We start from the raw sequence: 71,736 nt of genomic DNA on the forward strand, positions 1-71,736 counted from the left end.
CAGCGCACCGCTCACTTAGGCTGCCGCCGGGTGTACCAAGATAGCCGCAGCTCCAGAGCTAGGCTGAAGCTGCGGCCTTTACCTATGGGCTCAATCCACGTATCGGCACACCATGCAATCCGTGGAGGTAAGAGCCAGATGCAGCCATCAAAAGAGCAACATCTGGCTCGCGAGCCATAGGTTCCCTACCCCTGGGTTAAGAGGTCCTGTCATGTTTTTTTCTATTACAAGGGATGTTTACATTCCTTCTAATAGGAATAAAAGTGACACAATTTTTGTTTTAAAGGACAGTGTAAAAGTAAAATAAATAAGATTTTTTTTTTAAGTGCCCAGTGAGCTTGCACGCAGAAGCGAAAGCATACGTTAATTGCGCCCGCATATGAAAACAGTGTTAAAATACCAAACCCTCTCTACTTCTAACACCCCCCCTCTACTCCTCATACAACCCCCCCTCTATTCCTCACACACCCCCTACTCCTCACCCACCCCCCTCTACACCTCACACACCCCCCTCTACTCCTCAACCCCCTCTACTCTTCACCCCCCCTCTACTCTTCATACCTCCCCCTCTACTCCTCACACCCCACACCTAGGGTTGCCACCCCATCCCTTTAAACCTGAACACATATGAATTACACAGGTTCTGAGGCTAATTTAAATCAGATAAGGCACCAAGTGAGTTTACCACCTTAATCAGCACAGAACCAACTGCTGGATGGAGAGGCACAGACATGGCAGGTTCCAGGGGGTGCTGATTTACACCCAGATCACAGTTGTGCCCTCCCTTTGATGTGAGGCCTGATTGGCCACTGATCTCCCCCCCACCATCGCCCGCATGCACGGGCACTATTCGATGGGGGGCACTTCTCGACAGAACACTGGCAACAGGAAATGTGGATAGGGGCAGTAATCACACTGTGTGTGTGTACACTCCAATTTCATCTAAGAGCGATCCTGTCTAATGTGCTGGAGGTGCGCTGTAGTGACAGGAGAGGATGAGGAGGGGAAGGTCACAGGGAAATTGTACACAATGAAGGGGGGGTGTAATAGTTTGTACTTTGGATGTTTGTGGAGAAGGGGGATGGGCATTTATCTGTGCTGAGAAGTGTAATCAGGATGGGGGGGTGTGTATTTGCTAGAAGGAGGATTGGGGAGGAATATGTGCTAGGACAGTATTGGGGGATTTGAGCCGTGACAGGGAATGTTTTCTCTAAGGGTGTGGGAATTTCTGCTAAGAGGGGGGAATTTGTGCTTTGGGAGATTTGGGTAGGGAGGAAGAATTTGTGCTAGGAAAAGGGTAATTTGGAGGGGGTTGTGGATTTGTGGGGGGATTTGTTATACAAGGAGGAACGGGGGGGATTTGCTCTTGAAGTAGTGATTTAGGGGATTTTTTTTTTGCTGGGGGGGATTTGTGTTAGGAGGCGGGGTTGGGAGGATTTGTGTTAGGAGGCGGGGTTGGGAGGATTTGTGTTAGGAGGCGGGGTTGGGAGGATTTGTGTTAGGAGGCGGGGTTGAGGGAGGATTTGTGTTAGGAGGCGGGGTTGAGGGAGGATTTGTGCTGGGAGAATGGATTGGGGAGGATTGTTGCTACAAGGGGGGATTGCAAGGATTTTTGCAAGGAAGAGGGATTGGATGGATTTGTGCTAGAAAACGTGATTTGGGGGATTTGTTCTAGGAGGAGGGATTGGCGGAAGGATTTGTGCTAGGATAGGGAATTGGGGGAGTAGATTTCTGCAGGAGATTTGGGTAGGGAGGAAGATTTGTGCTAGGAAAAGGGTATTTTGGATAGGGTTGTAGATTTGGGGGACGATTGGGGGGAATTTGTGCTAGGATAGGGAATTGGGGGAGTAGATTTCTGTTAGGAGGGGGATTGGGGTGGGATGTGAGTTGGGGGGGCATAATAACTGTGTAGTGGATACTCCAACTTTGAATTAGATGTAATGTTGAAAAGTGACCCGTTGCTGCAGGCACCTTATCGGTATCTAATGTGATTGGTATATATATGGAATGGCGGGGCTGCGCTGCTGTAGTGATTGCCAAATTAGTTTATGCAACAAAGCTAACATGACATTGATGTGCAAGGATGTAAATAATGTGACATTGAGCAAATACATATCGAAAACGTGAGAATTCATATAATAATACAATCCATGCCACTTTAGGTGCTGATAACACTTCAATAAATATTTGAAAAAGAAGGGGCAAATACCGCAAATGAATCTATAAAATACGGAGGCATTCATCTGTCAATGTGCAGTGATTGCTATGAAGACAGCAGAATATTAATAGTGATTTAAAAACATAAGACTCCAAAGTAAAGAGGGAGATGGAAAATCTGAGGCTACTTTCACACTGGAGGCGCTTTTCAGGGGCTAAAGGGTTAAAAAATAGCGCCTGTAAATCGCCTGAAACCCCCCCAGTATGAGAGCCCTGAGTGCTTTCACACCGGGGCGGTGCGCTGGCGGGACTGGAAAGAAAGTCCTGCAAGCCGCATCTTTGGGGCGTTGTGGGAGCGGTGAATACATCGCTCCTAAAACGCCCTTACCATTGAAATCAATGGCCAGCACTGCCGGTGCACCCGCAAAGCGCTTCGGCAGCAGCACATTTAACCCTTTTTTGGCCGCTAGTGTGGGTTTAAAGCGCCACTAAAATGACGATAAAACGCTGCTTTACTGCCGACAACCCCCCCCGCCCCCACCAAAATAATGGGGTGTCCCTTTCCAGTGTTGTAGGAGGGATGGGGGGATTTGTGCTGGGAGGAGGGGGGACAGTCAGGTGGGGGGGAAGGAGCCACTCTCATGCAAGAAGTTGGGGACCCCTGTCATGCAGAGTGTGGGGGCCCCTGTCATGCAGGGTGTTGGGGCCCCTATCATGCAGTGTATTGGGGCCCCTGTCATGCAGGGTGTCGGGGGGGCCCGTCTTGCAGGGTGTCGGGGGCCCCTGTCATGCAGTGTGTTGGGGCGCCCCTGTCATGCAGTGTGTCATGCAGGGGCTCCTGTCATGTAGGGTGTGGGGGCCCCTGTCATGCAGGATGTTGGGGCCCCTATCATGCAGTGTATTGGGGCCCATGTCATGCAGGGTGTCGGGGCCCCTGTCATGCAGTATATCAGGGCCACTGTCCTGCAGGGTGTCGGGGGGCCCCCCTGTCCTGCAGTGTATCTGGGCCCCCTGTCCTGCAGTGTATCGGGGCCCCCCTGTCCTGCAGTGTATCGGGGCCCCCCCTGTCCTGTAGTGTATCGGGGCCCCTGTCCTGCAAGGTATTGGGCCCCTGTTATGCAGGGTATCAGGAGGCCCCTGTCATGCAGGGTATCAGGAGGCCCCTGTCATGCAGGGTATCGGGGCCCCTGTCATGCAAGGGCTCCTGTCATGTAGGGTGTGGGGGGCCCCTGTCATGCAGGGTGTTGGGGCCCCTATCATGCAGTGTATTGTGGCCCCTGACATGCAGGGTGTCGGGGGCCCCTGTCATGCAGGGTGTCAGGGGCCCCTGTCCTGCAGGGTGTCGGGGGGCCCCTGTCCTGCAGAGTATCAGGAGGGGCCCCTGTCCTGCAGGGTATCGGGGGGACCCTGTCATGTAGGGTGTGGGGGGCCCCTGTCCTGCAGGGTGTGGGGGCCCCCCTTCATGCAGTGTATCGGGGCCCCTTCCATGTATGGTGAGGGGGGGCCCCTGTCCTGCAGGGTGTGGGGGGCCCCTGTCCTGCAGGGTATCTGGGGGGGCCCCTGTCCTGCATGGTGTCAGGGCCCCTGTCATGCAGGGGCTCCTGTCATGCAGGGTGTTGGGGCCCCTATCATGCAGTGTATTGGGGCCACTGTCATGCAGGGTGTTGGGGCCCCCTGTCATGCAGTGCATCGGGGCCCCCTGTCATGCAGTGTATCAGGGCCCCCGTTCTGCAGTGTATCAGGGCCCCTGTCCTGCAAGGTATTGGGCCCCTGTCATGCAGGGTATCGGGGGGGCCCTGTCCTGCAGGGTGTGGAGGGCCCCTGTTATGCATGGTGTTGGGGCCCCTGTCATGCAGGGGCTCCTGTCATGGAGGGTATGGGGGGCCCCTGTCATGCAGGGTGTTGGGGCCCCTATCATGCAGGGTGTCGGGGGCCCCTGTCCTGCAGGGTATCGGGGGGGCCCCAGTCCTGCAGGGTATCGGGGGGCCCCTGTCATGTAGGGTGTGGGGGGCCCCTGTCCTGCAGGGTGTGGGGGACCCCCTCATGCAGTGTATCGGGGCCCCTTCCATGTATGGTGTGGGGGCCCCTGTCCTGCAGGGTGTGGGGGACCCCTGTCCTGCAGGGTATCCGGGGGCCCCTATCCTGCAGGGTATCCGGGGGACCCCTGTCATGTAGGGTGTGGGGGCCCCCCTCATGCAGTGTATGGGGTCCACTTCCATGTACGGTGTGGGGGGCCCCTGTCCTGCAGGGTATCGGGGGCCCCTGTCCTGCATGGTGTCGGGGCCCCTGTCATGCAGGGGCTCCTGTCATGTAGGGTGTGGGGGCCCCTGTCCTGCAGGGTGTCGGGGCCCCCTGTCATGCAGTGTATCAGGGCCCCCGTCCTGCAGTGTATCAGGGCCCCTGTCTTGCAAGGTATTGGGCCCCTGTCATGCAGGGTATCGGGGGGGCCTTGTCCTGCAGGGTGTGGAGGGTCCCTGTCATGCATGGTGTTGGTGCCCCTGTCATGCAGGGGCTCCTGTCATGTAGGGTATGGGGGGCCCCTGTCATGCAGGGTGTTGGGGCCCCTATCATGCAGTGTATTGTGGCCCCTGTCCTGCAGGGTGTCAGGGGCCCCTGTCCTGCAGGGTATCGGGGTGGGGCCCCTGTCATGCAGGGTATCGGGGGGACCCCTGTCATGTAGTGTGTGGGGGGCCCCTGTCATGTAGGGTGTGGGGGGCCCCTGTCCTGCAGGGTGTGGAGGTCCCCCTCATGCAGTGTATGGGGCCCCTTCCATGTACGGTGTGGGGGGCCCTGTCCTTCAGGGTATCGGGGGGCCCCTGTCACGTAGGGTGTGGGGGGCCCCTGTCCTACAGGGTGTTGGGGCCCCCCTCATGCAGTGTATCGGGGGCCCCTTCCATGTACGGTGTGGGGGGCCCCTGTCCTGCAGGGTGTGGGGGACCCCTGTCCTGCAGAGTATCCGGGGGCCCCTGTCCTGCAGGGTATCCGGGGGTCCCTGTCATGTAGGGTGTGGGGGCCCCTCTCATGCAGTGTATGGGGGCCCCTTCCATGTACGGTGTGAGGGGCCCCTGTCCTGCAGGGTGTGGGTGACCTCTGTCCTGCAGGGTATTGGGGGCCCCTGTCCTGCATGGTGTCGGGGCCCCTGTCATGCAGGGGCTCCTGTCATGTAGGGTGTGTGGGGCCCCTGTCATGCAGGGTGTTGGGGGCCCCTGTCCTGCAGGGTATCGGGCCCCCTGTCATGCAGTGTATTGGGGCCCCTGTCATGCAGTGTATTGGGGCCCCTGTCCTGCAGGGTGTCGGGGCCCCTGTCCTGCAGGGTATCCGGGGGGCCCCTGTCATGTAGGGTGTAGGGGGCCCCTGTCCTGCAGGGTGTGGGCCCCCCTCATGCAGTGTATGGGGGCCCCTTCCATGTACGGTGTGGGGCCCCTGATCTGCAGAGTGTGGGGGACCCCTGTCCTGCAGGATATCGGGGACCCTGTCCTGCATGGTGTTGGGGCACCTGTCATGTAGGGGAGGGGGGCCACTATCATGCAGTGTATTGGGGCCCCCATCCTGCAGGGTGTCGGGGCCCCTGTCATGCAGTGTATTGGAGCCCCTGTCCTGCAGTGTGTCCGGGGCCACTGTCATGCAGGGTATCCAGGGGGCCCCTGTCATGTAGGGTGTGGGGGCCCCCCTCATGCAGTGTATGGGGGCCCCTTCCATGTACGGTGTGGGGGCCCCTGTCCTGCAGGGTGTGGGGGACCCCTGTCCTGAAGGGTATCGGGGGCCCCTGTCCTGCATGGTGTCGGTGCCCCTGTCATGCAGGGGCTCCTGTCATGTAGGGTGTGGGGGGCCCCTGTCATGCAGGGTGTGGGGGACCCCTGTCATGCAGGGTGTGGGGGGCCCCTATCATGCAGTGTATTGGGGCCCCTGTCCTGCAGGGTGTCGGGGCCCCCTGTCATGCAGTGTATCGGGGCCCCCTGTCATGCACTGTATCGGGGCCCCCGTCCTGCAGTGTATCAGGGCCCCTGTCCTGCAAGGTATTGGGCCCCTGTCATGCAGGGTATCGGGGGGGCCTTGTCCTGCAGGGTGTGGAGGGCCCCTGTCATGCATGGTGTTGGTGCCCCTGTCATGCAGGGGCTACTGTCATGTAGGGTATGGGGGGCCCCGGTCATGCAGGGTGTTGGGGTGGGGCCCCTGTCATGCAGGGTATCGGGGGGACCCCTGTCATGTAGTGTGTGGGGGGCCCCTGTCATGTAGGGTGTGGGGGGCCCCTGTCCTGCAGGGTGTGGAGGTCCCCCTCATGCAGTGTATGGGGCCCCTTCCATGTACGGTGTGGGGGGGCCCTGTCCTTCAGGGTATCGGGGGGCCCCTGTCACGTAGGGTGTGGGGGGCCCCTGTCCTACAGGGTGTTGGGGCCCCCCTCATGCAGTGTATCGGGGGCCCCTTCCATGTACGGTGTGGGGGGCCCCTGTCCTGCAGGGTGTGGGGGACCCCTGTCCTGCAGAGTATCCGGGGGCCCCTGTCCTGCAGGGTATCCGGGGGGCCCCTGTCATGTAGGGTGTGGGGGCCCCTCTCATGCAGTGTATGGGGGCCCCTTCCATGTACGGTGTGAGGGGCCCCTGTCCTGCAGGGTGTGGGTGACCTCTGTCCTGCAGGGTATTGGGGGCCCCTGTCCTGCATGGTGTCGGGGCCCCTGTCATGCAGGGGCTCCTGTCATGTAGGGTGTGTGGGGCCCCTGTCATGCAGGGTGTTGGGGGCCCCTGTCCTGCAGGGTATCGGGCCCCCTGTCATGCAGTGTATTGGGGCCCCTGTCATGCAGTGTATTGGGGCCCCTGTCCTGCAGGGTGTCGGGGCCCCTGTCCTGCAGGGTATCCGGGGGGCCCCTGTCATGTAGGGTGTAGGGGGCCCCTGTCCTGCAGGGTGTGGGGCCCCCCTCATGCAGTGTATGGGGGCCCCTTCCATGTACGGTGTGGGGGACCCCTGTCCTGCAGGATATCGGGGACCCTGTCCTGCATGGTGTTGGGGCACCTGTCATGTAGGGGAGGGGGGCCACTATCATGCAGTGTATTGGAGCCCCTGTCCTGCAGTGTGTCGGGGGCCACTGTCATGCAGGGTATCCAGGGGGCCCCTGTCATGTAGGGTGTGGGGGCTCCCCTCATGCAGTGTATGGGGGCCCCTTCCATGTACGGTGTGGGGGCCCCTGTCCTGCAGGGTGTGGGGGACCCCTGTCCTGAAGGGTATCGGGGGCCCCTGTCCTGCATGGTGTCGGTGCCCCTGTCATGCAGGGGCTCCTGTCATGTAGGGTGTGGGGGGCCCCTGTCATGCAGGGTGTGGGGGACCCCTGTCATGCAGGGTGTGGGGGGCCCCTATCATGCAGTGTATTGGGGCCCCTGTCCTGCAGGGTGTCGGGGCCCCCTGTCATGCACTGTATCGGGGCCCCCGTCCTGCAGTGTATCAGGGCCCCTGTCCTGCAAGGTATTGGGCCCCTGTCATGCAGGGTATCGGGGGGGCCTTGTCCTGCAGGGTGTGGAGGGCCCCTGTCATGCATGGTGTTGGTGCCCCTGTCATGCAGGGGCTACTGTCATGTAGGGTATGGGGGGCCCCGGTCATGCAGGGTGTTGGGGCCCCTATCATGCAGTGTATTGTGGCCCCTGTCCTGCAGGGTGTTGGGGGGCCCTGTCCTGCAGGGTGTCGGGGCCCCTGTCCTGCAGGGTATCTGGGGGGCCCCTGTCATGCAGGGTATCGGGGGGACCCCTGTCATGTAGGGTGTGGGGGGGGCCCTGTCCTGCAGGGTGTGGGGGTCCCCCTCATGCAGTGTATGCGGGCCCCTTCCATGTACGGTGTGGGGGGCCCCTGTCCTTCAGGGTATCGGGGGCCCCTGTCATGTAGGGTGTGGGGGGCCCCTGTCCTGCAGGGTGTGGGGGCCCCCCTCATGCAGTGTATCGGCGGCCCCTTCCATGTACGGTGTGGGGGGCCCCTGTCCTGCAGGGTGTGGGGGACCCCTGTCCTGCAGGGTATCCGGGGGCCCCTGTCCTGCAGGGTATCCGGGGGGCCCCTGTCATGTAGGGTGTGGGGGCCCCTCTCATGCAGTGTATGGGGGCCCCTTCCATGTACGGTGTGGGGGGCCCCTGTCCTGCAGGGTGTGGGGGACCCCTGTCCTGCAGGGTATCGGGGGCCCCTGTCCTGCATGGTGTCGGGGCCCTTGTAATGCAGGGGCTTCTGTCATGTAGGGTGTGGGGGCCCCTGTCATGCAGGGTGTTGGGGGCCCCTGTCCTGCATGGTGTCGGGGCCCCTGTAATGCAGGGGCCCCTGTCATGTAGGGTGTGGGGGACCCCTGTCCTGCAGGGTATCGGGGGCCCCTTTCCTGCATGGTGTCGGGGCCCCTGTAATGCAGGGGCTCCTGTCATGTAGGGTATGGGGAGCCCCTGTCATGTAGGGTGTGGGGCCCCCCTCATGCAGTGTATGGGGGCCCCTTCCATGTACGGTGTGGGGCCCCTGTCCTGCATGGTGTCGGGGCACCTGACATGTAGGGTGTGGGGGGCCACTATCATGCAGTGTATCGGGGCCCCCTGTCATGCACTGTATCGGGGCCCCCGTCCTACAGTGTATCAGGGCCCCTGTCCTGCAAGGTATTGGGCCCCTGTCATGCAGGGTATCGGGGGGGCCTTGTCCTGCAGGGTGTGGAGGGCCCCTGTCATGCATGGTGTTGGTGCCCCTGTCATGCAGGGGCTACTGTCATGTAGGGTATGGGGGGCCCCGGTCATGCAGGGTGTTGGGGCCCCTATCATGCAGTGTATTGTGGCCCCTGTCCTGCAGGGTGTCGGGGGGCCCTGTCCTGCAGGGTGTCGGGGCCCCTGTCATGCAGGGTATCGGGGGGACCCCTGTCATGTAGGGTGTGGGGGGGCCCCTGTCCTGCAGGGGTGGGGGTCCCCCTCATGCAGTGTATGCGGGCCCCTTCCATGTACGGTGTGGGGGGCCCCTGTCCTTCAGGGTATCGGGGGCCCCTGTCATGTAGGGTGTGGGGGGCCCCTGTCCTGCAGGGTGTGGGGGCCCCCCTCATGCAGTGTATCGGCGGCCCCTTCCATGTACGGTGTGGGGGGCCCCTGTCCTGCAGGGTGTGGGGGACCCCTGTCCTGCAGGGTATTGGGGGGCCCCTGTCCTGCATGGTGTCGGGGCCCTTGTAATGCAGGGGCTTCTGTCCTGTAGGGTGTGGGGGCCCCTGTCATGCAGGGTGTTGGGGGCCCCTGTCCTGCATGGTGTCAGGGCCCCTGTAATGCAGGGGCCCCTGTCATGTAGGGTGTGGGGGACCCCTGTCCTGCAGGGTATCGGGGGCCCCTTTCCTGCATGGTGTCGGGGCCCCTGTAATGCAGGGGCTCCTGTCATGTAGGGTATGGGGGGCCCCTGTCATGTAGGGTGTGGGGCCCCCCTCATGCAGTGTATGGGGGCCCCTTCCATGTACGGTGTGGGGCCCCTGTCCTGCATGGTGTCGGGGCACCTGACATGTAGGGTGTGGGGGGCCACTATCATGCAGTGTATTGGGGCCCCCATCCTGCAGGGTGTCGGGGCCCCTGTCATGCAGAGTGTGGAGGGACCCTGTCATGCAGGGTGTTGGGGCCCCTGTCCTGCAGTGTATCGGGCCCCTGTCCTGCAGTGTATGGGGGGGCCCTGTCATGCAGTGTATGGGGGCCCCTATCCTGCAGTGTATCGGGGCCCCTGTCATGTAGTGTATCGGGGCCCCTGGGATCAGCTCTGCTCCTCAGTGTGGACGATGATTTCTGTTCCCTCAGAGCAGAAAGGAGGAGAGGAAACACTGACAGATTATTACACAAACCTGTCCCGCCCACACATCCCGACACTGGACCCGCCCCCCTGGTCAGCTGACATCAGTCATAATCACACTTACTAGTTCTCTGATAGAGGTGCGATGAAGAAGCTGGGGGTGTAGATTTTACCACTGGAGGGCGCTGTGTGAGGTCTCACTCCCTCCTCCTGGAACCACCTACAAAATGGCGCCGCTCGGCCTGCGCGCGCTAACCCCGCCCCCTCAAGCCAATCAGATGCCGCTGCGTGACGCACGCTCTGGCTGAGTGGCTGATATCTCTGCTGTACGGAGACAGATAGCTGCAGAGAGGATTCAGCTTTATCCTCCCTTCAGCCTGCAGGGGGCAATAGAGCGCCATTGTGTAGTGAGGGAAGGCTGCCCGTTCTTCCCCTCCTCTATGCCTTTCTCACATAACTGCAGGGAGGAAGGAAACGACGATTCACAGTGTCTGGAAGTGCAGGGGGGTCTGTGCTGATTGATTATTAGTGCAGCCCCACCATGAAAGCCCACACTGGACCACCAGGGATTGTCACCACCAGGTAGACCACCAGGGATGCCAATCAGTGCCCACAATGGGCATCACTGATTGGCAGCCATTATTGTTTGGCACCTTATCAGTGTTTGACAGGGCAGCCCCATCAGTGCCACCTATCAGTGCCATCCGTGCCTCCTATGTATACCCATCAGTGCTGCATATTAGTGACCATCGTCAGTGCCACCTTATCAGAGCTTGTCAGTGCAGCCCCATCTGTGCCCTCTTTCAGTGACACCTATGTATACCTATCAGTGCCGCATATTAGTGCCCATCATCGGTGCCGCATATTAGTGCCCATCATCGGTGCCACCTTATGAGTGTTTGTCAGTGCAGCCCCATCTGTGCCGCCTGTCAGTGCCCATCCATGCAGCCTTTCAGTGCCACCTATGTAAACCCATCTGCTGCATATCAGTGCCACATATTAGTGCCCATCATCAGTGCCACCTCATTGGTGCCCATCAGTGCCAGTTAGTGCAGCCCCATCAGTGCCCACCAGTGAAGGAGAAAACATACTTATTTCCAAAGTTTTTTCTTTCAACGTTTTCGGGGTTTTTTTTTTTGTTTAGCAGAAAATAAAAACCGCAGAGGTGATCAATTAACACCAAAATAAAGCTCTATTTGTGGGAACAAAATGATAACAATGTGGTTTGTGTACAGTGTAGCATGACCGCGCAATTGTCATTCACAATGTGACAGCGCTGAAAGCTGAAAATAGGTCTGGGCAGGAAGGTGTATAAGTTGCTCGGTATTGAAGTGGTTAATATTAAAAACCTGAGTATTACTTCACATTTGTCCTCCTCCGCAGTGTCACCATTTTTGCCTCAATTTTTCCCCATAACCCCTCCCCCCCACTAAACTCACGTATATGTCCATATATCTTCTATCGAGTGTCCAGACAATCTGATGCGGCTTTTGACGTTTAAAAAAAAAACAGGTATGATCTCTAGCCGTGACCCTCAATTTACTAGGGTAAAGGAGATTTAACTTTTTTATTATCCAATTTTCTTTACAATTTTGTTAAACACTTTTTAAAATATTTCACAGTGCTTCTGGGGAAGGGATGGGGGGTATGGGGCAGTGGATGGTGTCAGTAGCACACAGCGGGCTGGAGGAGGAGAACACACAGGGGCGGAGGAGAACACACAGGGGCGGAGGAGAGGAGAACACACGGGGGCGGAGGAGAGGAGAACATGGGGCGGAGTAGAACACACGGGGGTGGAGTAGAACACACGGGGCGGAGGAGAACACATGGGGCGGAGGAGAACACACGGGGGGCGGAGGAGAACACGGGGGGCGGAGGAGAACACACGGGGGGCGGAGGAGAGGAGAACATGGGGCGGAGGAGAGGAGAACACAGTGGGGCGGAGGAGAGGAGAACATGGGGCGGAGTAGAACACACGGGGGCGGGGTAGAACACACAGGGGCGGAGTAGAACGCACAGGGGCGGAGTAGAACACACAGGGGCGGAGTAGAACACACAGGGGCGGAGTAGAACACACGGGGGTGGAGTAGAACACACGGGGGGCGGAGGAGAACACGGGGGGCGGAGGAGAACACGGGGGGCGGAGGAGAACACGGGGGGCGGAGGAGAACACAGGGGCGGAGGAGAACACAGGGGCGGAGGAGAACACACGGGGGCGGAGGAGAACACACGGGGGACGGAGGAGAACACACGGGGGGCGGAGGAGAACACACGGGGGCGGAGGAGAGGAGAACACACGGGGGCAGAGGAGAGGAGAACATGGGGCGGAGTAGAACACACAGGGCGGAGTAGAACACACGGGCGGAGTAGAACACACGGGGGCTGAGGAGAACACACGGGGGCTGAGGAGAACACACGGGGGCTGAGGAGAACACACGGGGGCTGAGGAGAACACACGGGGGCTGAGGAGAACACACAGGGGCTGAGGAGAACACACGGGGGCTGAGGAGAACACAGGGGGGGCGGTGGAGAACACACGGGGGCTGTGGAGAACACACGGGGGCTGAGGAGAACACACGGGGGGCGGAGGAGAACACAGGGGGCTCGGAGGAGAACACAGGGGGGGCGGTGGAAAACACACGGGGGCTGAGGAGAACACACGGGGGGCGGAGGAGAACACAGGGGGCGGAGGAGAACACACGGGGGGCGGAGGAGAACACATGGGGGGCGGAGGAGAACACACGGGGGGCGGAGGAGAACACGGGGTGGAGGAGAACACACGGGGGGTGGAGGAGAACACGGGGCGGAGGAGAAGATGGATGCAAAGGATGACATGGGGGGACAATCTGGGCTAAGTGTTGGGGTGGAAGGACAGTTCCTAGCACCGATCTCCTTGGATCACTATAGGCTCTAATAGGCTTCAAAATAGGGTGGACTCGTGGCGCAGAGCATTGCACTCAGAGCCCACCCAAATGTGTTAGAAAAGCAAATGAAGATTCGCTTTTCTAAGACTAAATCGCCTCTCTGCCAGTCGGGAAGCGCGGGTCTGTTACCCATTTCCTGATTGGCTGAAAGTCAGACAATCCTATTGGATGCCTAGGAGGAGGGGAGGAGATGCCCCGGCTGAAGCCGTGATCTCCGAAGGGAAGAGGACACAGGAGACGCTGCCAGGTACCTGCCGCAACCTGTCCCGTTGTACGATGTGTCTGCCAATCCCCAACGCTGATGAGGTAAGTGCTGGTGGACCGGTAGACAGCAGGGGGGAATGGGGTGGGTTTGAGGTGCCGCGGGCGGTGGTTGTTTTTTGCCGTGCCCCAAACAAAATGGGATAGTGGACAGTGTCAGTAGAGCAGTGGATGGTGTCAATAGTTTTTTTTTTAAATGTATTTATTTTTTTCCAATTTCATTTGGTTTTCTTTTTTTTTAACAATGCTTTTTGGGGGAAGGGCTTGGGGCTGTGGACAGTGCTGGTATAGGGGTGGTGTCAGGTTTTTATTTATTTTTTACAATTTTATTTTGTAAATATTATTGAATTTTTTATGTTTTTTTATCAGCCCTGTTGGGGCTTTGTTGAGATATCAGGGGTCTAATAAACCCCTGACATCTTCCCTTTGAGGTAGAGAAAGGGACTGAGGACACAGATTCCCAAGCCCCTTTCTGAGCAGCCTCAGCATTGAAAATTAATGAACAGGAGACAGAGGCTCCCTCCCCCAGAAAAAAATCATGACAGGTCCTCTTAAATATGAGATCGGGGGTCAAAAATACCTCAGATCTCATATTTACACTAAAATGCAATAATAATAATAATTAAAAAAAAATGTCATTTAAAAAAAGATTTAAAGAAATGGCCCTTTAAGGCTAGGTTCACATTGCAGCGATGCGGGAACGCCGCAAATCCGCGGCGGGTTCCCGCATCGCATACCTCCCGGCGGCAGTTCACACTGCCCTATGCGAACTGCTGGGAGTGTCAGTGAAACATTAATGACACCCCCAGATCAGTTCGCATATCGCAATGCGATCTGCAAACTCGTACAGGAATCGGATCGCATAGTGTGAACACCCATGCGATCCGATTCTGCTGCGGACCAAAAAAAGGGTCCTGTGCGAGTTTGGGTCGGGTGCGATGCAAATTCAGCCATACTATCTGTATGGCTGAACTCGCATCGCACAGAGATCGGATGTGATTTGCACTGCAGTGCGAATCACATCCGGTTCTCGTAACCGCTGCAGTGTGAACCCAGCCTAAGAGCTATGGGTGGAAGTGATGTTTTGACCTCACGCCCTGCAGTGTCATGGAGACGGATGTGGGAAATCTTCCCCTTACTCGTCTCCATGCCCAGCCACAGAGAGGACCGGATTGCCTCCACCACTGCAGGCGACTCCAGTAAGCGGCGGAGGGCACCGGAGCGCGGCGGGAGGGGGGCCCCCTCCTGCCGCCGATAAAAGTGATCTCGCCATGAATCCGCCACAGAGACCACATTTATCTTACAGCGCACCGCTGGCCGAACACGAGGATACCGGGTTTATGGCAGCTTGCTGCTGCCATAACAACGATATCCGTCCTCAAAGTAAGGATGTATAACGGCGTTCGGCGGTTCTTTTTTTTTCCATTAAATAATATTTATGGCGTGCCAGATACAGCTCCTCATTATTATATTATATACATCATACACAGAGGGAGGGGGAGAAGGTAAGGGGTAATGTACAGGTCACATACAGTAGGAGGATGGACATAGGGCAGGGATATGCAATTAGCGGACCTCCAGCTGTTGCAGAACTACAAGTCCCATGAGGCCTAGCAAGACTCTGACAGCCGCAATCATGGAACCCAGAGCCAGAGGCATGATGGGACTTGTAGTTTTGCAATAGCTGGAGGTCAATTGCATATCCCTGACATAGGGGGTTGATGTGCAGGGTAAGGGGGTGAAGGAGTTAAAGTATAGCTAAAGGCAAAACTTTAAAAAAAACATTTTTTAGTTTAGGATGGAGTGAATCCAAAACTGTCAGTTTTTATGGCTGTCTGCACCCCCATTGGGGAGTATCGCCCTTTCAATTTGTCCTTTAACCACTTCAATACCGGGCCATAGTCATATGACAGCCACAGATGGGATCTCCCATCCTGGGTGGACATCATATGACGGCCTCGGTATTGCGCCGCTCCTGCGATCGTGGATGAGCTATGTCCCTCGGACACAGCCCATCCCCGATCTGTGGGATTTTCCTCCCCATCGACCCCCCCCCCCCCCGATACATGTGACCGGCCGTGTCCAATCACAGCCGGTCACATGTACTGTGCCGTTATAGGGCGCGTGCAGAACGCCGATCGGGGATGTGGCTTGTCACCCTGACACAGCCCAACCCCGATCGCAGTAAAGAGCCAATGAAATTGGCTCTTTACCACGTGACCGGCTGTGTCCAATCACAGCCGGTCACAGAATGTAAACAAACCGCGGTAATGAGATGTTACCGGGTTCTCCTCCTCACACACTGATCGTGTGTGAGGAGATTGTGGTAACATCTCGTTACCCCTCAGTGTACACACCAACCACACTGATTACCCCCCCAATAAAGCGGACCTGTCACCACTCATCAAAGTACCTGTCATCACCCATCAAAGCTCATCTGAGTACCTGGCCCAGCCCACCTGAGTACCTGTCCCAGCCCATCTGAGTACCCGAGTACCTGTCCCAGCCCATCTGAGTACCCGAGTACCTGTCCCAGCCCATCTGAGTACCCAAGTACCTGTCCCAGCTCATCTGAGTACCTGTCCCAGCCCATCTGAGTACCTGTGCCAGCCCGTCGGAGTACCTGTGCCAGCCTGTCGGAGTACCCGAGTACCTGTCACGAGCCGTCAGAGTACCCAAGTACCTATTTGCAGCCCATGCCTCATAGAATACACATTGGGGTGTTTGCTTTCCAAAATGGGGTCATTTTGTGGGTAATTCTATTGTCGTAGTGGTCCAGGACCTTCAAAAGTGTGATAGGTAGGAATGAAATGAGATGTGTCATTTATGCTCCTAGAACGCCTGAAGGTACCACTTCCATGTTGGACCTCTGTATATGGCCAGGCTGTGTAAAAGTCTCACACATGTGGTATCGCAATACTCAGGAGGAGTAGCAGAATGAGTTTTGGGGTGTAATTTTTGCTATATACATGCTATGTGTTAGAAATATCTTATAAATGGACAACTTTGTGTAAAAAAAAAAAAAAATGTAATTTTCTTGCCACATTTTCTGAAGACTTGTGTAAAAAAATTAAAGCGGTTCTGCACTCATAATAATACATTTGCCCATTCTGTTGCCTCTAGACCGTAATCCCAGGAGACATTGCGGCTAATGCACCCAAAATCTGTAATAGCCGAAATCACGCGAGATTTCGGGTGTATTAGCCGAAATCTCGCGAGATTTCGGGTGCATTAGCCGCAATGTCTCCTGGGATTACTTGGACGAGATCCCAGGAGACAGTGCGGGCTTCAGCAGGAAATGATGCTGATCCCCGCAAGAGACCGCCCATCGCCGCAGGGGAGGAAAATAAAAAACTACGAATTACAAAAGGTAGATTAATAAAAAAAAAAAAAACATGTGGCATTATCAAATGTACGGTCTAGAGGCAACAGAATGGGCAAATGTATTATTATGAGTGCAGAACCGCTTTAACTGCTCAAAAGACTCATAATGCTTCATAGAATATACTTTGGGGTGTTTGTTTTCCAAAATGGGGTAATTTCGTGGGTAATTCCATTGTCCTGGTGCTCCAGGGCCTTCACAAATGTAATAGGTCGTTAGGAAATTAGAGGCGTCATTTATGCTCCTAGAACCCCTGACGGTGCCCCCTGCATTTTGGGCCTCTCTGTGTGACCAGCCTGTGTAAAAGTCCCACACATGTGTTATGGCCGTACTCGGGAAGAGTTGCAGACTGTATTTTGGGGTGTAATTGGAAGTATGCATATGCTGTGTATGAGAAATAACTTGTTATTATGACACTTTTGTAAAAAAAAAAACAAAAAAAAAAAAAAAAAAAACATTCTTCTTTTTCCCAAGAATTGTGGGAAAAAATTACAACTTCAAAAAACTCACCATGCCTCTTACTAAATACCTTGGGCTGTCTACTTTTCAAAAAGGGGTCATTTGGGGGGTATTTGTACTTTCCTGACATTTCAGAGCCTCAAGAAATGAGATAGGCTGTCAGTGCATCAGGTGTGATCAGATGTGATCAATTTTCAATGATTTGCACCATAGCTTGTAGACTCTATAACTTTCAAAGAGACTAAATAATATCCACTCATTTTGGTTTATTTTTACCAAAGAGATGTAGCCGTATAAATTTATGAACAAAAATGACTTATTTGCAATATTTTATCATAGAAACTAAAAAAAAGTTTTTTTTACAAAATTTTCGCTATTTTTTCACTTACCGTATATACTCGAGTATAAGCCGAGATTTTCAGCCCCTTTTTTTAGGCTGAAAGTGCCCCCCTCGGCTTATACTCGAGTCACGAAGATCAGGTAGACAGACGGCGGCCATTCCACTATTCAAAAGCCGCGCCTCCCTGTCTGTGATAGGCGGAACACTCAATTTCCCAGCAGTCAGTGTTCCGCCTATCACGGACATCTGCTCATTCTCATACTACGGACGAGGATGAGAGGATGTCCGTGATAGGCGGAACACTGACTGCTGGGAAATTGAGTGTTCCGCCTATCACAGACAGAGAGGCGCGGCTTTTGAACAGTGGACTGGCCGCCGTCTGTCAGACGAGGAGGAGAGGTGCGGCATGGCACACAGAGGCTGCAGATTGGCACAGGTAGGCAGGGATGGACACAGGGATGGACGGGACACAGTGAGGGACACAGCGATGGACGGGACACAGCGATGGACGGGACACAGCGATGGACGGGACACAGGGATGGACGGGACACAGGGATGGACACAGGGATGTCTCACCCTCGGCTTATACACGAGTCAATAAGTTTTCCCAGTTTTTTTGTGGTAAATTAGGGGCCTCGGCTTATATTCGGATCGACCTATACTCGAGTATATACGGCATGCCGCAAAAAATAAAAAACTCAGTGGTGATTAAATACCACCAAAAGAAAGCTCTATTTGTATGAAAAAATGATAAAAATTTTGTTTGGGTACAGTGTTGCATGACTGAGTAACTGGCATCCAAAGTGTAAGAGCGCTGAAAGCTAAAAATTGGTCTGGTAAGGAAGCTGTATAAATGCCTTGTATTGAAGTGGTTAAAGGAAAGAAACTCCCAAATTTTGGGTTGTCCCCAGAAAAGTAAAATAGGGGAAATCTTCCAATGGAGACACTAGTTCTGGTGACCTGGGAAGAGGGGGATCAAATTGATTCCCTTAATTTGCAGGGATTTCCTTTCACTTCCTGTTTTGGCTATGGGACAGGAAGTGAAGGAAAATCTCCCCCATGGGACACAAATGGTGATAAAAAAAATAAATACATTTGGTCTATCCAAAATGAAAAAAGTTTTTGTCTGTAGTGCTACTTTAATATACAGGCAGGGCACAGCATGGAGATTAAGGGTACGGTAGAGGAAGGGGAGTGAAGGGGTTAAATTTACTCCACCATGAATCTGCTGCTGATCCCTTCATCCGCAGATCCTCATTTCTTCACCCTCTCAGGCCTTAACATGGGATCGTGTTTACATTTGCGATCGCCGCGATGAAGGTACACAGCCACTCTGATCATTTATAAGCACTTGACCTCTGGAAGATTTACCCCCTCACCCCTCCCATGACCAGTCAGTATTTTGCTTTATGGCACTGCGCTACTTTAACCACTTGCCGACCAGCCGCCATCATTTTACTGTGGCAGGTCGGCACGATCCCACAAACCGTCGTAGATATATGTCGTCTCGTGGGGTCGGGATAGCAGGCACGTGCGCACGCGGGAGTGCCGATGCTCATGGCCGACTGTCGCAATGACCGCCAGCCATGAGCGAGTGTGTGTAAACAGATCGGGTGTTCCCATTAGCTAGGAACCACGATTTGTCACTTCTTCTAGTCAGTCCCATCCCCCTTCAGTTAGAATCATCTCCCAGGGAACACATTTAAAGCGGGACTGCACTGCGGAAAAAATATTAAAAGCCAGCAGCTACAAATACTGCAGCTGCTGACTTTTAATAAATGGACACTCACCTGTCCCTGGGTCCAGCGATGCCGAGGCCGATCGATCACTCGGCTCTCGGCTGCTGCCGCCACCATTCTAGGTGAGGGAATCAGAAAGTGAAGCGAAGCGGCTTCACTTCCCGGTTCCCTACTGCGCAATAGGAATTGTCCGCGCTGTCTCTGGGACCCGTGTGTGTCCCAGCAGACAGCGCGCAGGGACAGGAAGAGGCATAGACTCCCGTGGGTAGGGGTGAGCTTTGTGTTCGAGTCGAACGTACGTTCGACTCGAACATTGGCTGTTCGTCCGTTCGGCGAAATCCGAACACTTGGTCCGTTCGCGTCAAAATTCGCATGGCGCTCACGGCCCACAATGCACTGCGATGGCGCAGTGCATTGCTGGCTCATGATTGGCCAAGCATGCACTGTGACCCTGCATGCTTGGCCAATCGCAGCGCCAGCAGCGAGGAGAGCCATGATTGGCCACAGGCAGGATGCCTGTGGCCAATCATAGCTCAGGCTGTGTAGTGCACGCCCCACACTATATAAGGCCGCCATTGAGGCGGCCTCGTGTAGTATGTTGGCATCTGAAGCAGTGGGTGTTCTGTGTACCTTCAACACAGTACACACCGATCGTTTTTGGCTGATTTCCTATCTTGCTGTTGTGTAGTGGTTATTGTCTGTGCCCTGACCGCAGTATACACCACTATATTCACGTCACCTATATAGCTAGTGATCTATCTTTAATAATAGAGCTTGCAGTCAGTAGTGTTAGGAGATAGTGCGTGCTGTCTGCGTGCTCTGTACCCAGTACATACCGCTATAATCCACCTACATAGCTGTTCTCTATTTGAGCCCAATTGCCATCTGCAGGAGTTATTGGAAGTTGTGTGTGCCTCCAGCACAGCACAGTATACATCTGTATATACCCCTTTATCTCTGCTGTTTTCTGGTTATTGTCTGCGTGCCCTGACCGCAGTATACACCGCGATATTCACGTCAGCTATATAGCTAGTGATCTATCTTTAATAATAGAGCTTGCAGTCAGTAGTGTTAGGAGATAGTGCGTGCTGTCTGCGTGCTCTGTACCCAGTACATACCGCTATAATCCACCTACATAGCTGTTCTCTATTTGAGCCCAATTGGGGTTATTTCCTGCAAATTCCTGCAATAAAAGAGGGCTAATTCCTGCAATAAAACTAGAGTATATGGCAGAGGTTGCAGTGTGGTGGCACCAGTGCCTAAGGCCTAATTTTTCTGCCCCTGTTTAACAGAGACATGTAATTACAATTCTTGATATAATATTTTACAGGAGGGCCCCTTCCTGTGCCCACCCAGAGTAACGGTGAGGACTTATAGTGTTGTGGCACCAGCACCACAACCACCAAAGGTCAATTTTTCTACCACTGTTCAACAATGGCATGTAATTACAATTCTTGATATAATCGTTCACAGCAGGGCGCTCCAGCGCCCACCAAGAGTCACTTTGAGGGCTTACAATGTTGTGGCAAAACCAACACCTTGTTCCGCCATTTCTGCAGAGCATATAGGGCAGGCCCCTACTTTCAAACATCCAACTTACAAACATCTCCTACTTGCAAACGCAAGGAGACAGCAGCAAGTGAGATGAAAAAAGATGGACGACAAAACAAATTATACAGGGGTGATAACCCTTCCCTATGTTTTCCAAAAAGCTTAAAAATAGTTTTTTTGACTGGAGCTACACTTTAAAAATGTACCAGTTGAAAATTACAAACAGATTCAACTTAACACAACAAACCTACACAGTCCCTGTCTTGTTTGCACCGCCTGTATACTGCTGTTCTGAGTATATAGGGCCTGGGGGCCACACGCATTTCCTTTTTTTAATATGGGTACAGGGTTCCCCTTAATATGCGTACAAGACCCAAATAGGCTGGTAATGGGCAGGGAGGGCTACCCATGCCATTTTTCTGAATGATTTTCAACCATATTGCAGGAACCAGATATAACATTAAAACCGCAAGCAGTTTTCAATGATGTTATTTCCGTTTAATGTCATTTTGTGCAGGGACTGTTCTAAACACGGGAAACACGTGGCACTTCACAGGCATACTACAGACACCCCCCAGGCACCATATTTAAAGGAATATTTCACTTTTTTTTTTCACTTTAATCGTCAGTAAAATCAGTGCTCCCGCCAAAACGGCCATTTTTAAAAACATTTTAGGCAGTGACCCATGTCCCCTGGGGCAGGAGCCAGGTCCCCAAACCCTTTTTAGGACAGTATCTTGCATATTAGCCGTTAAAATTAGCACTTTCCATTTCGAACGTTCGAGTCCCATAGACTTCAATGGGGTTCTAACGTTCGTAACGAACGTGGGGTCCGTTCGAAAGTTCTGGTGCGAACCGAACCGGGGGGTGTTCGGCTAATCCCTACCCGTGGGAGTCTATGCCCGGAAGTGGGTGTAAATACCTGTCTTTGACAGGTATCTGCACCCCCTCCCCCCTGAAAGGTGCCAATTGTGACACCGGAGGGGGGGAGGGTTCCGATCAGCGGAAGTTCCACTTTAGGGTGGAACCTCGCTTTAACCCCTTGATCGCCCCCTAGTGTTAATCCCTTCCTTGCCAGGGACATTTTTGACCTAATCAGTTCATTTTTATAGCACTGATTGCTGTGTAAATGCCAATGGTCCCAAAAATGTGTCAAAAGTGTCCAATGTGTCCGCCATAAAAATCGCAGATCGCCGCCATTACTAGTAAAAAAAAAAAAATAATAATAATAAAAATGCTATAAATCTTTCCCTATTTTGTAAACGTTATAACCTATGCACAAACCAATCAATATACGCTTATTGTGTTTTGTTTTGTTTGTTTTTTTTGTTTTTTTTAACCAAAAATATGTAGAAGAATACATATCGGCCTAAACTGAGAAAAAATTTGCTTTAAAAAAAAAATGGGGATATTTATTATAGCAAAAAGTACAAAATATTGTTTTTTTTTTCAAAATGCACGCATTTTTTTTGTTTGCAGCGCAAAAAATTAAAACCGCAGAGGTGATCAAATACCACTGAAAGAAAGCTCTATTTGTGGGGAAAAAAAGGACCTCAATTTTGTTTGGGTGCAAAGTCGCACGACCGCGCAATTGTCAGTTAAAGTAACGCAGTGACGAATCGCAAAAAATGGCCTGGTCATTCAGCAGCCAAATCTTCCGGGGCTGAAGTAGTTAACTGACAATTGCTATAATGTTGTACACAAATTACATTTTATATAATTTTTTACATTCCCACAAATATTTTCATTTGGTGGAATTTGATCACCACTAGGTGTTTTAGTTTTTGTGCTATAAAGGGGAAAAAAAACAAAAATTTTGAATAAAAAATATATATTTTTTTACTTTCTGCTATAAAACATATCCAATAAAAACATGTAAAAATCAAATGTCTTCATCAATGTAGGCCAATATGTATTCTGCTACATGTTTTTGGTAAAGTAAAACCCAATTAGTTTACATTGATTGGTTTTCACAAAAGTTACAGCGTCTACAAACTATGGTCTATACTGTATATTATACTGGAATTTTTATTTATTTATTGCTGTAGCACCCTGGTGTTTAGGCAGAGTTGCACCTAAATTTACCTGCCAGGTGTATTCACCTTGGCCAATTGTTAGGGATCAATTGAGTTCACCCAAATTCTGGAATTGCTGCACTTCTCTCTTCTACCGCTAGGTGGTCAGGCACTTGGTGGCATTAGATAAGATAAAGGCATTGCAAGGTCAGATTAGGAGTATATGGGGTATCTCAGCCAATGGGTAGGGGTTTTCTTGGCCTGCTGGCAGAACCTATTTATTTGGGTGGAGTCAGGTGATCGGGGTTCTGTGCCAACTGGAGGGCTGTCTGGGTGGACATGTGCTGCCCAGGGCTGCTATCCTGGGACATCTGGATGCCAGGCTGTGTTAGGGCCTACCCAGAAGCAAGAGAGCAGCGTAGGGTTGGCATTGCGGCTTGCAGTCCAACCAGAAGTGACGGTTCTGCCAGCCGGAGAACCTGTCGGAGGTAGAGGGGAAGCTGTCGTCACTAAGGGAACTTCCACTTTATTACCAAGGACCACACTGAGTAACTGAAGCAAGTACCAGAGCATTATTCTTATCAACCGGGGATGGTGAAGAATTGGGAAACTTCAGCAGGTGCCAAGCCAGGGACCCAGCCAGCGGAGGTTTTGCTTGCCAAGCCAGGGACCGAGCAGGCCAGTGGGGTGACGCTTGAGGAGTATCGGTGAGTGCCGAGCTAAGGACCCTGCAGGGACACGGGGGAGACGCTTGAGGAAGATACTGTGTGAGAAGATTGGAAGAGCTCAGGATATCCAGTGGCAGTGGATCAGCAAGTCTAGTGAGAGAGACTGGGAGCTCAGTGGAGTGAAGATCTAGAAGAGGAGATTGTAGAGGAAGTACAGAATTTCATTACAACTTGTGTTGGAAACTGTTATAAGACTGTTGCCATAGGAGACAGCGATCCTACACATGCAGATGTGGTGTCTGGCTGTCTGCCTATAGAAGTCTCAGAGTCTGCTAATTGACATTGCAACTACTAAAGGGTGTCCTGGCCCTAACCTTCTCTCCCACAGTTCAGTTCAAGAGAAAATAAATCTCTTTGCATTCAAGAAGTGTCTGGTGCCCATGAATCTATCTTACACTACAGCCACCATGCCTTGTAACCCACTCCATATAGAAGGATGTCAGCTGTCCCTAACTCTAGACATTCTCATTAGACCATAGGGGACCCAGGACTATGCTACATTTATTCATATTATTAATGGTGGTGATCAGCGATTTATAGTGGGACTGTGATATTGTGGTGGGAAATCTGACACTAACCGTCACTTTTGACACTTTGTGGGAAACAGTGACACACAGTGATCTGTGCTAAAAGTATGCACTGTCACTGTACTAATGACACTTGCTGGGAAGGGGTTAAACCGGGCAGGGGATTTAAATTGGGTTTTTAAATCATGACATAAAAAATTGCAACGATTGCCATTTTACTCCCTAGTGTCTCTGCTAAAAAAATAATAAAAAAAAAAGTATAATGTTTCGGGGTTTCATTTATTTTCTAGCAAAAAATACGGATTTAAACTTGTAAACAAAGTGCCTGGTCAGCAAGTAGTTGTAACTCCAATTTTGTGGGACAAAAAAAAGAATATAGCAATTGTATATGCTACACAAGTGATAATGTAAATGACTGTCGTTAACCAGTTGCCGACCTCCACACGCTGATGTACGTCGGCAGACTGGCACGGGCAGGCATATGGGTGTACCTGTACGTCCCTGCCTCCCAGCGTGCTGAGGGGGAGGCCACTGATTCATGGCCACCCCCTCGCGATCGCTCCTGGCTAATGAGAAGCTTTTTATTTACTGATTACTGCATTGGTGTCATTTGTGACTGTTATAAGTGGTAGGACAGGTAGTGCTAGGCCCCTTTAGCTCTGGGGTACCCCCCCAATAAAGGGTTAACCCCTTGATCACCCCCCTGTCCCCGGTGTCACTAAACAATCTTTTTACTGATCACCATATTAGTGTCACAGGTGATGCTAGTTAGCCAGGTACGTATTTAGGTTCAGCGTTAAGTACCCCCATATACTACTTGGTAAAGGTTTTAACCCCCTGATTGCCCCCTAGTTAACCTGATCACCATATAACTGTTACGGCTGACGCTGGTAAATTCGTTTTTTTTTTTTATAGTGTCAGGGCACCCGCCATTTATTACTTAAAGCGGTTGTATACCCGCTGAAGTTTTTTTTTTTTTTACTCACCTGCAAAGGAAAAGGCATAATGAGCTAGTATGCACCCAATAATAGCTCATTATGAAATACTTACCTTAGAACGAGGCCCCGGCATCTGGTCCGATCGACGCCAAGGGAGCTGACATGTTCCTTCTGCGTTTCTTCCTGGTATCGCGGCTTTGGGTGAGTGGCCGGAGCCGCGATATCATCACTCCCGCGCATGCACGCGGGAGATTTCTTCCTGGCAGGGTCTGGCGTCTGCCGGACTTTTACCCGAGAATCGCCTGTGCGCATGCACTGCTGCAGTCAGCGGCGCATTGCAAGGGGAATATCTCCTAAACCATACAGGTTTAGGAGATTTTTTTTTTACCTACAGGTAAGCCTTATTATAGACTTTCCTGTAGGTAAAAGTACCAAAATTGGCTATACAACCACTTTAATAAAGGTTAAACCACCTGATCACCCAGCGGGTGATATAAGTTAGGTTTTAGGGTCAGGTGGGGTCTGCCTCGGCCCAGGCAGCGTCAGGTTAGTGCCAGTAATGCTAACACCCACGCACGCACGCACACAGCATAACCTCCCTTAGTAGTATAGTATCTGAAAGGATCAATATCTGATCAGATCTATACTAGTGTCCCCAGCAGTTTAGGGTTCCCAAAAACGCAGTGTTAGCGGGATCAGCCCAGATACCTGCATTTTGCCCCTCTGCCCAGCCAAGTGCACTATCTATCGATCGATCGATCGATCACTGTAATTTACAAAACACTAAACACATAACTGCAATGTTCGTAGAATCAGGCCTGATCTCTGCAATCGCTAACAATTTTCTGGTAGTGTTTTGATACAGTCGCTGACAGTCAGGAGCTTTTTTTGCCTGTGAGTCTCACTAGTGTACCAGTAAATTTAGAGCCCAAAATGGCAAATCGAAGGTACAGTAGTGAAGAGGAGGAATATTTAGAATGTTTTTGTTCTTACCTCCCTTTATGCAGACACAACGGTTCAAATTACTATGGGGACTGGTGTGGATGAACCCCTCTGTGTCCACAAATATAACCAAAATATGGGAGGGGTGGACCTCAACGACCAGTTGTTGGCGCCGTACCTAGTTGCCTGTAAGACCAGACGCTGGTACAAAAAAGTGTCTGTTTATTTATTTCAATTGGCTTTGCTGAACGCTCATGTGCTATACAGAGCTTCAGGATGGACTGGATCCTTCCTTAAATTCCAGGAAGAGATCGTCAGAGCCCTTCTGTTTCCAGACGGGGCTCCACCTCACCTTTCCAATCCAAATGCAGTAAGCCGGCTGCATGAGAGGCATTTTCCTTATGTCCTCCCAAGTACCCCTACCCAACGAGCCCCCCAAAGAAAATGTTGTGTCTGTAGAAAGCACGGATATAGGCGTGACACCCGTTATTATTGTCCCTCCTGTCCTGACAATCCTGGTCTTTGCATTGGTGAATGTTTTGAGCGCTACCATTCACTAGTGGAGTTTTACCATAGAGAACAGCACTGCACAGACTAGGCACACTTTCACAGGATCTCCATCGGATTTTGAGAGACCCAAACCGTTACAGTTACAAATAAAAGTGTAAAAAAGTAGAAAATACACAAAAAAATATAAAATAAAAAAAACGAATTGTTGTCAGTAGAAAGAATAGTGGGCCATCATTGGTTTTAGAGGGAGCAATAGTGACCTATTATTGGAGTCAGTGGAAGGAATTGTGACCCATCATTGGTTCCAGTGGGAGGATCCTATTGTTTGTGTTAGTGGAAAGAATAGTGATCAAAAATTGGAGTAAGTGAAAGGGATGTTGACCCATCAGTGGTGTCAATGTAAAGAATAGTGAGCCAACATTGGTGTCCGGGGGATCAATAGTGACCCATCTAAGGGTGTAGAATTTTGATATATTTAATATTTTGCCACACGTTGCGGAAAGATGACAAACCTTTTTTTGTTGCACAAAGTTGTCACTAAATTATATATTGCTCACATATGCATGGGGTTATGTGGAATTACACCCCAAAATAAATTCTGCTGCTTCTCCTGAGTACGGGGATACCACACATGTGGGACTTTTTGGGAGCCTAGCTGCGTATGGGGCCCCAAAAACCAATCACCACCTTCAGGATTTCTAAGGGCGTAAATTTTTGATTTCACTCCTCACTACCTATCACAGTTTTGAAGGCCATAAAATGCCAAGATGGCACCCCCCCAAATGACCCACCCCGTTTTGGAAAGTAGACACCCCAAGCTATTTGCTGAGAGGCATGGTGAGTATTTTGCAGCTCTCATTTGTTTTTGAAAATGAAGAAAGAAAATAAAAATTTAATTTTCTTTCTCGTACATCACGGGACTCAGAGTCTCAGTAATCACTGATGTGTTATATAGGGTATCACTAGGTGATTGGACACTGGCACACCCTAGACAGGAAGTTCAATACCCCATATAACCCCTCCACTTACCGAGAGTACCTCAGTTTTTCCGCCAGTGTCTTAGGTGTTGGTCACGAGTAAAGATGTGCTGTGCTGAGCTCCACTGGAATATCCTACACTGGGGCAAGCCGTGCAACCGGATCCATTCAAAGTCTCTTTTCCAGGCCGAATTGGATGGTACCCGGGCCTCGTGTCCGAAGAAACAAGGTTTTACCTGTAACCCCTGAAGAGTTGGTATATCCCAACGAAACGCGGGGGGCTTACATAGATGCATGATGTCCATACAGATGATTTTATGTCTCTTATTTTGTTTTACTCTAGACTTTCCAACATCAATAAAAATCAAAAAACTGGAGGTGTCATAAGTACTTCACTTTCTTTTAAAGCCAACATCCCAAAAACGTAGAGGTTCTACCAAAAAGCAAATCACCTCAAAATGGCAGGACTTTTCAGGCATAGACTGTGAGACTTACAACGTACATATAAAATCATACAATCACTTTATTATAACAATTTATCAAAAAGTATACACATAATAAAAAAGATACACAAATGTATTTTCAGGTATGCAACCTAGTTACATCCAAACTTGTTCAAAAATGAAAACAATTCTTTTCAATGTATATACAGGTGTGACATATCTATAACATAATCACATATGCACAACCAACTGAATCAATAATCTGCATATGATATGTCCTACGCGTTACGGAGTTTTCTCCTTCCTCAGGCATCCATCATTTATGCAGGTCTATGTTATTCAAAGTTTTGATCTACAATGATAAATAAGAACACGTGTACATGTATATAGACCTTGTTGGCGTAGGAGAGAGAAAAAAAAAAAAAAAAAAGGGGGAAGGGGGAAAAAGGGGATTATGTACCTAATCATACTCACATGCATAGAAGTGTGTTCCAAATAAGGTCATAGCATGACCAATTAATGTGAACCTTCAAACCAATTTGGTTGTACAAGTAGCAAAGACAGAGAGGCAGAACGCACAGAAGGGCAGAGTTAGGGACGAAGACGACACCTTCTCCCCTCTCTCCTAGTCCAATACACTGTGTGGAGCGATGAAAGATGTGTTTAAGGGTCCCCCAAAGACATGAACCGGGACCGCGTAGATAGGCAGCTGGAATCTATAAGGGAGGGGGGGAAGAAAAGTTGTACAGCAAGATAAGGGATTTTTTTTACCCAAATTGGATGGTACCCAGGCCTCGTGTCCGAAGAAACAAGGATTTACCTGTAATCCCTGAAGAGTTGGTATAACCCAACGAAACGCGTCTGGCTTACATAGATGCATGATGTCCATACAGATGATTTTATGTCTCTTATTTTTGTTTTACTCTAGACTTTCCAACATCATTCTGCCCTTCCAGTGGCCCATGTTGTGCAGGACTTGTTTTTACTTTATGATATGCCAAGTACCATGGCGTCAATATTTATATGTGGTTTTCAGCATGCCCAGCGTGTATGCGATTCTGTGCATGCATTTTTGTGTTATTCAGTATGTTATACATTATCTCACCCAGTATAATAAAATGTTCTTTGCTAAGACTGCTTTTTGATATACATCTCTCATTTCAAAACTCCCCTTTTTGTCGGTACCCACAAAAGCAACACTGTGTTTCATGTCCCACGTTTACTTTATATAGTGATTGGCCTAATTTAAAGTCCCGCTGACCGCTTTCCCTTTTCTTTGTCTAAATTTTGGGATGGAGGCCAATTACTTTTGGTGCCTTGGACCCATCATTCTTTATACCTATTCAAGATGGCCACCACGACCTCTGACCAGCCCGCGCATGCGCAGCACTACGACCTATGTGGCCCACCCCACTGGCATGCGCAGAGTGGGCAGGAAGACGCCGAGAGACTCAGAAAAGCCAGTGTAAGGGGGGGCCGCCCACTATAGTAGCCAGGAATGAAGGTACAATATCACAAGGAAGGAAGAAAGCAAAAAAAAGAGAGAGGAACGCAAAGAAAGGAAAGTGAGAGAGAATGGATGACAGGAGGGAGAAATGGAAGGAGAAGGGAAATAGATATAGCTTCTTTCTCTGCTGCAGACTTGAGCAAATCGCAGTATATAAATGCAAATAGGAGCTCTTAGGCCACGTACACACGCGGGGACTGTTCGCTCAACTTTGTTTGTCAAACAGTTTCAGCGGACAGTCCGCTCAAACTTAGCATGGACGTACTTGCCCACATACGATGAACGAACAGTCCGCTGAAACCGTGCGCGATGACGTGAACGGCACGTACGACGGGACTAGAAAACGACGTCCTATACACTGCAATGCAACCTTCGGCGTGTAAATCCTTTCTGAGCATGCGCGGAACTTAGTTTGACGAACAAGCCTACACACGAGGGGACTGTTCGCTGAAACAAAGTTTCAGCGGACAGTTTTTCGGAAATTCCGAAAAACTTTGTTCAGCAGACTGTTCGCTGAAACTGTCCGCTGAAAGCCCACACACGAGCGGACTGTCCGCTGAAACACTGTTCAGCGGATAAAGTTGAGCGAACAGTCCCCGCGTGTGTACGCGGCCTTAGTTAAGAGACAACTGCTGTCCCAAAAGACCCACAGAAGGGACTGCCTATCTTATCAGTGCATTTAGCTGCCCACGAATAAGGACTGCACCTGGGAAAGGCTTGAACCCAGCTGGAAGCTGCCAACTGCAGAGGTAAGGGACATTCGACCACCATTCACTGACCATGCGGTATGAGGGAAAAAAAAGGAGAATGCTGGGAGTGCACTAATCCTTTTCTTTTATAATATTCACTGGTCCTGAGGGAGGAGCCAAGGCGGAGCTTGTCACAGGTATGCTGAAATGGAGGCACCAGGAAAGATCATTTGTGTCCTGGAGCTAACTTTGCTGGCACTGACCCTGGAACTATCCAAGCACAATCAAATGGGAGGTCAATTAGCCGCAGCTCAAGAAAGCCCAAGTAACCTCTAGAGCAGCCATTCTCAACCAGGGTTCCTCGAGGGTTGGCTAGGGGTTCCTTGAGCTGTGGCTAAGCTCCTATCTGATGGTGCCTGCATATCTCCAGGTTGCACACCACCTGGTAGAGCCAGTGGTATGACTGCAAGGCTGCTGTAAGGGCAGCCTTCGAACACCACCAATGTAAGGGGGCATTTTCTATCTCAAGATTTGTTCTGGGATAAAAAGGTTGAGAATAGCTAATCTAAGGAAAACCCTGCTTGTGAATGCTTGCACTTGATTGCAATACTATAGTGCTACCATATAGTCAACATGTGGAAAATCTCATTGCTACACATGTTCTTTACATTCTGGGTGACCTGGCCCTTGCTTGACCCAGAGGGAAGCTAGTCCTCTTCTGAGGGACCCAAAACTGATCATTTTACAAAGGCTCACCCAAAGTCCTTAACATGATTGCTGTTTGTGGTCTAGCCCAATGCCTAATGCCTTTGATCATACAGCTTTTTTTCTCAGGCATTTTTGCCCCCTTTATTTTAACCTGGTGACCCTGTAACATATCCTGTCCTAGAGTGACAATGCTTAACTCAATGTACTATATCCATGGAGAAGCCATGTTGTCAGTCTAATGCCCCATACACACTATCATATTTTCTGCTGATTTTTTTTCTTCAGATTTACCAAAACCATGTAGTGGAAGGGCCTGCCTGATTGCATACAAATTGAAACCTCTAAGTTTTGACCTCATATTATATGGTTTTGTTTTTATCTGTGTTGCAGCCCGCCGTTTCACACAGGCAAAACCGCCCTGCAACACAGCAAAACCGGACCATCAGCACACTGTAAAGCCGCCCCGCAACAGCAAGGCACAATGTGAGAACTACGGTCCCCCCCCCCCGATGTTTGTATAGGCTTCAATTGTGGCCCTGAAATGGTATCTCCCATCAAGGGATGCCTCCTATGATGTGCACTTGCGCCCTGGTCACGTCACTCCAGCTGATCGACATATCAGCTGAAATGCCGCTCCGTCCTGCGCATGCACGGGCACTATTCGATGGGGGCACTTCTCGACAGAACACTGGCAGCAGGAAATGTGGATAGGGGGCAGTAATCACACTGTGTGTGTGTACACTCCAATGTCATCTAATGCCGCGTACACGCGATCAAACAATCCGGTGGAAAAGTCCGGCAAACTCAAGTCCGCCAAACAATCCCCCCGTGTGTAGCCTCCGGCATACTTTTTTGACCCGACAGTACGGCGGACTTAGAATTTCGGTTTGCACAACAATCTACCCGCCGTACTCGCATTTCGGCAGACAATCCGGCCGTGTGTATGCCAGTCCGCCGTACTTTTGAAATGAGCGGACTTTTCCCGCCCGGAGAAAAGTCCGCTCATTTCGAGCGGGTCTCCAGGTAGGCGGGGCCCGCGAAGGAGACGTCGCTGGCCCCGCCGCCTGGTATGGACTTAAAGGGGAACCCCAACGCTGAACAAAATCGGCGTGGGGGTCCCCCCCCCAAGTCCACAACAGACCCTTGTCCGAGCACGCTACCCGGCCGGCCAGGAAAGGGGGGCGAGCGAGCGCCCCCCCCCCTCCTTAGCCGTACCAGGCCGCGTGCCCTCAACATGGGGGGTGCCTTGGGGAAGGGGGGGCCGCGCGGCCCCCCCCACCCCAAAACACCTTGTCCCCATGTTGATGAGGACAAGGGCCTCTTCCCGACAACCCTGGCCGTTGGTTGTCGGGGTCTGCGGGCGGGGGGCTTATCGGAACCTGGGAGCCCCCTTTAATAAGGGGGCCCCCGGATACCGGCCCCCAACCCTATGTGAATGAGTATGGGGTACAATGTACCCCTACCCATTCACCTGTAAAATAAAAGTACAAAAAAAAACACAACACACAAGATAAAATACTTTATTGCACAGCTCCGGGGGTCTTCCGTCTTCGGGGGTCTTCTCGCCGGACTCCTCCGCTATCTTCTTGTAGCTCTTTTGCTAGCGGAGAAAGAGTGCGGCTTTCTTCCTCGCCGCCGGCCTCTTCTCCCGACTTCGGGGGTCTTGTCCCCCTCTTCGGTTCTTCTGCCGGGCCACCGCGCCTTCTTATAGCTCTTTTACAGGCGGTGGCCCGGTCTTCTGTCGCCCCTGCCGCCTTCCGTTCTTCTTCTTCTCCTTCTTCTCCTGGAGATGTTGACTCGACGCTCTCTCCGGCCACAATGCCAGGGACGCGCTGCGCGGCCACTTATATAGGTGTCACATGGCTTTATGTCACATGGGTTGGTCACATGGGGACTGTGACATCGTAAGGGGCGGGGTCACCATGTGACACCAACCCATGTGACATAAAGCCATGTGTCACCGCCCCTTGTCCCTTTATAAGTGGCCGCGCAGCGCGTCCCTGGCATTGTGGCCCCCCCCTTCCCCAAGGCACCCCCCATGTTGAGGGCACGCGGCCTGGTACGGCTAAGGAGGGGGGGCGCTCGCTCGCCCCCCTTTCCTGGCCGGCCGGGTAGCGTGCTCGGACAAGGGTCTGTTGTGGACTTGGGGGGGACCCCCACGCTGATTTTTTTCGGCGTTGGGGGTTCCCCTTTAAGTCCATACCAGGCGGCAGGGCCAGCGACGTCTCCTTCGCGGGCCCCGCCTACCTGGAGACGCGCTCGAAATGAGCGGACTTTCCTCCGCGTGTGTGGGCGAGTCCATTCATTTCGAAAGTACGGCGGACTTAGTACGCCGTATTAGTCCGCTGAAAAAGTGCCGTGTGTGGGCAAGTAGCCCGTTCGAAAATTCCGACGGACAGTTTGGCGGACGTCCGCCAGACTAAGTACGTCGGACAGACGGCTACGTGTGTACGCGGCTTAAGAGCGATCCTGGAGGGGCGCTGTAGTGACAGGAGAGGATGAGGAGGGGAAGGTCACAGGGAAATTGTACACAATGAAGGGGGGGGGTAATAGTTTGTACTTTGGATGTTTGTGGAGAAGGGGATGGGCATTTATCTGTGCTGAGAAGTGTAATCAGGATGCTTTGGGAGATTTGGGTAGGGAGGAAGAATTTGTGCTAGAAAAGGGGTACTTTGGAGGGGATTGTGGATTTGTGGGGGAAATTGTTATACAAGGAGGAACGGGGGGGATTTGCTCTTGAAGTAGTGATTTAGGATATTTTTTTTTGCTGGGGGGATTTGTTAGGAGGCGGGGTTGGGAGGATTTTTGTTAGGAGGCGGGGTTGGGGGGATTTGTGTTAGGAGGCGGGGTTGGGAGGATTTGTGTTAGGAGGCGGGGTTGAGGGAGGATTTGTGTTAGGAGGCGGGGTTGAGGGAGGATTTGTGTTAGGAGGCGGGGTTGAGGGAGGATTTGTGCTGGGGGGATTTGTGCTGGGAGAATGGATTGGGGAAGATTGTTGCTAGAAGGGTAGATTGCAAGGAGGAGGGATTGGGTGGATTTGTGCTAGAAAAAGTGATTTGGGGGATTTGTTCTAGGAGGAGGGATTGGTGGGAGGATTTGTGCTAGGATAGGGAATTGGGGGAGTAGTTTTCTGCTGGGGGGAGATTTGGGTAGGGAGGAAGAATTTGTTCCCAGGAAAAGGGTAATTTGGATGGGGTTGGGGATTTGGGGGCCGATTGGGGGGGGGGGGATTTGTGCTGGGATAGGGAATTGGGGGAGTAGAGTTCTGCTAGGAGGGGGGATTGGGGTGGGATGTGAGTTGGGGGGGGCATAATAACTGTGTAGTGGATACTCCAACTTTGAATTAGATGTAATGTTGAAAAGTGACCCGTTGCTGCAGGCACTTTATCGGTATCTAATGTGATTGGTATATATATAAAATGGCGGGGCTGCGCTGCTGTAGTGATTGCCAAATTAATTTATGCAACAAAGCCAACATGACATTGATGTGCAAGGATGTAAATAATGGCGATTTAAATAATGTGACATTGAGCAAATAAATATCGAAAACGTGAGAATTCATATAATAATACAATCCATGCCACTTTAGGTGCTGATAACACTGCAATAAATATTTGAAAAAGAAGCGGCAAATACCGCAAATGAATCTATAAAATACAGAGGCATTCATCTGTCAATGTGCAGCGATTGCTATGAAGACAGCAGAATAATAAAAGTGATTTATAAACATAAGACTCCAAAGTAAAGAGGGAGATGGAAAATCTGAGGCTACTTTCACACTGGAGGTGTTTTCAGGGGCTAAAGGGTTAAAAAATAGCGCCTGTAAATCGCCTGAACCCGCCCCCCCAAGTATGAGAGCCCCGAGTGCTTTCACACCGGGGAGGTGCGCTGGCGGGACTGGAAAGAAAGTCCTGCAAGCCGCATCTTTGGGGCGTTGTGGGAGCGGAGAATACATCAGTATTGGCCAGTGCTGCCGATGCACCTACAAAGCGTTTCGGCAGTGGCGCCTTTAACCCTTTTCTGGCCGCTAGTGTGGGTTGAAAGCGCCACTAAAATTACGGTAAATCGCAGCTTTACTGCCGACAACCCCCCCCCCCCGCCCCCACCAAAATAATAGTGTGTCCCTTTAGTGTTGTAGGAGGGATGGGGGGGCCCTCTATCCTGCAGGGTGTCAGGGCCCCTGTCATATAGGGTGTGGGGGGCCCCTGTCATGCAGTGTACTGGGGCCCCTGTCCTGCAGGGTGTCGGGGCCCCTGTCCTGCAGGGTGTCAGGGCCCCTGTCATGCAGGGTATCGGGGGGGCCCTGTCAAGCAGGCTGTTGGGGCCCCTGTCATGCAGGGTGTGTGGGGGGCCCCTGTCATGTAGTGTATCGGGGGCCCCTGTCCTGCTGGGTGTTGGGGCCCGTCATGCAGTGTATAAAAGCCCCTGTCATGCAGTGTGGGGGGGGGGGCCTGTCATGCAGTGTATTGGAGCCCCTGTCATGCAGGGTATTGGGGGGCCCCTCTCCTGCAGGGTGTCGGGGGCCCCTGTCATGTAGGGTGTGGGGGCCCCTGTCATGTAGGGTGTGGGGGGCCCCTGTCATGAAGGGTGTGGGGGGCACCTGTCGTGCAGGGTGTTGGGGCCTGTGTCCTGCACGGTGTCGGGGCCCCTGTCATGCAGGGTGTGTGGGGGGCCCCTGTCATGTAGTGTATCGGGGGCCCCTGTCCTGCTGGGTGTTGGGGCCCGTCATGCAGTGTATAAAAGCCCCTGTCATGCAGTGTGGGGGGGGCCCTGTCATGCAGTGTATTGGAGCCCCTCTCCTGCAGGGTGTCGGGGGCCCCTATCATGTAGGGTGTGGGGGCCCCTGTCATGTAGGGTGTGGGGGGCACCTGTCGTGCAGGGTGTTGAGGCCCGTCATGCAGTGTATCAGGGCCCCTGTCATGCAGGGTGTGGGGGGCCCCTGTCATGCAGGGTATCAGGGCCCCTGTCCTGCAGGGTGTCATGTAGGGTGGGGGCCCCTGTCATGTAGGGTGTGGGGGGCCCCTGTCATGTACTATATCGGGGTCCCTGTCATGTAGTATATCGGGGCTCCTGTCATGCAGGGTGTGGTGGCCCCTGTCATGTAGGGAGTGGGTTGCCCCTGTCATGCAGTGTATCGGGGGGCCCCTGTCCTGCAGGGTGTCATGTAGGGTGGGGGCCCCTGCCATGTAGGGTGTGGGGGGTCGCTGTCATGTAGTCTATCAGGGCCCCCGTCATGCAGGATGTGGGGGGCCCCTGTCATGTAGTATATCTGTGCCCCTGTCCTGCAGGGTGTCGGGGGCCCCTGTCATGCAGTGTATCGGGTCCCCTGCCATGCAGGGTGTGGGGGGTGCCTGTCATGCAGGGTGTGGGGGCCCCTGTCATGTAGTGTATCGGGGGCCCCTGTCATGCAGGGTATTGGGGGGCCCCTGTCCTGCAGAGTGTCATGTAGGGTGGGGGCCCCTGTCATGTAGGGTGTGGGGGTCCTTTTCATGAAGTGTATCGGGGCCCCTGTCCTGCAGGGTGTTGTGGCCCAACAGCAGTGTATCAGGGCTTCTGTCATGTAGGGTGTGGGGGGGCCCCTGTCATGTAGTATATCGGGGTCCCTGTCATGTAGTATATCGGGGCTCCTGTCATGCAGGGTGTGGGTTACTCCTGTCATGTAGGGTGTGGGTGGCCCCTGTCCTGCAAGGACCTCATGTAGGGTGGGGGCCCCTGTCATGTAGGGTGTGGGGGGTCCCTGTCATGTAGTGTATCAGGGCCCCTGTCATGCAGGGTGTGGAGGGCCCCTGTCATGTAGTATATCGGGGCCCCTGTCCTGCAGGGTGTCAGGCCCCTATCATGTAGTATATTGGGGCCCCTGTCATGCAGGGTGTGGGGGCCCCTGTCATGCAGTGTATTGGGTCCCCTGCCATGCAGGGTGTGGGGGGGCCCCTGTCGTGCAGTGTATCGGGGGCCCCTGTCATGTAGGGTGTGGGGGGCCCCTGTCAAGTAGGGTGTGGGGGGTCCCTGTCATGTAGTGTATCAGGGGTCCCTGTCATACAGGGTGTGGGGGGGGCCCCTGTCATGCAGGGTGTTGGGGCCCGTCATGCAGTGTATCAGGGCCCCTGTCATGTTGGGTGTGGGGGGCCCCTGTCCTGCAGGGTGTCGATTGCCCCTGTCATGCAGGGTGTGGGGGGCCCCTGTCATGTAGTGTATCGGGGCCCCTGTCCTGAAGGGTGTCGGGTGCCCCTGTCATGCAGGGTGTCGGGTGCCCCTGTCATGCAGGGTGTGGGGGGGCCCCTGTCGTTTAGGGTGTGGGGGGGTCGCTGTCATGCAGGGTGTGGGGGGCCCGTCATGCAGTGTATCAGGGCCCCTGTCATGTTGGGTGTGGGGGGCCCCTGTCCTGCAGGGTGTCGATTGCCCCTGTCATGCAGGGTGTGGGGGGCCCCTGTCATGTAGTATATCGGGGCCCCTGTCCTGCAGGGTGTCGGGTGCCCTTGTCATGCAGGGTGTCGGGTGCCCCTGTCATGCAGGGTGTCGGGTGCCCCTGTCGTTTAGGGTGTGGGGGGGTCGCTGTCATGCAGGGTGTGGGGGGCCACTGTCATGTAGTATATAGGGGCCCCTGTCATGCAGGGTGTGGGGGGGCCCCTGTCGTGCAGGGTGTGGGGGCCCCTGTCATGCAGGAGGGTGTTGGGGCCCTTGTCATGTAGTATATCGGGGCCCCTGTCCTGCAGGGTGTCGGGTGCCCCTGTTGTGCAGTGTATCGGGGGCCCCTGTCATGTAGGGTGTGGGGGCCCCTGTCATGTAGGGTATCGGGGGGCAATGTCATGTAGAGTGTGGGGGCCCCATGTCCTGCAAGGTGTCGGGCCCCTGTCATGTAGTATATCGGGGCCCCTGTCATGTAGTGTGTGGGGGGGCCTCTGTCATGTAGTGTATGGGGGGCCTCTGTCATGTAGCGTATGGGGGGGGCCCTGTCATGTAGTGTATCAGGTGGGGGTGGCCCTGTCATGTAATGTATCGGGGCCCCTGGGATCTCTGAGGACAGCTCTGCTCCTCAGTGTGGACGTGATTTCTGCTCCCTCAGAGCAGAAAGGAGGAGAGGAAACACTGACAGATCATTACACAAGCCGGTCCCGCCCACACATCCCGACACTGGACCCGCCCCCCTGGGGCCCCTGTCGTGCAGGGTGTGGGGGCCCCTGTCATGCAGGGTGTGGGGGGGCCCCTGTCGTGCAGGGTGTGGGGGCCCCCTGTCGTGCAGTGTATCAGGGCCCCTGTCATGTAGGGTGTGGGGGGTCCCTGTCATGTAGTATATCGGGGCCCCTGTCGTGCAGGGTGTGGGGGCCCCTGTCATGCAGGGTGTGGGGGGGCCCTGTTGTGCAGGGTGTGGGGGCCCCTGTCGTGCAGGAGGGTGTTGGGGGCCCCTGTCATGTAGTATATTGGGGCCCCTGTCCTGCAGGGTGTCGGGTGCCCCTGTCATGCAGGGTGTGGGTTACCCCTGTCATGCAGGGTATCGGGGGGCCCCTGTCCTGCAGGGCGTCATGTACGGTGGGGGCCCCTGTCATGTAGGGTGTGGGGGGTCCTGTCATGTAGTGTATCGGGGCCCCTGTCATGCAGTGTGTGGAGTGCTCCTGTCATGTAGTATATCGGGGCCCCTGTCGTGCAGTGTATCGGGGGCCCCTGTCATGTAGGGTGTGGGGGTCCCTGTCATGTAGTGTATCAGGGGTCCCTGTCATGCAGGGTGTTGGGGCCCGTCATGCAGTGTATCAGGGCCCCAGTCATGTTGGGTGTGGGGGGCTCCTGTCATGTAGTATATCGGGGTCCCTGTCCTGCAGGGTGTCGATTGCCCCTGTCCTGCAGGGTGTCGATTGCCCCTGTCCTGCAGGGTGTCGATTGCCCCTGTCATGCAGTGTGTCGATTGCCCCTGTCATGCAGTGTATCGGGGCCCCTGTCATGCAGGGTGTGGGGGGCCCTTGTCGAGCAGGGTGTGGGGGCCCCCTATTGTGCAGTGTATCAGGGGCCCCTGTCATGCAGTGTATCAGGGCCCCTGTCATGTAGGGTGTGGGGGGCCCCTGTCATGTAGGGTGTGGGGGCCCCTGTCATGTAGGGTGTGGGGGGTCCCTGTCATGCAGGGTGTGGGGGGCCCCTGTCATGTAGTATATCAGGACCCTGTCGTGCAGGGTGTGGGGGGGCCCCTGTCGTGCAGGGTGTGGGGGCCCCTGTCATGTAGTATATCGGGGGCCCCTGTCCTGAAGGGTGTCGGGTGCCCCTGTCATGTAGGGTGTGGGGGGGGGGGCACTGTCATGTAGAGTGTGGGGGCCCCTGTCCTGCAAGGTGTCGGTCCCCTGTCATGTAGTATATCGGGCCCCTGTCATGTAGGGTCTGGGGGGGCCCTGTCATGTAGTGTGTATGGGGGGGGCCCTGTCATGTAGTGTGTATGGGGGGGGCCCTGTCATGTAGAGTGTGGGGGCCCCTGTCCGGCAAGGTGTCGGGCCCCTGTCCTGCAAGGTGTCGGGCCCCTGTCATGCAGGGTGTGGGGTGCCCCTGTCATGTAGGATGTGGGGGGCCTCTGTCATGTAGTGTGTGGGGGGCCTCTGTCATGTAGTGTATGGGGGGGCCCTGTCATGTAGGGTGTGGGTGGCTACTGTCATGTAGTGTATGGGGGGGCCCTGTCATGTAGTGTATCGGGGCCACTAGGATCTCTGAGGACAGCTCTGCTCCTCAGTGTGGACGATGATTTCTATTCCCTCAGAGCAGAAAGGAGGAGAGGAAACACTGACAGATCATTACACAAGCCGGTCCCGCCCACACATCCCGACACTGGACCCGCCCCCCTGGTCAGCTGACATCAGTCATAATCACACTTACTAGATTCTCCGGTGCGATGAAGAAGCTTGGGGTGTAGATTTTACCACTGGAGTGCGCTGTGTCGGGTCTCACCCCCTCCTCCTGGAACCACCTACAAAATGGCGCCGCTCGGCCTGCGCTCGCTAACCGCCCGCTTCCTCAAGCCAATCAGATGCCGCTGCGTGACGCACGCTCTGGCTGATACCTCCGCTGTACGTAGACAGATAGCTAAAGAGAGGATTCAGCTTTATCCTCCCTCCAGCCTGCAGGGGGCAATAGAGCGCCATTGTGTAGTGAGGGAAAGCTGCCCGTTCTTCCCCTCCTCTATGCCTTTCTCACATAACTGCAGGGAGGAAGGAAATGACGATTCACAGTGTCTGGAAGTGCAGGGGGGTCTGTGCTGATTGATTATTAGTGCAGCCCCACCAAGAAAGCCCACACTGGACCACCAGGGATTGCCACCACCAGGTATACCACCAGGGATGCCAATCATGCCCACAATGGGCATCACTGATTGGCAGCCATTATTGTTTGGCACCTTATCAGTGCTTGTCAGGGCAGCCCCATCAGTGCCACCTATGTATACCCATCAGTGCTGCATATTAGTGCCCATCATCGGTGCCACCTTATCAGAGCTTGTCAGTATTGCCCCATCTGTGCCGCCTATCAGTGCCACCTATGTAAACCCATCAGTGCTGCATATTAGTGCCACATATTGGTGCCCATCATCAGTGCCACCTTATTAGTGCCCGTTAGAGCAGCCCCATCAGTGCCCACCAGTGAAGGAGAAAACATACTTATTTCCAAAGTTTTTTCTTTCAACGTTTTCGGGGTTTTTTTTTTTTTTTTGTTTAGCAGAAAATAAAAACCGCAGAAGTGATCAATTAACACCAAAATAAAGCTCTATTTGTGGGAACAAAATGATAACAATGTGGTTTGTGTACAGTGTAGCATGACCGCGCAATTGTCATTCACAATGTGACAGCGCTGAAAGCTGAAAATAGGTCTGGGCAGGAAGGTGTATAAGTTGCTCGGTATTGAAGTGGTTAATATTAAAAACCTGAGTATTACTTCACATTTGTCCTCCTCCGCAGTGTCACCATTTTTGCCTCAATTTTTCCCCATAACCCCTCCCCCCCCACTAAACTCATGTATATGTCCATATATCTTCTATCGAGTGTCCAGACAATCTGATGCGGCTTTTGATGCTTAAAAAAAAAAAAACGGGTATGATCTCTAGCCGTGACCCTCAATTTACTAGGGTAAAGGAGATTTAACTTTTTTATTATCCAATTTTCTTTACAATTTTGTTAAACACTTATTAAAATATTTCACAGTGCTTCTGGGGAAGGGATGGGGGGTATGGGGCAGTGGATGGTGTCAGTAGCACACAGCGGGCTGGAGGAGGAGAACACGGGGGCGGGGGGAATGGGGGTGGGTTTGAGGTGCTGCGGGGGGGGGTGGTTGTTTGCCGCCCCCCCCCCCCCCCAAACAAAAAACCACCAACCGCCACTGGAATGTATGGTGGTGGATGGTATGTGCAGGAAAGGAGTGGAAAGAGTTTGGAGGTGGGAAGTATGTGGAGGAGAGGAGTGCAGAGAGTATGGAGGTGGATAGTATGTGCAGGAGAGGAGTGCTGAGTGTATGGAGGTGGGTAGTATGTGCGGGAGAGATGGGTAGTATGTGCGGGAGAGGAGTGCAGAGTGTATGGAGGTGGCTAGTATGTGCGGAAGAGGAGTGCAGAGTGTATGGAGGTGGGTAGTATGTGCGGGAGAGGAGTGCGGAATGCATGGAGGTGGGTAGTATGAGCGGGTGGGGAGTGTATGGAGGTGGGTAGTATGTGCGGGAAAGGAGTGCGGAATGTATGGAGGTGGGTAGTATGAGCGGGAGAGGAGTGCGGAGTGTATGGAGGTGGGTAGTATGTGCGGGAGAGGAGTGCATGGAGGTGGGTAGTATGTGCGGGAGAGGAGTGCATGGAGGTGGGTAGTATGTGCGGGAGAGGAGTGCATGGAGGTGGGTAGTATGTGCGGAAGAGGAGTGCATGGAGGTGGGTAGAAAGTGTGGGAGAGGAGTGCATGGAGGTGGGTAGTATGTGCGGGAGAGGAGTGCATGGAGGTGGGTAGTATGTGCGGGAGAGGAGTGCATGGAGTTGGGTAGTATGTGCGGGAGAGGAGTGCATGGAGCTGGGTAGTATGTGCGGGAGAGGAGTGCATGGAGCTGGGTAGTATGTGCGGGAGAGGAGTGCATGGAGCTGGGTAGTATGTGCGGGAGAAAAGTGTATGGAGCTGGGTAGTATGTGCGGGAGAAGAGTGCAGAGTGTATGGAGGTGGGTAGCATGTGCGGGAGAGGAGTGTGTGGAGGTGGGTAGAATGTGCAGGAGAGGAGTGCCTGGAGGTGGGTAGTATGTGCGGGAGAGGAGTGCATGGAGGTGGGTAGTAAGTGCGGGAGAGGAGTGCCTGGAGGTGGGTAGTATGTGCGGGAGAGGAGTGCATGGAGGTGGGTAGTATGTGCGGGAGAGGAGTGCATGGAGGTGGGTAGTATGTGCGGGAGAGGAGTGCATGGAGGTGGGTAGTATGTGCGGGAGAGGAGTGCATGGAGGTGGGTAGTAAATGCGGGAGAGGAGTGCATGGAGGTGGGTAGTAAGTGCGGGAGAGGAGTGCAGAGTGTATGGAGGTGGGTAGCATGTGCAGGAGAGGAGTGTGTGAAGGTGGGTAGAATGTGCGGGAGAGGAGTGCCTGGAGCTGGGTAGTATGTGCGGGAGAGGAGTGCATGGAGCTGGGTAGTATGTGCGGGAGAAAAGTGTATGGAGCTGGGTAGTATGTTCGGGAGAGGAGTGCAGAGTGTATGGAGGTGGGTAGCATGTGCGGGAGAGGAGTGTGTGAAGGTGGGTAGAATGTGCAGGAGAGGAGTGCCTGGAGGTGGGTAGTATGTGCGGGAGAGGAGTGCCTGGAGGTGGGTAGTAAGTGCGGGAGAGGAGTGCCTGGAGGTGGGTAGTATGTGCGGGAGAGGAGTGCCTGGAGGTGGGTAGTATGTGCGGGAGAGGAGTGCATGGAGGTGGGTAGTATGTGCGGGAGAGGAGTGCATGGAGGTGGGTAGTATGTGCGGGAGAGGAGTGCATGGAGGTGGGTAGTATGTGCGGGAGAGGAGTGCATGGAGGTGGGTAGTATGTGCGGGAGAGGAGTGCATGGAGGTGGGTAGTATGTGCGGGAGAGGAGTGCATGGAGGTGGGTAGTATGTGCGGCAGAGGAGTGCATGGAGGTGGGTAGTATGTGCGGGAGAGGAGTGCATGGAGGTGGGTAGTATGTGCGGGAGAGGAGTGCATGGAGGTGGGTAGTATGTGCGGGAGAGGAGTGCATGGAGGTGGGTAGTATGTGCGGGAGAGGAGTGCTTGGAGGTGGGTAGTATGTGCGGGAGAGGAGTGCTTGGAGGTGGGTAGTATGTGCGGGAGAGGAGTGCTTGGAGGTGGGTAGTATGTGCGGGAGAGGAGTGCTTGGAGGTGGGTAGTAAGTGCGGGAGAGGAGTGCATGGAGGTGGGTAGTATGTGCGGGAGAGGAGTGCATGGAGGTGGGTAGTATGTGCGGGAGAGGAGTGCATGGAGGTGGGTAGTATGTGCGGGAGAGGAGTGCATGGAGGTGGGTAGTATGTGCGGGAGAGGAGTGCTTGGAGGTGGGTAGTATGTGCGGGAGAGGAGTGCTTGGAGGTGGGTAGTATGTGCGGGAGAGGAGTGCTTGGAGGTGGGTAGTAAGTGCGGGAGAGGAGTGCATGGAGGTGGGTAGTATGTGCGGGAGAGGAGTGCATGGAGGTGGGTAGTATGTGCGGGAGAGGAGTGCATGGAGGTGGGTAGTATGTGCGGGAGAGGAGTGCATGGAGGTGGGTAGTATGTGCGGGAGAGGAGTGCATGGAGGTGGGTAGTATGTGCGGGAGAGGAGTGCATGGAGGTGGGTAGTATGTGCGGGAGAGGAGTGCATGGAGGTGGGTAGTATGTGCGGGAGAGGAGTGTATGGAGGTGGGTAGTATGTGCGGGAGAGGAGTGCCTGGAGGTGGGGGGTATGTGCAGGAGAGGAGTGCAGAGTGTATGGAGGTAAATGGACAGTGTCAGTAGGGTGGTGTCAGCAGTTTTTTGTTGTTACTATTTTGTTTTTTATTTTTTTAAACACTTTTTAAAATATTTTTTTCACAGTGCTTCTGGGAAGGGGGTGGAGGGCGGTTTGGGGCAGTGGACAGTGTCAGTAGAGCAGTGAATGGTGTCAATAGGTTTTTTATTTTCTATGTATTTATTTTTTTACAATTTCATAAAAAAAAATGTTTGTTTTGTTTTTTACAGTGCTTTTTGGGGGAAGGGCTTGAGGCTGTGGACAGAGCTGGTATGGGGGTGGTGTCAGGTTTTTATTTTATTTATTTTTTACAATTTTATTTTGTAAATATTATGGAATCTTTTTGTTTTTTTGTCAGCCCTGTTGGGGGCCTTTGTTGATATCAGGAGTCTAATAAACCCCTGACATCTTCCCTTTGAGGTAGAGAAAGGGACTGAGGACACAGATTCCCAATCCCCTTTCTGAGCAGCCTCAGCATTGAAAATGAATGAACAGGAGACAGAGGCTCCCTCCCCCAGAAAAAAAAATCATGACAGGTCCTCTTAAATATGAGATGGGGGGGGGGGGTTAAAAAGACCTCAGATCTCATATTTACACTAAAATGCAATAAAAAATTAATATAAAAAATTATCATTTAAAAAAAGATTTTTAAAGATGGCCCTTTAAAGTGGTTGTAAACCCTTACAAACCACTTTGACCTACAGGTAAGCCTAGATTATGGCTTACCTGTAGGTCCAAGAAATATCTCCTAAACCTATATGGTTTAGGAGATATTTGCCCAAAAACAGGCACCGCTGTCTACGGCGCATGCGCCGTAGACAGCGGCGCACTGAGCGCGGCATTCTCAGAGACGGGATGTGACATCATCGCATGCGCGGGAGTGACGTCATCGCGGCTTCGCCGAATGACAGCGACGGAGCTGCGAGACCCCACCAAGAAAATGGATGCGGTGGACTACCGGGGACAGCGGTGACTTCGCTGGCTCCTGTGTCAGGTAAGTGACACATAATGGGCTACTATGCGATGCATAGTAGTCAATTATGCTTTGCCTTTGCAGGGAATGAAAGAGGAAGTAAACTCATCAGGGTTTACTTCCTCTTTAAGAGCTTTGAAAACGTCACTTCTGCCCTGCAGTGTCATGGAGACGGGTGTGGGAAATCTTCTCCTCACTCGCCTCCATGCCCAGCCACAGAGAGGACCGGATCGCCTCCGCCACTGCCGGCAGCTCCGGTACAGCTCCTCATTATTATATATACATCATACACAGAGGGAGGGGGAGAAGGTAAGGGGTAATGTACAGGTCACATACAGTAGGAGGATGGACAAGGATATGCAATTAGCGGACCTCCAGCTGTTGCAGAACTACAAGTCCCATGAGGCCTAGCAAGACTCTGACAGCCACAATCATGAAACCCAGAGCCAGAGGCATGATGGGACTTGTAGTTTTGCAATAGCTGGAGGTCAGCTAATTGCATATCCCGGACATAGGGGGTTGATATGCAGGCTAAGGGGGTGAAGGAGTTAAAGTATAGCTAAAGGCAAAACTTTTTTGGATGGAGTGAATCCAAAACTGTCAGTTTTTATGGCTGTCTGCACCCCCATTGGGGAGTATCGCCCTTTCAATTTGTCCTGTAAAGGAAAGAAACTCCCAAATTTTGGGTTGTCCCCAGAAAAGTAAAATAGGGGAAATCTTCCAATGGAGACACTAGTTCTGGTGACCTGGGAAGAGGGGGATCAAATTGATTCCCTTAATTTGCAGGGATTTCCTTTCACTTCCTGCTTTGGCTATGGGACAGGAAGTGAAGGGAAATCTCCCCCATGGGACACAAATGGTGATTAAGAAAAAAAAAATACATTTGGTCTATCCAAAATGAAAAAAGTTTTTGCCTATAGTACTACTTTAATATACAGGCAGGGCACAGCATGGAGATCAAGTGTACGGTAGAGGAAGGGGAGTGAAGGGGTTAAATTACCCCACCATGAATCTGCTGCTGATCCTTTCCTCCACAGAGCCTCACTTCCTCCCCTCTCAGATGTTAATATAGGAAGTGAAGGTACACAGCCACTCTGATTGTCTATAACCACTTGACTTCTGGAAGATTTACCCCCCACCCCTCTCATGACCAGTCAGTTTTTTGCTTTTTGGCACTGCGCTACTTTAACCGCTTGCCGGCCAGCCGACATCATTTTACCGCGGCAGGTCGGCATGACCCAGCGAACTGTCATAGCTATAGGTCGGCTCATGGGATTGGGATAGCAGGCACGCGCCTGCTACACAGGGGGGATGCCACTGTGGTCATCGGCCACGAGCAAACACGAGAGGCAGAACAGGGACGAGTGTGTGTAAACACACTCTTCCCTGTTCTGTTCTGAAAGGAGTGAGAGATTGTGTGTTCCTGTTAGCTAGGAACCACGATCTGTCACTTCCTCTAGTCCAGTGATGGTGAACCTTGGCACCCCAGATGTTTTTGAAACTACATTTCCCATGATGCTCAACCTCACTGCAGAGTGCATGAGCATCATGGGAAATGTAGTTCCAAAACATCTGGGGTGCCAAGGTTCGCCATCACTGCTCTAGTCAGTCCCACCCCCCTTCAGTTAGAATTACCTCCCAGGGAACACAATTAACCCCTTGATCGCCCCCTAGTGTTAACCCCTTCCTCGCCAGTCACATTTTTACGGTAATCAGTACATTTTTATAGCACTGATCGCTGTATAAATGCCAATGGTCCCAAAAATGTGTCAAATGTGTCCACCATAAAAATCGCAGATCGCCACCATTACTATTAAAAAAGAAATAATAATAAAAATGCTATAAATCTTTCCCTATTTTGTAAACGCTATAACTTTTGTGTGCAAACCAATCAATATACGATTTTTTTTTTTACCAAAAATATGTAGAAGAATACATATTGGCCTAAACTGAGGAGAAATTTGCTTTTAAAAAAAATAAAAAATTGGGAATATTTATTATAGCAAAAAGTACAAAATATTGTGGTTTTTATTTAAAAATGTACGCTTTTTTTGTTTACAGCGCAAAAAATAAAAACGCAAAGGTGATCAAATACCACTGAAAGAAAGCTCTATTTGTGGGGGGAAAAAAGACTTCAATTTTGTTTGGGTGCAACGTCGCATGACCACGCAATTGTCAGTTAAAGTAACGCAGTGACGAATCGCAAAAACGGCCCGGTCATTCAGCAGCCAAATCTTCTGGGGCTGAAGTGGTTAACTGACAATTGCTACAATGTTGTACACAAATTACATTTTATATAATGTTTTTTATTCCCACAAATATTTTTGTTTGGTGGAATTTGATCACCACGGGGGGGTTTTCGTTTTTGTGCTATAAACGAAAAAATTATTATTTTTTTAATAAAAATATATATATATATTTTTACTTTTGGCTATAAAACATATCCAATAAAAACATGTAAAAATCAAATGTCTTCATCAATGTAGGCCAATATGTATTCTGCTACATGTTTTTGGTAAAGTAAAACCCAATTCGTTTATATTGATTGGTTTTCACAAAAGTTACAGCATCTACAAACTATGGTCTATACTGTATATTATACTGGAATTTTTATTTATTTATTGCTGTAGCACCCTGGTGTTTAGGCAGAGTTGCTCCTAAATTTACCCGCCAGGTGTATTCACCTTGGCCAATTGTTAGGGATCAATTGAGTTCGCCCAAATTCTGGAATTGCTGCACTTCTCTCTTCTACCACTAGGTGGTCAGGCACTTGGTGGCATTAGATAAGATAAAGGCATTGCAAGGTCAGATTAGGAGTATATGGGGTATCTCAGCCAATGGGCAGGAGGTTTCTTAAATCCCTTGGCCTGCTGGCAGAACCTATTTATTTGGGTGAAGTCAGGTGAACTGTGTTCTGTGCCACCTGGAGGGCTGTCTGGGTGGACATGTGCTATGTTGCCCCGGGCTGCTAGGCCGGAGCCTGAGGCCTATCCTTGGACATCTGGATGCCAGGCTGTCTGAGGGCCTATCCAGAAGCAAGAGAGCAGTGTGGGGTTGGGATTGCGGCTTGCAGTCCAACCAGAAGTGACGGTTCTGCCGGGCAGAGAATCTGTCGGAGGTAGAGGGGAAGCTGTTGCCACTAAGGGAACTTCCACTTTATTACCAGGGACCACACTGAGTAACTGAAGCAAGTACCGGAGCAGTATTCTCACCAACCAGGGATGGTGAAGAATTGGGAAACTTCAGGAAGGTGCCAAGCCAGGGACCCAGCCAGCACAGGTGATGCTTGCAGAGCAGCCTTGTGTGCCAAGCCAGGGACCGAGCAGACCAGTGGGGTGATGCTTGACAAGTATCGGTGAGTGCCGAGCCAAGGACCCTGCAGGGACACGGGGGAGACGCTTGAGGAAGATACTGTGTGAGAAGATTGGAAGAGCTCAGGAGATCCAGTGGCAGTGGATCAGCAAGTCTAGTGAGAGAGACTGGGAGCTCAGTGGAGTGAAGATCTAGAAGTGGAGATTGTAGAGGAAGTACAGAAGTTTGTTACAACTGTTGGAAACTGTTATAAGACTGTTGTCATAGGAGACAGCGATCCTACACATGCAGATGTGGTGTCTGGCTATCTGCCTATAGAAGTCTCAGAGTCTGCTAATTGACATTGCAACTACTAAAGGGTGTCCTGGCCCTTACCCTCTCTCCCACAGTTCAGTTCAAGAGAAAATAAATCTCTTTGCATTCAAGAAGTGTCTGGTGCCCATGAATCTATCTTACACTACAGCCACCATGCCTTGTAACCCACTCTGTACAGAAGGATGTCAGCTGTCCCTAACTCTAGACATTCTCATTAGACCATAGGGGACCCGGGACTATGCTACATTTATTCATATTATTAATGGTGGTGATCAGCGATTTATAGCGGGACTGTGATATTGTGGTGGGAAATCTGACACTAACCACCACTTTTGACACTTTGTGGGAAACAGTGACACACAGTGATCTGTGCTAAAAGTATGCACTGTCACTGTACTAATGACACTTGCTGGGAAGGGGTTAAACCGTGCAGGGGATTTAAATTGGGTTTTTAAATCATGACATAAAAAATTGCAATGATTGCCATTTTACTCCCTAGTGTCTCTGCTAAAAAAAAAAAAAAGTATAATGTTTCGGGGTTTCATTTATTTTCTAGCAAAAAATACGGATTTAAACTTGTAAACAAAGTGCCTGGTCAGCAAGTAGTTAAATTGTAACTCCAATTTTGTGGGATAAAAAAAAAAGAATATAGCAATTGTATATGCTACACAAGTGATAATGTAAATGACTGTCGTTAACCAGTTCCGACCTCCACGCGCTGATGTACGTCGGCAGACTGGCACGGGCAGGCATATGGGCGTACCTGTACGTCCCTGCCTCCCAGCGTGCTGAGGGGGAGGCCACTGATTCATGGCCACCCCCTCGCGATCGCTCCTGGCTAATGAGAAGCTTCTTTTTTTTTTAACTGATTACTGCATTGGTGTCATTTGTGACTGTTATAAGTGGTAGAGAAGTTAGTGCTAGGCCCCTTCAGCTCTGGGGTACCCCCCCAATAAAGGTTTAACCCCTTGATCACCCCCCTGTCCCCGGTGTTACTAAGCGATCTTTTTACTGATCACCATATTAGTGTCACAGGTCACGCTAGTTAGCCAGGTAAGTATTTAGGTTCAGCGTCAGCTTTTTATAGCGTCAGGTACCCCCATATACTACCTAGTATAGGTTTTACCCCCTGATTGCCCCCTAGTTAACCCTTTCACCAGTGATCACCGTATAACTGTTATGGCTGACGTTGGTTAGTTCGTTTTTTTTTTTTTATAGTGTCAGGGCACCCGCCACTTATTACTTAAAGTGGTTGTATACCCGCTGAAGTATTTTTTTACTCACCTGCAAAGGAAAAGGCATAATGAGCTAGTATGCACCCAATAATAGCTCATTATGAAATACTTACCTTAGAACGAGGCCCCGACATCTGGCCCGATCCACGCCAAGGGAGCTGACATGTTCCTTCTGCGTTTCTTCCTGGTATCGCGGGTTTGGGTGAGTGGCCGGAGCCGCGATATCGTTACTCCGGCGCATGCGCACGGGAGATTACTTCCTGGCAGGGTCTGGCGTCTGCCGGACTTTTACCCGAGAATCGCCTGTGCTCATGCGCTGCTGCAGTCATGCCTGTACGGTTTAGGAGATTTTTTTTTACCTACAGGTAAGCCTTATTATAGACTTTCCTGTAGGTAAAAGTACCAAAATTGACTATACAATTACTTTAACCACTTGCCGCCCGCCCTATAGCAAATAGACGGCGGCAAAGTGGTTGCATAATCCTGACCGGACGTCATATGACGTGATCAGGATTATGAGCCGCTGCGCGCCCCCGTGGGCGCGCATCGCGGCGATCGTTGTTGCGGGTAGTCAGTCTGACACCCGGCAACTACGATCTCGGTAAAGAGTCTCCGACGGAGACTCTTTACCACGTGATCAGCCGTGTCCAATCACGGCTGATCACAGTGTAAATAGGAAAAGCCGGTGATTGGCTTTTCCTCACTCGCGTCTGTGAGACGCGAGTAGAGGAGAGCCGATCGGCTGCTCCTCTGACAGGGGGGGGTCTGTGCTGATCGATTATCAGCACAGCCCCCCCGAGGATGCCCACACTGGACCACCAGGGACGCCACCAGACCACCAGGGATGCCAAGGACAAGGTATGCCACCCTAGACCACCAGGGATTCCAGTCAGTGCCACAATGGATGCCAATCAGTGCCCATAATGGATGCCAATCAGTGCCCACAATGGGCATCACTGATTGGCATGCATTATTGATTGGCACTGATTGGCATCCATTAGTACAATATATTATAATACAATGCCGCCTATCAGTTCCCATCTGTGCCGCCTATCAGTGCCTACCCATGCCCACCTGTGCCGCCTACCCATGCCCACCTGTGCCGCCTACCCATGCCCACCTGTGCCGCCTATGCATGCCCACCTGTGCCGCCTAACCCATGCCCACCTGTGCCACCTATCCATGCCAATCCGTGCCAATTTGTGCCACCTATCAGTGCCCATCCGTGTCGCCTATCAGTGCCACTTCATTGGTGCCTGGTATTGAAGTGGTTAATAAAGGTTAAACCACCTGATCACTAGTGCCAGTAACGCTAACACCCACGCACGCACGCACACAGCATAACCTCCCTTAGTAGTATAGTATCTGAAAGGATCAATATCTGATCTGATCAGATCTATACTAGTGTCCCCAGCAGTTTAGGGTTCCCAAAAACGCAGTGTTAGCGGGATCAGCCCAGATACCTGCATTTTGCCCCTCTGCCCAGCCCAGCCCACCCAAGTGCAGTAACGATCGATCGATCACTGTCACTTACAAAACAGTAAACACATAACTGCAGTGTTCGCAGTCAGGCCTGATCCCTGCAATCACTAACAGTTTTTTGGTAGCGTTTTGATACAGTCGCTGACAGTCATGAGCTTTTTTTTTGCCTGTGAGTCTCACTAGTGTACCAGTAAATGTAGAGTAGGGATGAGCCGAACACCCCCCGGTTCGGTTCGCACCAGAACTTGCGAACGACCCCCGCGTTCGGTACGAACGTTAGAACCCCATTGAAGTCTATGGGACTCGAACGTTCGAATTGGAAAGTGCTAATTTTAACGGCTAATATGCAAGATAGTGTCCTAAAAAGGGTTTGGCGACCTGCCTCCTGCCTCAGGGGACATGGGTCACTGCAAAAAAAAGTTTTAAAAACTACCGTTTTGGCGGGAGCACTGATTTTAATGACGATTAAAGTGAAAAAAAAGTGAAATATTCCTTTAAATATGGTGCCTGCGGGGTATCTGTAGTATGCCTGTGAAGTGCCACGTGTTTCCCGTGTTTAGAACAGTCCCTGCACAAAATGACATTAAACGGAAATAACACCATTTAAAACTGCTTGCGGTTTTAATGTTATATCTGGTTCCTGCAATATGGTTGAAAATCATTGAGAAACATGGCATGGGTAGCCCTCCCTGCCCATTACCAGCCTATTTGGGTCTTGTACGCATATTAAGGTGAACCCCGTACCCATATTAAAAAAAGGAAATGCGTGTGGCCCCCAGGCCCTATATACTCAGAACAGCAGTATACAGGCGGTGCAAACAAGACAGGGACTGTGTAGGTTTGTTGTGTTAAGTTGAATCTGTTTGTCATTTTCAAGCGGTACATTTTTAAAGTGTAGCTCCAGTCAAAAAAACTATCTTTAAGCTTTTTGGAAAACATAGGGAAGGGTTATCACCCCTGTATAATTTGTTTTGTCGTCCATCTTTTTTCATCTCACTTGCTGCTGTCTCCTTGCGTTTGCAAGTAGGAGATGTTAGTAAGTTGGATGTTTGAAAGTAGGGGCCTGCCCTATATTATAGCGGTATGTACTGGGTACAGAGCACACAGACAGCACGCACTATCTCCTAACACTACTGACTGCAAGCTCTATTATTAACCACTTGTTAGCCCAATGTTTGCATAAAGTGAAAGATGAAGTTATGCTGAGTAAATAGATATCAAACATGTCACTCTTCAAAATTGCACATGCCCGTGGAATGGCGCCAAACGTCGCTACTTAAAAAATCCCCATAGGCGACGCTTTAAATATTTTTTTACTGGTTACATGTTTTGAGTTGCAGAGGAGGTCTAGGACTAGAATTATTGCTCTCGCTCTAACATTCTCGGCGATACCTCACATGTGTGGCACATGCGAGCACATGGGGACATGGGCGCTTTAATTTTTATTTTATTTTTTTATTGTTCATTTTACTTTATTTATTTTAGTTTGACATTTTTTTTCCCAAAAATATATTTTTGATCACTTTTATTCCTATTACAAGAAATGTAAACATCCCTTGTAATAGGAATATGGGGTGACAGGTCCTCTTTACAGTGAAATCTGGGGGGTCAATATGACCTCACATCTCACCTCTAGGCTGGGAAGCCTGAAATAAAAAATAAAAAAAAGATTCTGGCTTTGATCGTACTGGCGAGTTGGTAGAAGCACCGGAGGGCGGTGAGGGGTGGGGGGCGTCTATGGCTGGGTATTTCAGGGTATCACCGAGTATGGCTGGGTATCTCTGAGTATGGCTGGGTATGGCAATTTATGGCAGGGTATTACAGAGTATTGGCGGGGTATTGGCGGGGTACTACAGAGTAATAGCAGGGTACTGCAGAGTATTGGGGGTACTGCAGAGTAATGGCGGGTACTGCAGAGTATTAGGGGGTACTGCAGAGTAATGGGGGTTACTGCAGAGTAATGGGGGGTACTGCAGAGTAATGGCGGGGTACTGCACTGCAGAGTAATGGCGGGGTACTGCAGAGTAATGGTGGGGTACTGCAGAGTAATGGCAGGGTACTGCACTGCAGAGTAATGGCGGGGTACTGCACTGCAGAGTAATGGCGGGGTACTGCAGAGTAATGGCGGGGTACTGCAGAGTAATGGCGGGGTACTGCAGAGTAATGGCAGGGTACTGCACTGCAGAGTAATGGCAGGGTACTGCACTGCAGAGTAATGGCGGGGTACTGCAGAGTAATGGCGGGGTACTGCAGAGTAATGGCAGGGTACTGCAGAGTATGCACTGGTATTGCAGAGTATTGGCAGGGAATTGAGGGGTTAAATTCGGTGAGCAGCGATGTGGGCACTGCAGATGCAGCCCACATCGCTGCTGACACCGATCTCTTTCCCCTCCGCTGTACTGATCGGTACAGAAAGGGGAGGTAGGAACAGGCGTCATAACATGACGCCGGTTTGTTTCCAAGTGATCACTCCGTCATTTGACGGAGCAATCACGTGGTAAAGCGGCCGTTTACCGTGATGCGCCGGGTCCATAGGATCACGGATGCTCTCGAGTGCGCACACCTCGGGGCACGCGAGAGCAGAATTCTGGGAGGCCGTTAATTAACGGCCTCTCTGAGTTAAACAACCGCCCTGAAGCCGTTAATCGGCAATGGGCAGTTGTTAAGTGGTTAAAGCTAGATCACTAGCTATATAGGTGAGGTGAATATAGTGGTGTATACTGCAGTCAGGGCACAGACAACAACCACTACACAGCAGCAAGATAGGAAATCAGCCAAAAACGATTGGTGTGTACTGTGTTGAAGGTACACAGAACACCCACTGCTTCAGATGCAAAGTAACACACTACAGGAGGCCGCCTTAAAGGCGGCCTTATATAGTGTGGGGCGTGCACTACACAGCCTGAGCTATGATTGGCCACAGGCAGGATGCCTGTGGCCAATCATGGCTCTCCTCGCTGCCGGCGCTGCGATTGGCCAAGCATGCGGGGTCACAGTGCATGCTTGGCCAATCATCGGGCAGCAATGCACTGCGCCAACGCAGTGCATTGTGGTCCGCGCGCGCGTCACTCGAATTTTGACGCGAACGGCCAAAACGTTCGGAATTCGCCGAACGCACGAACAGCCAATGTTCGAGTCGAACGTACGTTCGACTCGAACACGAAGCTCATCCCTAATGTAGAGCCCAAAATGGCAAATCGAAGGTACACTGGTGAACAGGAGGAATAATTAGAATGTTTTTGTTCTTACCTCCCTTCATGCAGACACAACGGTTCAAATTACTATGGTGACTGGTGTTGTGGAGGAACCCCTCTGTGTCCACAAATATAACCAAAATATGGGAGGGGTGGACCTCAACGACCAGTTGTTGTCGCCGTACCTAGTTGCCTGTAAGGCCAGACGCTGGTACAAAAAAGTGTCTGTTTATTTATTTTAATTGGCTTTGCTGAACGCTCATGTGCTATACAGAGCTTCAGGATGGACTGGATCCTTCCTTAAATTCCAGGAAGAGATCGTCAGAGCCCTTCTGTTTCCAGACGGGGCTCCACCTCACCTTCCCAATCCAAATGCAGTAAGCCAGCTGCATGAGAGGCATTTTCCTTATGTCCTGCCAAGTACCCCTACCCAACGAGCCCCCCAAAGAAAATGTCGTGTCTGTAGAAAGCACGGATATAGGCGTGACACCCGTTATTATTGTCCCTCCTGTCCTGACAATCCTGGTCTTTGCATTGGTGAATTTTTTGAGCGCTACCATTCACTAGTGGAGTTTTACCATAGAGAACAGCACTGCACAGACTAGGCAAACTTTCTCAGGATCTCCATCGCATTTTGAGAGACACAAACCATTTACAGTTACAAATAAAAGTGTTAAAAAAAAATGTAAAAAATACACAAAAAAATATAAAATAAAATAAACAAATTGTTGTCAGTAGAAAGAATAGTGGGCCATCATTGGTTTTAGAAGGAGCAATAGTGACCTATTATTGGAGTCAGTGGAAGGAATTGTGACCCATCATTGGTTCCAGTGGGAGGATCCTATTGTTTGTGTCAGTGGAAAGAATAGTGATCAAAAATTGGTGTAAGTGAAAGGGATGTTGACCCATCAGTGGTGTCAATATAAAGAATAGTGAGCCAACATTGGTGTCCGGGGGATCAATAGTGACCCATCTAACGGCAAAAAGTTGTCACTAAATGATATACTGCTCACATATGCATGGGCATATGTGGAAGGACACCCCAAAATAAATTCTGCTGCTTCTCCTGAGTACGAGGATACCACACATGTAGGACTTTTTGGGAGCCTAGCCGCGTATGGGGCCCCAAAAACCAATCACCACCTTCAGGATTTCTAAGGGTGTAAATTTTTGACTTCACTCCTCACTACCTATCACAGTTTTGAAGGACATAAAATGCCAAGATGGCACCCACCCCCCCCCCCCCAAATGACCCCGTTTTGGAAAGTAGACACCCCAAGCTTTTTGCTGAGAGGCATGGTGAGTATTTTGCAGCTCTCATTTTTTTTTGAAAATGAAGAAAGAAAAGAAAAATTTAATTTTCTTTCTCGTACATCACGGGACACAGAGTCTCAGTAATCACTGATGGGTTATATAGGGTAGACAGGAAGTTCAATACCCCATATAACCCCTCCCCTTACTGAGAGTACCTCAGTTTTTCCGCCAGTGTCTTAGGTGTTGGTCACGAGTAAAGATGTGCTGTGCTGAGCTCCACTGGAATATCCTACACTGGGGCAAGCCGTGCAACCGGATCCATTCAAAGTCTCTTTTCCAGGTCGAATTGGATGGTACCCGGGCCTCGTGTCCGAAGAAACAAGGTTTTACCTGTAACCCCTGAAGAGTTGGTATACCCCAACGAAACGCGGGGGGCTTACATAGATGCATGATGTCCATACAGATGATTTTATGTCTCTTATTTTGTTTTACTCTAGACTTTCCAACATCAATAAAAATCAAAAAACTGGAGGTGTCATAGGTACTTCACTTTCTTTTAAAGCCAACATCCCAAAAACGTAGAGGTTCTACCAAAAAGCAAATCCCCTCAAAATGGCAGGACTTTTCAGGCATAGACTGTGAGACTTACAACGTACATATAAAATCATACAATCACTTTATTATAACAATTTATCAAAAAGTATACACATAATAAAAAAGATACACAAATGTATTTTCAGGTATGCAACCTAGTTACATCCAAACTTGTTCAAAAATGAAAACAATTATTTTCAATGTATATACAGGTGTGACATATCTATAACATAATCACATATGCACAACCAACTGAATCAATAATCTGCATATGATATGTCCTACGCGTTACGGAGTTTTCTCCTTCCTCAGGCATCCATCATTTATGCAGGTCTATGTTATTCAAAGTTTTGATCTACAATGATAAATAAGAACACGTGTACATGTATATAGACCTTGTTGGCGTAGGAGAGAGAAGAAAAAAAAAGGGGGGGAAGGGGGAAAAAGGGGATTATGTACCTAATCATACTCACATGCATAGAAGTGTGTTCCAAATAAGGTCATAGCATGACCAATTAATGTGAACCTTCAAACCAATTTGGTTGTACAAGTAGCAAAGACAGAGAGGCAGAACGCACAGAAGGGCAGAGTTAGGGACGAAGACGACACCTTCTCCCCTCTCTCCTAGCCCAATACACTGTGTGGAGCGATGAAAGATGTGTTTAAGGGTCCCCCAAAGACATGAACCGGGACCGCGTAGATAGGCAGCTGGAATCTATAAGGGAGGGGGGGAAGAAAAGTTGTACAGCAAGATAAGGGATTTTTTTTACCCAAATTGGATGGTACCCGGGCCTCGTGTCTGAAGAAACAAGGTTTTACCTGTAACCCCTGAAGAGTTGGTATAACCCAACGAAACGCGTCTGGCTTACATAGCTGCATGATGTCCATACAGATGGACATTTACTCTAGACTTTCCAACATCATTCTGCCCTTCCAGTGGCCCATGTTGTGCAGGACTTGTTTTTACTTTATGATATGCCAAGTACCATGGTGTCAATATTTACATGTGGTTTTCAGCATGCCCAGCGTGTATGCGATTCTGTGCATGCATTTTTGTGTTATTCAGTATGTTATACATGATCTCACACAGTATAATAAAATGTTCTTTGCTAAGACTGCTTTTTGATATACATCTCTCATTTCAAAACTCCCCTTTTTTGTCGGCACCCACAAAAGCGACACTGTGTTTCATGTCCCACGCGTTTACTTTATATAGTGATTGGCCTCATTTAAAGTCCCGCTGACCGCTTTCCCTTTTCTTTGTCTAAATTTTGGGATGGAGGCCAATTACTTTTGGTGCCTTGGACCCCATTATTCTTTATACCTATTCAAGATGGCCACCACGACCTCTTGCTAGACCGCGCATTCGCGGCACTACGACCTATGTGGCCCGCCCCACTCGCCAAGCTGGCTCCTGGCGTCCGCGCATGCACAGAGCGGGCAGGAAGACGCCGAGGGACTCAGAAAAGCCAGTGTAAGGGGGGGCCGCCCACTATAGTAGCCAGGAATGACGGTACAATATCACAAGAAAGGGAAGGAAGAACGCAAAAAATGAGAGAGGAACGCAAAGAAAGGAAAGCGAGAGAGAATGGATGACAGGAGGGAGAAATGGAAGGATAAGGGAAATAGATATAGCTTCTTTCTCTGCTGCAGACTTGAGCAAATTGCAGTATAGAAATGCAAATAGGAGCTCTTAGTTAAGAGACAACTGCTGTCCCAAAAGACCCACAGAAGGGACTGCCTATCTTATCAGTGCATTTAGCTGCCCACGAATAAGGACTGCACCTGGGAAAGGCTTGAACCCAGCTGGAAGATGCCAACTGCAGAGGTAAGGGACATTCGACCACCATTCACTGACCATGCGGTATGAGGGAAAAAAAGGAGAATGCTGGGAGTGCACTAATCCTTTTCTTTTATAATATTCACTGGTCCTGAGGGAGGAGCCAAGGCGGAGCTTGTCACAGGTATGCTGAAATGGAGGCACCAGGAAAGATCATTTGTGTCCTGGAGCTAACTTTGCTGGCACTGACCCTGGAACTATCCAAGCACAATCAAATGGGAGGTCAATTAGCCGCAGCTCAAGAAAGCCCAAGTAACCTCTAGAGCAGCCATTCTCAACCAGGGTTCCTCGAGGGTTGGCTAGGGGTTCCCTGAGCTGTGGCTAAGCTCCTATCTGATGGTGCCTGCATATCTCCAGGTTGCACACCACCTGCTAGAGCCAGTGGTATGACTGCAAGGCTGCTGTAAGGGCAGCCTTCGAACACCACCAATGTAAGGGGGCATTTTCCCAATGACCCCTAATGGACTAATCTTACCAGGGGTTCTCTGAGATTTTCTATCTCAAGATTTGTTCTGGGATAAAAAGGTTGAGAATAGCTAATCTAAGGAAAACCCTGCTTGTGAATGCTTGCACTTGATTGCAATACTATAGTGCTACCGTATAGTCAACCTGTGGAAAATCTCATTGCTACACATGTTCTTTACATTGTGGGTGACCTGGCCCTTGCTTGACCCAGAGGGAAGCTAGTCCTCTTCTGAGGGACCCAAAACTGATCATTTTACAAAGGCTCACCCAAAGTCCTTAACATGATTGCTGTTTGTGGTCTAGCCCAATGCCTAATGCCTTTGATCATACGGCTTTTTTTCTCAGGCATTTTTGCCCCCTTTATTTTCACCTGGTGACCCTGTAACATATCCTGTCCTAGAGTGACAATGCTTAGCTCAATGTACTATATCCATGGAGAAGCCATGTTGTCAGTCTAATGCCCCATACACACTATCAGATTTTCTGCTGATTTCTTTTCCTTCAGATTTACCAAAACCATGTAGTGGACGGTCCTGCCTGATTGCATACAAATTGAAACTCCTAAGGTTTGACCTCATATTATATGGTTTTGGTTTTTATCTGTGTTGCAACCCGCCGTTTCACACAGGCAAAACCGCCCTGCAACACAGCAAAACCGGACCATCAGCACACTGTAAAGCCGCCCCGCAACAGAGAGGCACAATGTGAGAACTACGGTCCCGCCCCCCCCCCCCCCCCCCGATGTTTGTATAGGTTTCAACTGTGGCCCTGAAATGGTATCTCCCATCAAGGGATGCCTCCTATGATGTGCGCTTGCGCCCTGGTTACGTCACTCCAGCTGATCGGCTTATCAGCTGAAGTGCCGCTCTGTTCTGCGCATGCGCGGGCATTATTCGATGGGGGGCACTTCTCGACAGAACACTGGCAGCAGGAAATGTGGATAGGGGGCAGTAATCACACTGTGTGTGTGTAAACTCCAATGTCATCTAGGAGCGATCCTGTCTAATGTGCTGGAGGGGCGCTGTAGTGACAGGAGAGGATGAGGAGGGGAAGGTCACAGGGAAATTGTACACAATGAAGGGGGGGTAATAGTTTGTACTTTGGATGTTTGTGGAGAAGGGGGATGGGCATTTATCTGTGCTGAGAAGTGTAATCAGGATGGGGGGTATTTGCTAGAAGGAGGAATGGGGAGGAATATGTGCTAGGACAGTTTTAGGGGGATTTGAGCCGTGACGGGGAATGTTTTCTCTAAGGGTGTGGGAATTTCTGCTAAGAAGGGGGAATTTGTGCTTTGGGAGATTTGGGTAGGGAGGAAGAATTTGTGCTAGAAAAAGGGTAATTTGGAGGGGATTGTGGATTTGTGGGGGAAATTGTTATACAAGGAGGAACGGGGGGATTTGCTCTTGAAGTAGTGATTTAGGATATTTTTTTTTTGCTGGGAGGATTTGTGTTAGGAGGCGGGGTTGAGAGAGGATTTGTGTTAGGAGGCGGGGTTGAGAGAGGATTTGTGTTAGGAGGCGGGGTTGGGAGGATTTGTGTTAGGAGGCGGAGCTGAGGGAGAATTTGTGTTAGGAGGCGGGGTTGAGGGAGGATTTGTGCTGGGGGGGGGGATTTGTGCTGGGAGAATGGATTGGGGAGGATTGTTGCTACAAGGGGGGATTGCAAGGATTTTTGCAAGGAGGAGGGATTGGATGGATTTGTGCTAGAAAAAGTGATTTGGGGGATTTGTTCTAGGAGGAGGGATTGGTGGGAGGATTTGTGCTAGGATAGGGAATTGGGGGAGTAGATTTCTGCTGGGGGGAGATTTTGGTAAGGAGGAAGAATTTGTTCCCAGGAAAAGGGTAATTTGGATGGGGTTGGGGATTTGGGGGACGATTGGGGGGGGATTTGTGCTGGGATAGGGAATTGGGGGAGTAGAGTGATTGCCAAATGAATTTATGCAACAAAGCTAACATGACATTGATGTGCAAGGATGTAAATAATGGCGATTTAAATAATGTGACATTGAGCAAATAAATATCGAAAACGTGAGAATTCATATAATACAATCCATGCCACTTTAGGTGCTGATAACACTGCAATAAATATTTGAAAAAGAAGGGGCAAATACCGCAAATGAATCTATAAAATACGGAGGCATTCATCTGTCAATGTGCAGCAATTGCAATGAAGACAGCAGAATCTTAATTGTGATTTATAAACATAAGACTACTTTCACACTGGAGGCATTTTTCAGGGGCTAAAGGGTTAAAAAATAGCGCCTGTAAATCGCCTGAACCCCCCCCCCCCCCCAAGTATGAGAGCCCCGAGTGCTTTCACACTGGGACGGTACGCTGGCGGGACTGGAAAGAAAGTCCTGCAAGCTGCATCTTTGGGGCTTTGTGGGAGCGGTGAATACATTGCTCCTAAAACGCCCCTACCATTGAAATCAATGGCCAGCGCTGCCGATGCACCTGCAAAGCGTTTTGGCAGTGGCGCCTTTAACACTTTTCTGGCCGCTAGTGTGGGTTGAAAGCGCCACTAAAATGACGGTAAAGCGCAGCTTTACTGCCGACAACCCCCCCGCCCTCACCAAAATAATAGTGTGTCCCTTTAGTGTTTGTAGGAGGGATGGGGGGGATTTGTGCTGGGAGGGGGGCCGGTCAGGGGGGGGGAAGGAGCCACTGTCATATGAGAAGTTGGGAACCCCTGTCGTGCAGGGTGTGGGGGCCCCCTGTCCTGCAGGGTGTCGGGGGGCCCCCCTGTCCTGCAGGGTGTTGGGGGCCCCCTGTCATATAGGGTGTGGGGGGGCCCCTGTCATGTAGTGTATTGGGGCCCCTGTCGTGTAGGGTATGGGGGGCCCCTGTCATGTAGGGTGTGGGGGTCCCTGTCATGCAGGGTGTGGGGGGCCCCTGTCCTGCAGGGTGTCGGGGGCCCCTGTCATGTAGTATATCGGGGCCCCTGTCCTGCAGGGTGTCGGGGGCCCCTGTCCTGCAGGGTGTTGGGTGCCCCTGTCGTGCAGTGTATCGGGGGCCCCTGTCATGTAGGGTGCGGGGGGCCCCTGTCATGTAGTGTATCGGGGGGCCCTGTCATCTAGGGTGTGGGGGCCCCTGTCCTGCAGGGTGTCGGGCCCCTGTCATGGAGTATATCGGGCCCCTGTCATGCAGGGTGTGGGGGCCCTTGTCGTGCAGGGTGTGGGGGGCCCCTGTCGTGCAGGGTGTGGGGGGCCCCTGTCGTGCAGGGTGTTGGGGCCCCTGTCGTGCAGGGTGTTGGGGGCCCCTGTCATGTAGTATATCGGGGCCACTGTCCTGCGGGGTGTCGGGGGCCCCTGTCATGTAATGTATCAGAGGGGCCCTGTCATCTAGGGTGTGGGGGCCCCTGTCCTGCAGGGTATCGGGCCACTGTCATGTAGTATAGCGGGGCCCCTGTCGTGCAGGGTGCAGGGGCCCCCTGTCATGTAGGGTGTGGGGGGCCCCTGTCATGTAGTGTATCGGGGGTCCCTGTCCTGCGGGGTGTCGGGTGCCCCTGTCATGTAGGGTGCGGGTGGCCCCTGTCATGTAATGTATCAGGGGGGCCCTGTCATCTAGGGTGTGGGGGCCCCTGTCCTGCAGGGTGTCGGGCCCCTGTCATGTAGTATATCGGGGCCCCTGTCATGCAGGGTGCGGGGGCCCCCTGTCATGTAGGGTGTGGGGGGCCCCTGTCATGTAGTGTATCAGGGGGGTGTCCTGTCATGTAGTGTGTAGGGGGCCCCTGTCATGTAGTGTATGGGGGGGCCCTGTCATGTAGTGTATTGGGGCCCCATCATGTAGTGTGTGGGGGGGCCCCTGTGATATAGTGTATCGGGGCCCCTGGGATCTGCGAGGACAGCTCTGCTCCTCAGTGTGGACGGTGATTTCTGTTCCCTCAGAGCAGAAAGGAGGAGAGGAAACACTGACAGATCATTACACAAGCCGGTCCCGCCCACACATCCCGACACTGGACCCGCCCCCCTGGTCAGCTGACATCAGTCCTAATCACACTTACTAGTTCTCCGATAGAAGTGCGATGAAGCTGGGGGTGTAGTCTCTGATTTTACCACTGGTGAGCGCTGTGTCGGGTCTCACTCCCTCCTCCTGGAACCACCTACAAAATGGCGCCGGTCAGTCTGCGCGCGCTAACCGCCCGTATCCTCAAGCCAATCAGATGCCGCTGCGTGACGCACGCTCTGGCTGATATCTCCACTGTACGGAGAAAGATAGCTGCAGAGAGGATTCAGCTTTATCCTCCCTCCAGCCTGCAGGGGGCAATAGAGCACCGTTGTGTAGTGAGGGAAGACTGCCCGTTCCTCCCCTCCTCTATGCCTTTCTCACATAACTGCAGGGAGGAAAGAAACGACAATTCACAGTGTCTGGAAGTGCAGGGGGGTCTGTGCTGATTGATTATCAGTGCAGCCCCACCAAGAAAGCCCACACTGGACCACCAGGGATTGTCACCACCAGGTATACTATCCTAGACCACCAGGGATGCCAATCAGTGCCCGTAATGGGCATCACTGATTGGCAGCCATTATTGTTTGGCACCTTATCAGTGCTTGTCAGGGCAGCCCCATCAGTGCCACCTATGTATACCCATCAGTGCTGCATATTAGTGCCCATCATCGGTGCCACCTTGTCAGTGCAGCCCCATCTGTGCCGCCTTTCAGTGCCACCTATGTAAACCCATCAGTGCTGCATATCAGTGCCACATATTGGTGCCCATCATCAGTGCCACCTTAGTGCCCGTTAGAGCAGCCCCATCAGTGCCCACCAGTGAAGGAGAAAACATAATTATTTACAAAGTTTTTTCTTTCAACGTTTTCGGGCTTTTTTTTTTTTTGGTTTAGCAGAAAATAAAAACCGCAGAGGTGATCAATTAACACCAAAATAAAGCTCTATTTGTGGGAACAAAATGATAACAATGTGGTTTGTGTACAGTGTAGCATGACCGCGCAATTGTCATTCACAATGTGACAGCGCTGAAAGCTGAAAATAGGTCTGGGCAGGAAGGTGTATAAGTTGCTCGGTATTGAAGTGGTTAATATTAAAAACCTGAGTATTACTTCACATTTGTCCTCCTCCGCAGTGTCACCATTTTTGCCTCAATTTTTCCCCATAACCCCTCCCCCCCCACTAAACTCATGTATATGTCCATATATCTTCTATCGAGTGTCCAGACAATCTGATGCGGCTTTTGATGCTTAAAAAAAAAAAAACGGGTATGATCTCTAGCCGTGACCCTCAATTTACTAGGGTAAAGGAGATTTAACTTTTTTATTATCCAATTTTTTTTACAATTTTGTTAAACACTTTTTAAAATATTTCACAGTGCTTCTGGGGAAGGGATGGGGGGTATGGGGCAGTGGATGGTGTCAGTAGCACACAGCAGGCTGGAGGAGGAGAACACGGGTGCGGGGGGAATAGGGGTGGGTTTGAGGTGCCGCGGGGGGGGGGGGTTGTTTGCCGTCCCCCCAAACAAAAAACCACCAACCGCCACTGGAGTGCATGGTGGTGGATGGTATGTGCAGGAGAGGAGTGCGGAGTGTATGGTGGTGGATGGTATGTGCAGGAGAGGAGTGCAGAGAGTATGGAGGTGGGTAGTATGTGCAGGAGAGGAGTACGGAGTGTATGGAGGTGGGTAGTATGTGCGGGAGAGGAGTGCGGAGTGTATAGAGGTGGGTAGTATGGGCGGGAGAAGAGTGCGGAGTGTATGGAGGTGGGTAGTATGTGCGGAGTGTATGGAGGTGGGTAGTATGTGCGGGAGAGGAGTGCATTGAGGTGGGTAGTATGTGCGGGAGAGGAGTGCATGGAGATGGGTAGTATGTGCGGAACAGGAGTGCATGGAGGTGGGTAGTATGTGCGGGACAGGAGTGCATGGAGGTGGGTAGTATTTGCGGGAGAGGAGTGCATGGAGGTGGGTAGTATGTGCGGGAGAGGAGTGCATGGAGGTTGGTAGTAAGTGCGGGAGAGGAGTGCAGAGTGTATAGAAGTGGGTAGTATGTACGGCAGAGGAGTGTGGAGTGTATGGAGGTGGGTAGTATGTGCAGGAGAGGAGCGCGGAGTGTATGGAGGTGGGTAGTATGTGCGGGAGAGGAGCGCATGGAGGTGGGTAGTATGTGCGGGAGAGGAGCGCATGGAGGTGGGTAGTATGTGCGGGAGAGGAGCGCATGGAGGTGGGTAGTATGTGCGGGAGAGGAGCGCATGGAGGTGGGTAGTATGTGCGGGAGAGGAGCGCATGGAGGTGGGTAGTATGTGCGGGAGAGGAGCGCATGGAGGTGGGTAGTATGTGCGGGAGAGGAGCGCGTGGAGGTGGGTAGTATGTGCGGGAGAGGAGCGCGTGGAGGTGGGTAGTATGTGCGGGAGAGGAGCGCGTGGAGGTGGGTAGTATGTGCGGGAGAGGAGTGTGGAGTGTATGGAGGTGGGTAGTATGTGCGGGAGAGGAGCGCGGAGTGTATGGAGGTGGGTAGTATGTGCGGGAGAGGAGCGCATGGAGGTGGGTAGTATGTGCGGGAGAGGAGCGCATGGAGGTGGGTAGTATGTGCGGGAGAGGAGCGCATGGAGGTGGGTAGTATGTGCGGGAGAGGAGCGCATGGAGGTGGGTAGTATGTGCGGGAGAGGAGCGCATGGAGGTGGGTAGTATGTGCGGGAGAGGAGCGCATGGAGGTGGGTAGTATGTGCGGGAGAGGAGCGCGTGGAGGTGGGTAGTATGTGCGGGAGAGGAGCGCGTGGAGGTGGGTAGTATGTGCGGGAGAGGAGCGCGTGGAGGTGGGTAGTATGTGCGGGAGAGGAGTGCGTGGAGGTGGGTAGTATGTGCCTGAGAGGAGTGCGGAGTGTATGTAGGTGGGTAGTATGTGCGGGAGAGGAGTGTGGAGTGTATGGAGGTGGATAGTATTTGCGGCAGAGGAGTGCGGAGTGTATGGAGGTGGATAGTACGTGCAGGAGAGGAGTGCATGGAGGTGGGTAGTATGTGCGGGAGAGGAGTGCATGGAGGTGGGTAGTATGTGCGGGAGAGGAGTGCGTGGAGGTGGGGGGTATATGCGGGAGAGGAGTGCATGGAGGTGGGGGGTATGTGCGGGAGAGTAGTACGTGGAGGTGGGGTTATGTGCGGGAGGGGAGTGCATGGAGGTGGGGGGTATGTGTGGGAGAGGAGTGCATGGAGGTGGGGTGTTTGTGCAGGGGAGGAGTGCATGGAGGTGGGGGTATGTGCAGGAGAGGAGTGCTGAATGTATGCAGGTAAATGGACAGTGTCAGTAGGGTGGTGTCAGCAGTTTTTTGTTGTTACTATTTTGTTTTTTATTTTTTTAAACACTTTTTAAAATATTTTTTTCACAGTGCTTCTGGGAAGGGGGTGGAGGGCGGTTTGGGGCAGTGGACAGTGTCAGTAGAGCAGTGGACGGTGTCAATAGGTTTTTTTTTTCTATGTATTTATTTTTTTACAATTTCATTAGTTTTTTTTACAGTGCTTTTTAGGGGAGCGGCTTGGGGCTGTGGACAGAGCTGGTATGGGGGTGGTGTCAGGTTTTTATTTTATTTATTTTGTACAATTTTATTTTGTAAATATTACTGTAATATATTATATTATTGGCTTTGTTGAGATATCAGGAGTCTAATAAACCCCTGACATCTTCCCTTTGAGGTAGAGAAAGGGACTGAGGACACAGATTCCCAATCCCCTTTCTGAGCAGCCTCAGCATTGAAAATGAATGAACAGGAGACAGAGGCTCCCTCCCCCAGAAAAAAAAATCATGACAGGACCTCCTAAATATGAGATGGGGGGTCAAAAAGACCTCAGATCTCAAATTTACACTAAAATGCAATAAAAAAATAAATATAAAAAAAGTTTTTTAAAAATGGCCCTTTAAGGCTGGGATCACACTGCAGCGGTTACGAGAACCGGATGTGATTCGCACCACAGTGCAAATCACATCCGATCTCTGTGCGATGCGAGTTCAGCCATACAGATAGTATGGCTGAATTCGTATCGCACCCGATCCAAACTCGCACAGGACCCTTTTTTTGGTCCACAGCAGAATCGGATCGCATTGGTGTTCACACCATGCGATCCGATTCCTGTCCGAGTTTGCAGATTGCACTGCGATATGCGAACTGATCTGGGGGTGTCATTAACGTTTCACTGACACTCCCAGCAGTTCACATAGGGCAGTGTGAACTGCCACCGGGAGGTGTGCGATGCGGGAACCCGCCGCGGATTCGCTGCGTTCCCGCATCGCTGCAATGTGAACCTAGCCTAAGAGCTATGAAAACGTCACTTCTGCCCTGCAGTGTCATGGAGACGGGTGTGGGAAATCTTCCCCTCACTCGCCTCCATGCCCAGCCACAGAGAGGACCGGATCGCCTCCGCCACTGCCAGCAGCTCCGGTACAGCTCCTCATTATTATATATACATCATACACAGAGGGAGGGGGAGAAGGTAAGGGGTAATGTACAGGTCACATACAGTAGGAGGATGGACATAGGGTAGGGATATGCAATTAGCGGACCTCCAGCTGTTGCAGAACTACAAGTCCCATGAGGCCTAGCAAGACTCTGACAGCCACAATCATGAAACCCAGAGCCAGAGGCATGATGGGACTTGTAGTTTTGCAATAGCTGGAGGTCAGCTAATTGCATATCCCGGACATAGGGGGTTGATGTGCAGGCTAAGGGGGTGAAGGAGTTAAAGTATAGCTAAAGGCAAAACTTTTATTTTATTTTTATTTTTTAGTTTTGGATGGAGTGAATCCAAAACTGTCAGTTTTTATGGCTGTCTGCACCCCCATTGGGGAGTATCGCCCTTTCAATTTGTCCTGTAAAGGAAAGAAACTCCCAAATTTTGGGTTGTCCCCAGAAAAGTAAAATAGGGGAAATCTTCCAATGGAGACACTAGTTCTGGTGACCTGGGAAGAGGGGGATCAAATTGATTCCCTTAATTTGCAGGGATTTCCTTTCACTTCCTGCTTTGGCTATGGGACAGGAAGTGAAGGGAAATCTCCCCCATGGGACACAAATGGTGATTAAGAAAAAAAAAATACATTTGGTCTATCCAAAATGAAAAAAGTTTTTGCCTATAGTACTACTTTAATATACAGGCAGGGCACAGCATGGAGATCAAGTGTACGGTAGAGGAAGGGGAGTGAAGGGGTTAAATTACCCCACCATGAATCTGCTGCTGATCCTTTCCTCCACAGAGCCTCACTTCCTCCCCTCTCAGATGTTAATATAGGAAGTGAAGGTACACAGCCACTCTGATTGTCTATAACCACTTGACTTCTGGAAGATTTACCCCCCACCCCTCTCATGACCAGTCAGTTTTTTGCTTTTTGGCACTGCGCTACTTTAACCACTTGCCGGCCAGCCGACATCATTTTACCGCGGCAGGTCGGCATGACCCAGCAAACTGTCATAGCTATAGGTCGGCTCATGGGATTGGGATATCAGGCACGCGCCTGCTACACAGGGGGGATGCCACTGTGGTCATCGTGACTGTCGGCCACAAGCAAACACGAGAGGCAGAACAGGGACGAGTGTGTGTAAACACACTCTTCCCTGTTCTGTTCTGAAAGGAGTGAGAGATTGTGTGTTCCTGTTAGCTAGGAACCACGATCTGTCACTTCCTCTAGTCCAGTGATGGTGAACCTTGGCACCCCAGATGTTTTTGAAACTACATTTCCCATGATGCTCAACTACACTGCAGAGTGCATGAGCATCATGGGAAATGTAGTTCCAAAACATCTCGGGTGCCAAGGTTCGCCATCTGGGGTGCCAAGGTTCGCCATCACTGCTCTAGTCAGTCCCAACCCCCTTCAGTTAGAATCGCCTCCCAGGGAACACAATTAACCCCTTGATCGCCCCTAGTGTTAACCCCTTCCTCGCCAGTGACATTTTTACGGTAATCAGTACATTTTTAGAGCACTGATCGCTGTATAAATGCCAATGGTCCCAAAAATGTGTCAAAAGTGTCCAATGCTGCCATTACTATTAAAAAAGAAATAATAATAAAAATGCTATAAATCTTTCCCTATTTTGTAAACGCTATAACTTGTGTGCAAACCAATCAATATACGATTTTTTTTATTTTTTTACCAAAAATATGTAGAAGAATACATATTGGCCTAAACTGAGGAGAAATTTGCTTTTAAAAAATAAATAAAAAATTGGGAATATTTATTATAGCAAAAAGTACAAAATATTGTGGTTTTTATTTAAAAATGTACGCTTTTTTTGTTTACAGCGCAAAAAATAAAAACGCAGAGGTGATCAAATACCACCAAAAGAAAGCTCTATTTGTGGGGAAAAAAGGACTTCAATTTTGTTTGGGTGCAATGTCGCATGACCGCGCAATTGTCAGTTAAAGTAACGCAGTGACGAATCGCAAAAACGGCCCGGTCATTCAGCAGCCAAATCTTCTGGGGCTGAAGTGGTTAACTGACAATTGCTACAATGTTGTACACAAATTACATTTTATATAATGTTTTTTATTCCCACAAATATTTTTGTTTGGTGGAATTTGATCACCACGGGGGGGTTTTCGTTTTTGTGCTATAAACGAAAAAATTATTATTTTTTTAAAGAGTGTCTGGTGCCCATGAATCTATCTTACACTACAGCCACCATGCCTTGTAACCCACTCTGTACAGAAGGATGTCAGCTGTCCCTAATTCTAGATATTCTCATTAGACCATAGGGGACCCGGGACTATGCTACATTTATTCATATTATTAATGGTGGTGATCAGCGATTTATAGCGGGACTGTGATATTGTGGTGGGAAATCTGACACTAACCGCCACTTTTGACACTTTGTGGGAAACAGTTACACACAGTGATCTGTGCTAAAAGTATGCACTGTCACTGTACTAATGACACTTGCTGGGAACGGGTTAAACCGGGCAGGGGATTTAAATTGGGTTTTTAAATCATGACATAAAAAATTGCAACGATTGCCATTTTACTCCCTAGTGTCTCGGCTAAAAAAAAAAAAAATATATAATGTTTGGGGGTTTCATTTATTTTCTAGCAAAAAATACGGATTTAAACTTGTAAACAAAGTGCCTGGTCAGCAAGTAGTTAAATTGTAACTCCAATTTTGTGGGACAAAAAAAAAAAGAATATAGCAATTGTATATGCTACACAAGTGATAATGTAAATGACTGTCGTTAACCAGTTCCGACCTCCACACGCTGATGTACGTCGGCAGACTGGCACGGGCAGGCATATGGGCGTACCTGTACGTCCCTGCCTCCCAGCATGCTGAGGGGGAGGCCACTGATTCATGGCCACCCCCTCGCGATCGCTCCTGGCTAATGAGAAGCTTCTTTTTTTTTTTACTGATTACTGCATTGGTGTCATTTGTGACTGTTATAAGTGGTAGAGAAGTTAGTGCTAGGCCTCTTTAGCTCTGGGGTACCCCCCAATAAAGGTTTAACCCCTTGATCACCCCCCTGTCCCCGGTGTCACTAAGCAATCTTTTTACTGATCACCATATTAGTGTCACAGGTGACGCTAGTTAGCCAGGTAAGTATTTAGGTTCAGCGTCAGCTTTTTATAGCGTCAGGTACCCCCATATACTACCTAGTAAAGGTTTTACCCCCTGATTGCCCCCTAGTTAACCCTTTCACCAGTGATCACCGTATAACTGTTATGGCTGACACTGGTTAGTTAGTTTTTTTTTTTACTCACCTGCAAAGGAAAAGGCATAATGAGCTAGTATGCCCCCAATAATATCTCATTATGAAATACTTACCTTAGAACGAGGCCCCGACATCTGGCCCGATCCACGTCAAGGGAGCGGCTTTGGGTGAGTGGCCGGAGCTGCAATATCGTCACTCCCTCGTATGCGCGCGGGAGATTACTTCCTGGCAGGGTCTGGCGTCTGCCGGACTTTTACCCGAGAATCGCCTGTGCGCATGCGCTGCTGCAGTCAGCGGCGCAATGCGAGGGGAATATCTCCTAAACCGTACAGGTTTAGGAGATTTTTTTTTACCTACAGGTAAGCCTTATTATAGACTTTCCTGTAGGTAAAAGTACCAAAATTGACTATACAATACTTTAATAAAGGTTAAACCACCTGATCACTAGTGCCAGTAACGCTAACACATATAAAATCATACAATAACAATACAATACAATAACAATTTATCAAAAAGTATACACATAATAAAAAGATACACAAATGTATTTTCAGGTATGCAACCTAGTTACATCCAAACTTGTTCAAAAATGAAAACAATTATTTTCAATGTATATACAGGTGTGACATATCTATAACATAATCACATATGCACAACCAACTGAATAAATAATCTGCATATGATATGTCCTACGTGTTACAGAGTTTTCTCCTTCCTCAGGCATCCATCATTTATGCAGGTCTATGTTATTCAAAGTTTTGATCTACAATGATAAATAAGAACACGTGTACATGTATATAGACCTTGTTGGTGTAGGAGAGAGAAAAAAAAAAAGGGGGGGGACAGGGGAAAAAGGGGATTATGTACCTAATCATACTCACATGCATAGAAGTGTGTTCCAAATAAGGTCATAGCATGACCAATTAATGTGAACCTTCAAACCAATTTGGTTGTACAAGTAGCAAAGACAGAGAGGCAGAACGCACAGAAGGGCAGAGTTAGGGACGAAGACGACACCTTCTCCCCTCTCTCCTAGCCCAATACACTGTGTGGAGCGATGAAAGATGTGTTTAAGGGTCCCCCAAAGACACAAACCGGCAGCTGGAATCTATAAGGGAGGGGGGAGAAAAATATGTACAGCAATATAAGGGATTTTTTTTACCCAAATTGGATGGTACCCGGGCCTCGTGTCCGAAGAAACAAGGATTTACCTGTAACCCCTGAAGAGTTGGTATAACCCAACGAAACGCGTCTGGCTTACATAGATGCATGATGTCCATACAGATGATTTTATGTCTCTTATTTTGTTTTACTCTAGACTTTCCAACATCATTCTGCCCTTCCAGTGGCCCATGTTGTGCAGGACTTGTTTTTACTTCATGATATGCCAAGTACCATGGCGTCAATATTTATATGTGGTTTTCAGCATGCCCAGCGTGTATGCGATTCTGTGCATGCATTTTTGTGTTATTCAGTATGTTATACATGATCTCACCCAGTATAATAAAATGTTCTTTGCTAAGACTGCTTTTTGATATAAGTGGTAGAGAAGTTAGTGCTAGGCCTCTTTAGCTCTGGGGTACCCCCCAATAAAGGTTTAACCCCTTGATCACCCCCCTGTCCCCGGTGTCACTAAGCAATCTTTTTACTGATCACCATATTAGTGTCACAGGTGACGCTAGTTAGCCAGGTAAGTATTTAGGTTCAGCGTCAGCTTTTTATAGCGTCAGGTACCCCCATATACTACCTAGTAAAGGTTTTACCCCCTGATTGCCCCCTAGTTAACCCTTTCACCAGTGATCACCGTATAACTGTTATGGCTGACACTGGTTAGTTAGTTTTTTTTTTTACTCACCTGCAAAGGAAAAGGCATAATGAGCTAGTATGCCCCCAATAATATCTCATTATGAAATACTTACCTTAGAACGAGGCCCCGACATCTGGCCCGATCCACGTCAAGGGAGCTGACATGTTC

General features: G+C 50.8%; 2 long non-coding RNA genes across 2 annotated transcripts; both read right to left on the minus strand.

Annotated features, from left to right (window-relative positions):
- Positions 1-27,713: 27,713 nt before the first annotated feature.
- On the minus strand, positions 27,714-39,510 carry LOC143935739 (uncharacterized). Its single transcript, XR_013263579.1, has 3 exons — positions 39,403-39,510; positions 28,126-28,367; positions 27,714-28,003 (listed from the first exon to the last, which is right to left on the minus strand). It is a non-coding gene; the product is annotated as an uncharacterized LOC143935739 (long non-coding RNA).
- Positions 39,511-55,899: 16,389 nt separating this feature from the next.
- Positions 55,900-56,691, minus strand: LOC143934915 (uncharacterized). The gene is made up of 2 exons (XR_013263430.1): positions 56,308-56,691; positions 55,900-56,189 (listed from the first exon to the last, which is right to left on the minus strand). It is a non-coding gene; the product is annotated as an uncharacterized LOC143934915 (long non-coding RNA).
- Positions 56,692-71,736: the final 15,045 nt, after the last annotated feature.

Source organism: Lithobates pipiens, unplaced genomic scaffold (assembly GCF_037356315.1).
Source record: "Lithobates pipiens isolate NorthernLeopardFrog02 unplaced genomic scaffold, aLitPip1_a1.2 Scaffold_28, whole genome shotgun sequence".
NCBI classification, from domain to species: Eukaryota; Metazoa; Chordata; class Amphibia; order Anura; family Ranidae; genus Lithobates; species Lithobates pipiens.